The 71,520-nt window shown below is 39.5% G+C and overlaps 4 protein-coding genes across 8 annotated transcripts; all 4 read left to right on the forward strand.

The window, feature by feature from the left end:
• The first annotated feature begins 5,721 nt into the window (after positions 1-5,721).
• cyp24a1 (cytochrome P450, family 24, subfamily A, polypeptide 1) lies at positions 5,722-12,322 on the forward strand. The gene is made up of 12 exons (XM_080892569.1): positions 5,722-6,173; positions 6,316-6,506; positions 6,633-6,726; positions 6,808-6,901; positions 7,370-7,461; positions 7,803-7,914; positions 8,764-8,909; positions 10,019-10,185; positions 10,914-10,992; positions 11,205-11,402; positions 11,502-11,613; positions 11,995-12,322. Exons 1-11 carry the CDS (start codon positions 5,916-5,918, stop codon positions 11,610-11,612), a joined length of 1,542 nt encoding a protein of 513 aa, XP_080748695.1. The 5' UTR covers positions 5,722-5,915; the 3' UTR covers position 11,613; positions 11,995-12,322.
• Positions 12,323-15,305: 2,983 nt separating this feature from the next.
• Positions 15,306-29,241, forward strand: nfatc2b (nuclear factor of activated T cells 2b). Of its 3 annotated transcripts, XM_080892567.1 has the most exons (11): positions 15,306-15,644; positions 16,703-17,657; positions 17,797-17,968; positions 18,513-18,715; positions 19,383-19,555; positions 19,907-20,047; positions 22,352-22,407; positions 22,680-22,812; positions 24,163-24,816; positions 26,578-26,803; positions 28,886-29,241. In XM_080892567.1, the coding sequence occupies exons 1-11, from the start codon at positions 15,524-15,526 to the stop codon at positions 28,890-28,892; spliced, it is 2,841 nt and encodes a 946-aa protein (XP_080748693.1). In that variant the 5' UTR covers positions 15,306-15,523; the 3' UTR covers positions 28,893-29,241. The 3 variants fall into 3 exon arrangements, with proteins under 3 accessions (XP_080748693.1, XP_080748694.1, XP_080748692.1); XM_080892568.1 differs by lacking the exon at positions 26,578-26,803 and having other exon boundaries at positions 28,886-29,240; XM_080892566.1 differs by lacking the exon at positions 28,886-29,241 and having other exon boundaries at positions 26,578-28,362.
• A 1,191-nt stretch (positions 29,242-30,432) lies between these two features.
• Positions 30,433-33,771, forward strand: manbal (mannosidase beta like). Of its 2 annotated transcripts, none has more exons than XM_080892091.1 (3): positions 30,433-30,569; positions 30,930-31,113; positions 33,306-33,771. In XM_080892091.1, exons 2-3 carry the CDS (start codon positions 30,964-30,966, stop codon positions 33,414-33,416), a joined length of 261 nt encoding a protein of 86 aa, XP_080748217.1. In that variant the 5' UTR covers positions 30,433-30,569; positions 30,930-30,963; the 3' UTR covers positions 33,417-33,771. The 2 variants fall into 2 exon arrangements, with proteins under 2 accessions (XP_080748217.1, XP_080748218.1); XM_080892092.1 differs by having other exon boundaries at positions 30,440-30,584; positions 30,926-31,113.
• Positions 33,772-34,884: 1,113 nt separating this feature from the next.
• LOC308401938 (proto-oncogene tyrosine-protein kinase Src-like) lies at positions 34,885-54,319 on the forward strand. Of its 2 annotated transcripts, XM_080890410.1 has the most exons (13): positions 34,885-35,275; positions 43,472-43,817; positions 45,227-45,326; positions 46,199-46,216; positions 46,949-47,047; positions 47,309-47,412; positions 49,557-49,706; positions 49,790-49,945; positions 50,125-50,304; positions 50,483-50,559; positions 50,671-50,824; positions 50,969-51,100; positions 51,534-54,319. In XM_080890410.1, the coding sequence occupies exons 2-13, from the start codon at positions 43,544-43,546 to the stop codon at positions 51,740-51,742; spliced, it is 1,653 nt and encodes a 550-aa protein (XP_080746536.1). In that variant the 5' UTR covers positions 34,885-35,275; positions 43,472-43,543; the 3' UTR covers positions 51,743-54,319. The 2 variants fall into 2 exon arrangements, with proteins under 2 accessions (XP_080746536.1, XP_080746537.1); XM_080890411.1 differs by lacking the exon at positions 46,199-46,216.
• Positions 54,320-71,520: the final 17,201 nt, after the last annotated feature.

Genomic DNA, 71,520 nt, shown 5'->3' on the forward strand with positions numbered 1-71,520 from the left:
GTAGGTCATCCCATAAAGTTGTACAGTAAGTCATTGTTTCTGGACTGCCTTTCACCAGTGGTCAGATATTCTTTGTTTTTTCAAGGTGTATCTGTACTGTAACTATCACAACAGAATGACAGGTAAAGATCCTCTCAGTGAGTTCATGACCCATTCACTCATCAAATGACAAGCTGAAGAACAAATAAACACATCACAGCACGTCACTTTAATGACAGATGAGCAGCTTTTAGGGAGCGCATTCAAAAATGGGTGTGTGTGTTCTTTTTTGTCTATTTGCACATATTATCATAAGTTACAGTGTGTTAAGCTCTCAAGGCCGCTGTACAAACTGTAGACTATTGGATCACTGCAGAGTTTATTGCTCAGACTTACAGATCAGCCTTACTTGTATCAGTTCATAGATAATGCCACCTTTATTTTGGAGAGTTAGTACTATATCCTGGCAAAACTGTTGTTTTCATAAGGCCGCAAGCCGAAACACGTTGGTCAATTATTAAAGTTATTCATCTTCCCTCAAGTGTTGCTGGAGTTCCTGCTTTGTGAATTCTTTCATCCTCTCCATGCACCTTGGAAGCAGGTGAAGTTGTGCCAGAAAATTTTTGCTGCGAAAACTGTTTTTTTCCCATTTTTAAAACTCCACAGGATTGTTTTGTCTACGAGAATTAAAATATGCTCTATTGGTGTATCTTATATGATGCATGCTTGCATGCTCTCTCTGGGACTGCATGGGTTCTCTCCAGGTGCTATACTCCAGGTACAGGCATGTTAGTTTAACTGGTGTTTCTAACTTGGGCATAGGTGTGAATGTGAGCATAAATAGTTGTCTCTCTGTGTTACCCTTGCTATAGACTGGTAGCCTGTCCAGGGTGTATACTGCCTTTTCCCCTGGGGGCTCCAGCCCCTTAGACTACTTAATGTAATATAATTAAAATTCCCAATGTGACTGTTTTTACATACATTGACTTATTTTGTGAATGTTCTCTTATCATTTGTCTGAAAGCTTCCAAAGTATCTAAAAATCCATTTGATACCATCCTCTTATCCACTGCAAATTTATGCTTATTTTGTGACATCCTCCAGGAACTGCAGTTAATAACAGTACCATAAATAAATGAATTAAATTGTAAGCAAAACAGAAAACTAAATATCCAAGTGAATAGCATTAAAGATAAAGCAAATGTGCTGGATTTTAAATCAGGTTATATTATCTTTAATTATCTTTTATATTGTGAACATTAATATGGGTTTGTATGAAAAATCCCAATTTGTAACTGTGGTGAAAAAACATAATAATAAGCTTTGAATGTTACGGCAGTGTCCTGAAACATTTACTGTTACCATATCATCATTACTGTTTATAATTAGTAGAATAAGTAGAATCAATACTTAGTGTATATACATAATAATTCATGTTTCAGACCCTATTTCACTGTTAACATGAGTTTTAAAGGACATTTTGCTCACATAGTTCAACTTTGTCAACCATACGCCCTCAGTGACCTCTGCATCTTTCATAGCAGTTCACCTCAGTCACCCCTACATTTCACATTTCAGAAACAAACCTTGTGACTTCCCTGTTGTGCCAACCCTTACTAGTTCTTCAGCTTCAAGAAAGCCGTCCCCTCCACAGAACTGAATGCATCCAGGAGCCAACAGCAGCCTCAGTGTATAGGAGGAGGTCAGTAGGTTCATGGAGATCTCCTTCCTTATAGCTCCAGTGCTTTTCCCACATACTCTATCAATAGCAATGAACTAGTTTCCTGTAAATGCCAGAAATCTATAGTCCACTGTGATAACTTAAAACAAAACAAAAATTGTTGATGTAACAGATCTACAGGTTTCCCAGTAATCATGAATTTTAATGCTGAATCATGGCCACACATAATGGGGTGCCAGGAAAAAAATGTAAAGAAAGGGCAATAACCAGTTGACTTAAGTGGTGGAGGAGTGCTTGTTGGATTATCCAAAAGGTAATATATAGGTTCTGGGGAAGAGGGCACCTCACTTTCTGGGTCAGGCTGATGTGACTGCATGAGGCTTTTCCATCTCCACAGTCAATCTCCAGTAACGTCCTCCTCTGTAGGCCTCTACATTTTTTAAAGAACATGGTGGTTGTATTTCTGTGGCTTCACATATGAATGTACATCTTTGTGTGCACACATGACTTACGTTTGTATGTACCTGTGTATAGAGCAGCATCGACTTCAAACATAATCAGTGAACTCCCTGACCTGTCGCTCAATTTGGGCATGAGTGTCTTTAGGTCGTTAGGTTTGTTTGATCCGCCTTCTGGGGAGTTCGGGGCTACTTGCGAGGGTCGACCGGTCCCTATCTTGGTTCATCAGTTATCTCTCGCCTGCTGTCATCACTACTACAAACCCTCCACTGAGCTGACTGTAAAGAACAAAGAGTATTGACCTGCACTTCAATCAAAGGGATGTCTTAAAGATGAGGAATGACGGGTCAGTGGGAAGTATTCAGTCAATTCTCGAGGCTTCAGTTTTAAGCATCTTGCAAGCACAAACAACAACAACAGTACGCTTGACTGAAACTAAAATGAAAATGTAACTTAGTGTGTTTATTCATTACTTATTTTGTTTTCTTTTATTTGTCCAGCAAATTGATATTCTTAGCAAATAACTAACACAGAAATGCTGACGGCTTGTGTTTCTATGCGTTTGTGCAAAATAATCCATAATACCCCATAAATGAACCCATAAACCCAGTTTGTCCTTGTGTCTCAGTTAATATACTGCTTTATAAATACATTTAGTAATGACTCGCCGATAAATGCCTGGCACAAACGCACCACCGCCAGTACACATTTATTGCAATAAAACCTTCAGCTGCGTATTCTGCTCAAGGTCATAGGGAAGGGTGTTGCGTAGTTCTGTTTGCCTACACAGGACATCACAAGAAAACATGTTTTCTTTATGACTTGCACTATGCGCAGTGCCAACTATCTGTGACACTGCCAGTGTTTAATGTGGCAGCACAGACCAGCACACTGTCAGGCTGAAGTCCTGAAGTGACACCTTGCACAACAGCCAACTGCTTTTTGAAATAATAGAAATGTAAATTTTTTAGACTATGTCTAAATCTGTCATGCACTTTTTATACGATATTAATTTGACATTGGATCTAAATAAATATTTAAGTATTAGAAATTTTCAATACTCCAATTAATTACACTGAATTTTTAAGAGTGTTATGCTGCAACTAGCGATCACATTAATCTAATCAACTCTTTATAGTGTATGGAAACCAGAGATTTGTCTGTTTCAGGGCATGACCTGAGCTACACACTCAAGAGGCTGGGAACAGAGACATTTGAAAAGAAATTTAAATAAATATGTCTTTGGACAAAGTAGTCATTTCAGTTCCATAATGATGCTACTTTGATTTTTCCAAGTAAAGGTATCATTTTAATGCATGTGTCTAACATGCAGTAACTGGGCCATAACAGGCCAGCCACAATTTCTAGAGCAGTCCACTGGATAATTTTGCAAAGTGTGAGTCATTATTTGTCCAAATTTTCTTTTATTGTTTTGAATGCATATTAATCCCTTTGCAGTGGCCACTATTACTATATGGTAGTAAAAATAAATGATACGTTTCTAACTCCAGAAAGTTGGTTTTAAATACTATTTGTGATCTGTAACTTCTGTATGTGTAATGACACACTTGCTGCATTTATTTGTCTCAGGATGCTCACTATATGATTTGTATATGGACTGCGCCTGCGAAGAATTAGAAATTTGAAAGAGGAATTCGGAAATCGTTACTTTTTTTAATTTATGAATTATTGCACGCTTCTGTTGATCAAGCCTACTTCAGATTAAATTAGGCCATATGCTCCATAACCTAAAATGGGTTTGATACCCTTCATTTAAGCTGCCCAGTAATGAAAATAAATGCATTTTCAAACAATGTACTTCTTTTAAGCTGATGTTTTTAAAGATAAGGTTTAAAAATGTACTACAAATACTTGATTTTATTCATTACAAATGTGACTATGCATAATGAGAAGCACTGCCACTCATGCAACAAAAACACTTTATTGAGACGCTTTGGGATTTTAGAAATGGTTAGGTCCCATTATTTTGCATCGTGCTTCAGGTTGAGCACATAGAGTTTGGGAGATGTAGATGTTTACCAAGAAAAGAAGGCTTAAAAACAGATGTTATTAATCTACACTCAACAAAATCACTAGAGTCCTCTTTCGCAAGAATAATTTGATGGTTTGCACAACACGCATTTTTTTAAAATTCTGAGAAACAGATGAGGTGATTGGTGCCATTCTCGTGTCAGTATGTTAAAAATAAAAAAATCCAGCAAGCAGACTGTTGGCTTAGCTTTGCATAAAGACTTGAAACACTGAGAAACAGCTGGCCAAGATGCAGATCATCTGTCTTTGTTTTCAGACTGACGATATATATACGTACATATAAGAGAAATAATGCGGTTTTCAAGAAGGTTGTGTGGTTTTTTTTTAAGTTTTTAAGTTAACATTTCTTTAAATAATAAAGTAGCACAAATACAGTACTAAAGCTGCCTGATATCATGTGATACCACATATCAAACAGCATGAGCGGTCACCGTGTGCATTTGTAGGTGCGTGGGTGGTTGTTTTCTCGTTTTGGGGGGGGGGGGGGGGGTGATTAATATGTGCCTGCTACACATGAGACGACTTTTGCTCGCTCACCCAATAACCGGCAAACATCAGTTAAGAGTTCAAGGTTGCTCTGATGCCACCCGAGAGTCTGTGAATGAGCACTTTTAAAGAGCAGCAACACGGGGCCCCAGTACATGTTATTTAAGTCATGCCAGCTCTGAGTGGGCGGCGTGTGCGTCTGTACTTGAGTGTGTGCGCTACATGTATGTCTATCTTTGTGAGGACCAATTAGCTTTAGCCCAAGTGAGGACGGTCCTCATTTGAGAACTGCGAAATGCTGTTGGAGAGCCAGGTTCGTGTGTGTGTGTGTGTGTGTGTGTGTGTGTGTGTGTGTGTGTGTGTGTGTGTGTGTGTGTGTGTGTGTGTGTGTGTGTGTGTGTGTGTGTGTGTTGGGGGGTGATTTCGCCATCAACTCGTTTCATTTTTCAAACTAAGAAATATATCAAACAATAAAAATCACTTTTTTCATGCCTGTGTCTGGTGAGCTTCTTGTTGGTGGTGAAGAAAAACAGACTGTAAAAGGTCTGACTTTGATTTTGATCATCAGAGGCTACAGAACGATCTGGAAACTACAGAACGACCTGGAAATGTACGAATTAAATGTTATTTATCAGCGGGCGACCATGGATGGAGGGACTTTTACAACAACTCCAATTCAGCGCTCCTGTTAATTGGACTGTATAAACTACCCCGTATAATTAGTACAATAAACGGTCCAAAAAAGCACTTTAAATGCCCACTTACCCCCACCACCCCTTTACCTCTCCACAAAGAACACACACTCCAAAACACCAACAAAGCAAACACACAAGCTGCAATCGGTCAAATATTTGCCCGGTGCAGAAGTGTGGCAGTAGTATTTGCCAGAGTTTCGGTTCTTCCAATCACGCGTCACTGTGAAACAGGTTCAAGCGAACCGCGTCACCTCCGCAGTGGCCTGTGTGTTTATTTATAAAGCGGGGGTGGGGTCAGGGCACTTCCTCGGTCTATCTGGGGTCATACGATCCTCTCAACTTGGATCCATAAATGAATGGCGGGCTCGACGGCCACACCATGCAGGACCGGCCCCTGATTGGTTCCGTGCACGGCAGGAATAAACACTCTCAGAGTATATATAATGCGGTATGGAGTAACACTTTTCCAAGAAACTAGAACAACCTCTAGGTAATGAAAAGGGAGCTGCTGTTAAACATCTGAGTACTAACTGAGTAAAAAATAGATAAATACAAAGTTGAGGATGAGGGCGCAAATCCAAAAAGTTCCTCAGATAGTTGAGCTGCTGAAGAAGAAGTCTGTCGGGCTGCAGCACTTCAAGCCAACATCCTCAGTGTGCGTGCTGGAGGAGAAGGATGCTGCGGAGGCTGCACCGTGTCCTCATGCGGCATTCAGAGCGCACAGTTTGGACGAGATCCCGGGACCCACCAACTGGCCCCTGGTCGGCAGTCTGTTTGAACTCCTAAGAAAAGGCGGTTTGACGAGGCAACATGAGGCATTGGTACAGTATTATCATATGTCATCATATAACCATAAACATTCCAAGTGTTTTTTAATCTATTAAAATGTGACCAAAACAGATGTAATCACTTTTTATTTTCCATGACATTTTATAACTACTTGAATCTTCTTTTTTTTTTCAGGTTGATTATCATAAGAAGTTCGGAAAGATATTCCGGATGAAGCTGGGGTCTTTCGAGTCTGTGCACATTGGCGCACCTTGCTTGTTGGAGGCGCTTTATAGGAAGGAGGCAAATTACCCTCAGAGGCTGGAAATCAAACCCTGGAAAGCATACAGAGACCTGAGAGACGAGGCGTACGGACTCCTAATTCTGTAAGTGGTCTTTCGATTTCTCCTTTATTGGTGCCTAAAATGGCAATAACCCACCAGGAGGCAGACTGAGACGTAAGTAGAAGCACAAATGTTTTAAATTAAAACGCACTTACTTTTGTTTTGCAGGGAAGGAAAGGACTGGCAGAGAGTGAGGAGCGCATTTCAGCAGAAACTCATGAAACCGACAGAAGTGGTGAAGCTCGATGGCAAAATAAACGAGGTAAGACTCCGTTACATAAAGAATATATGCTTTTACTTCTTAGAGTTATCGATGACTGACACCTTCTGCTTGTAAAAACAGGTGTTGGTGGACTTCGTTGGCAGAATTGGAAACATCAGCAACAACGGGAAGATTGAAGACTTGTACTTCGAATTGAATAAATGGTCGTTTGAGAGTAAGTTCACTATTTTTGATTCGATTCCTCGTTAAATCTACAACTGGGATTTTTATTACAGCATAGATTGAGCTGCCGATCATTTTCTCGATTAACCGTCTAATACAGAAAATGTGGAAATTGAAACTGAAAGAATCAGGTGTTACCTTTAAACGGTTTTAAAACCAGATAATTTACAGATAATACATTCAAGGTCGGTTAAGGCAAATAAAAAGCGCGAAAACTCTGATAAATGAAGTGAATGTGGGCTTCAAAATGAATCATTATAAAACCGAAAAAAACCCCTAATTATATCTTTGGCTTTCAACCATGTTATTTATAGAAGCAATATTCTGCTATGATGTTTTCTGTCACCTGTAATGTTAAAAAGATAATCATAAACTAAAAGGATTTTGAGACATTGCAGACCTGTACAAAGTAAAAATCTGGCATTCTGAATCTCACTTTTTGCTCTTTTTCACCTCACAGCCATTTGTCTCATCCTTTATGGGAAGAGATTTGGTCTTCTGCAAGATACGGTCAACGAGGAAGCCATGAACTTCATCACAGCTGTGAAAACAGTGAGTATAGGAGCACTGTGACTTGTAAGAGGGGACAGTTGTAGGACTGAAGCTGGCTCTCTCTGTGAGCCTGTGGAAACTTCGCAGTTCATCAGGTTCACCAAGTGATGCAGCAGTTCAGTGACTAACACTCTCACTGATTTTCTGGGGCAAACCAATACCGTTAACAGATAATAAAAATATGCTTACAAAGGTCTCAGGGTAATGGGGGCAACAGTATAGAAAAAGCTTTGAAAACAATTGAATCAGAGACTTTCAGCACGAGTGACAATGGATTACATCAGACTCCCAATCCTTTTCTCTCTGACTCTGTCTTCTCTTGTCGCTCTGTTTCTCTGTAGATGATGAGCACCTTTGGCATGATGATGGTTACACCAGTAGAGCTCCACAAGAGCCTCAACACCAAAACATGGCAGGACCACACCGCAGCATGGGACCGCATTTTCAGCACAGGTGCGAGTTTATGCCTTGCCACAAAATTAGAAAATTAAGATTCCCCCGCCTGCAGTAATTACTGTCGTAGGGTACTGTTTGTCTCCACTCATCTGTAATGTTTGCACTTGTCTGAGCTCAGTTCCAGTAAGAACATCAATAGGAAAGTACAGACGAGGGTGGGTGGGTGGCAGCGAGATCTGAACTGTGTGCCAGTGTTTTGTGTACTTGGCGCTCTGGTACTCAGTGTTGTAGTAAACTGCATGACCCATGAGGGAGAAATATGCCAAATATTTGTTGTAGCAGAAGGTAGTGGCATACAGTGATAAAGAAGATTATGCTGCTTCAACCTCTTACAAATATTCACACATAACCACTTATTGTACCAACAATTGATGTTTTTATGTGTTTTCAGTACAGCACCAAAATATCTTGTCTTTAATATATGTCTTTCAGTCAGACAAGTTAGATTATGGATAGCATTTTATGAAAGGATAAAAAAACAACTGACACACTTTCAGAAAACAGTAACGAAAATTAGCCCGAAAACAGAAACAAAAAAAGTTATTCTTTGTTTTATGTATAAATAACTTTGTATGTACTTCACATGTATTCCTTACATCTAGAGTTACAATTAAAGAGGCCTGACAGTTAGCCTTTAATATGTGAGATTTCAAACCAGCACAAAAGCCAACAGAGCTCCAAGAGCAAACAATCTTTTTTTTTTACTATTTTGCCTGAAAGCAGCTGAGAACATGACAGAAAAAATAAAGTAACAACCAAAAGCCAACTTTTCAAGTGCAAACAAAACACATGAGATTTGACTTTAAAATGAGCATGCTTACATCGTGACTGTTTTTGTTCCCTCAGCCAAAGTCTACATTGACAAGAAGCTGAAGAGGAACGCAACCAGAGCTCCTGATGATTTGATCGGTGACATCTTACACCAGAGCAGCCTTTCAAAAAAGGAGCTGTACGCGGCCATCACCGAGCTGCAGATTGGAGGAGTTGAGACAGTGAGTAACATTTTACACCACAAACATATACATTTAATTCTCATTGAGATAGTTAAAATCATGGACATCGCTCTCCTATTTGTCTGGTCATTACAGCTACTTAGCTTAGTATGAAAACCAATGCTAACATTCTGTCCAACAAACATAAATACATACCGACATCTCTAAAACTCAATAATTAACACATTATTTCTTATAAATTTGATTGAAAAAGAACACAGCTAACAGTTAACTAGAAATTCTGACTTCTGAAAGTGTTTCTGACGGCTGACATTAGCCAGTAGAATCTACCTTTCAAGCAACTAAGAACTGGTAGCATAACTGTAGTTTTATAACTGGCCACACAGTGGCGCTACTTAATGTCCGACAGGTTTAGTCCTGGTATTCTTTTTAACAATCGGGCCCCCTGGTGGTGTCACCCAGACACAACAATTTTATTTGTGACAATCCTTTTTTATTATGTAAATTGATGTAGTCTTCTATCAACCTCTTCAGTGAATCTGTAGTCGCCAGAATTTTTCTTTTACATCACACTTTTATATTCAGCTCAGCTTAGTTCTCACCACATGGTGGCAAACGTGCTGCTGAAGTCCTTTGACTGGCTTTAACAGTCACACAGATTAGTGATTTGTTGATCGAGCAGGCCACTTCTACCCATTTTTAATGGCTGCTAGATGCAGAAGGCAAAGAAACATAATGCTGCGAAGCTTTAAAGCCATTTCTGTCTATTACAGCTTTTTGTTTAGTCACACTTTACTGAACAAAAAACTGCAAGCTGCACTTTAACAGAACAAGCATGAGTTTGCTTTTTTAATTTCAACCTTTCACCTACTTTCCTTCAAGTGGTTAAAGAAAAAAAAAACCTTGTAAACTCTAAAACAAAAAGGTGCTGCAGTTTCAGTCCTTCAAAAGCGGAAAATTAATGTAGTAGATGTAACTGAGGAGCCTTTGAGGAACCCAAAACATTCCATAGCTCCTTTCAGGACCCCACTGATGAATGCACTTAGCGTAGCTGCCTCATTTAGAGACATCTCCTCACTACCTCCTTATTTCAATCTCTGTCTCTGTCTCTCTCTCCTCCCTCTCTGTCTTGCTGTTACGTTTCTCAGACCGCCAATAGCATGTTGTGGTTTATTTTCAACCTGTCACGAAACCCCAGCGCCCAGAAGAAGCTGTTGCAGGAGATCAGAGAGATCGTGCCTCCTGACCAGGATCCAAGTGGAGAGCACATCAAGAATATGCCCTACCTCAAGGCCTGCCTCAAAGAGTCTATGAGGTACATTAACACTGATGGTTATATTATGAGCAGCGGTGTAGTATCTAATCTTCCTCTCTGAAAAGTGCCAAACATACTCTGTTAATACAATTAAATACATTTAGAAATCCAAACGATACACCAGTTTAACTATAGACTGGTTAAATTTAAATATAGTTATAGAAAATCTTTTTCTTTAATAGGAGTTTGGTGCAAGAGTCACACAAGCAAAACAAATACGACAAATACAAATAATCTCCATTTCCTATTAAATGAATGAATTAGACACCAGTTAAACAATCAGTTTTGTTTTGTTTTTCCCAAGCAGTAAATCAGACTTAAATCATAATTTTGGCTCGTACTACAGAGAGATTAAGAATGAAAACTCACACGCATGACTGCCTCAAAAACAAGCTCCGTGAGATGTGGTGGCATGACCAGCAACAACAAGCTTAAAGTCTACCATGTGGTCACATTTAAATTGTTTCCTAGCCCTTGTAGGTTCTCCTTCGGTCTCCTTTTGAAGTCACAAGTTGTCTAACATTTCATTTAAGTCCACCAACATAACCACATCACCCATGGAATGTACTGTACAAGCCCCCCCAACTGGAGATTATATCTCACCTTATTTTACCCTGTGAACAATGCCGGAATATGTTTATCTCCTGTTAAGCAGCTTATACATACTGTAGTATGAGTATGGTCACTGTGTCATAATCTCACATGTATTTTTTGTCTAATTCCTACAGGTTATCACCATCAGTTCCATTCACAAGCCGAACCCTGGACAAGGACACTGTGTTGGGGTATTATGCTATTCCCAAAGGAGTAAGTGGCTTAGACAGTAGTCGTCATACACCTGACATAAGCAGATTCCATTCTTGTGAAAATTTACATTTGACTGATGTCTAAATGAGTTTTTTTTAGAAAGAAAATCTGTTCATGTTCTCAGGCTTTAGTCTCATTATCTACTATACTGCGTCGTTCATCTGTAAAATAGGGACAAAACCAAAAACTTATACTTTTTCCTCCATTCACAGACAGTGTTGATGATTAACAGCCATGCACTGGGCTCCAACGAAGAGTACTTTGATGATGGCAAGCAGTTCAAACCTGAGCGCTGGCTGCGCGAGAACAACACCATCAACCCCTTTGCCCACGTTCCTTTCGGTATTGGAAAGAGGATGTGCATCGGCAGACGACTGGCAGAGCTTCAGCTGCAACTGGCCATGTGCTGGGTACGATCAGTGACTAAAACCTAAGTGGTTAGCTCAAGATGGTCCTCAACAAATGCCATTATTTGAACAGTTGTTGATTTTTGCTTGTCTTTCTTACAGCTGGTCAGAGACTATGAGATTGTGGCAACAGATAATGAGCCGCTTGACGTCATCCATTCAGGGCTTTTGGTTCCCAATAGAGAATTGCCTGTCGCCTTCATCAGGAGATGAAGTAAGAACAGTTTTAAATTTCTAGACTGCTTAGGAATTAGTCAAGATGGAAGTGGCACAAACATTCCCTAAATCACTCTGGCTGGCTACTGTTTGTAGCTTTATTTTAACAGTCTTATGCAGAGCCTGTTTGGACACAGCGTAATCTATGTTATTCTGGGAAGCTACAATTTCCAGATGTTCCCTAAATGCCTCACTTGCAGGCAGTGAGTTGCAGCCAGAACAAACAGAAACACACATGTTGAGATTCAGAGATGTAGACATGATATCATACTTTACATCTAAGTTAGACAACTGTAACTATGAATCTGCCAAATTATATTTTTATTTCCATTTCCATCAAGTTCAGAAGAGCCCTAATTGATCTTTTCTTCCCTTCCAGGCTCTAAATTCAGCTCTTCCGGACTGAGCGACAGAAAGGTGATAACTTTGTTGCTTGTCCCAGTGGTCCAGTGACTCCCTGCATTGCTGCTCTGTAAATAAAATACAAAACAACAATTATTATAACTCTAATCTTACCACAAATACCTCAGACATATTTAAAACTATGACTGTTAATGACTGACCAAAGTACCAGTTGTTATGTACAAAGTGAATATTGTACCAAGGCAGCTGTCCTCAAATCTTTGATCTTAGACATGTAGAATGTAGTCCAAGTATTTTGTTATGCTTTTTATTGTGTATGTGTATATATATATCAATATATATCAATATATATATATATTGATATATGGGTTATGTTTTATGTTTTATTGTATATATAAGCACAATTATAATATTGCAAGATTGTACATCGTTTTTTGAAGAGACATATTTTATTCATGAAAACAAATGTATCAAATAAATATATCTTTAAACACACCTTTCCGTGTGGAGTTTACATGTTTTTTGTTTCTCCCACCTTGCAAAGATTTGCTTTTTAGGCAAAGCAGTAATTCACAGCTGTGAACATGAAAATGAAATAACTTTCAGCTGGTTAAAAATTTAGTGAGTTATGGTGAATTTTATAACTCCATAAACATGCATTAAGAGACAATAATATAGCATCTACACTGAAGCACAAGATTTAACATCAAGGTCAAGAAGCTAATAAAAAAGTGTGTTCGTGACAGTAAATATGTTTGCTTTTACTGAGTGGTACAAGTACAAAGCAGTGTCTCACATATCCTTTGTTTACAGTTTGTAAAGTAAAAGTTAGGTAATAGTAGGCAATGGACCAAACCACTATGAGGTGCATGAGGGGGTGCATCTTTCAAAACTAACAAAACTTATTGTTTTTCACCCTTTTGCTCCGCCCCTGCCATTAAAGTGATGGATTCCTCAAATGCACAATGTGAAAAACATGTTACACAATCCCACAGTCTGATGTTTTAGTGGGATTTCTAGTGTTATGAAAGTAAATTATGAAATTATAACTGAACTTAATAATTATAATAAAAGATCAAGTGAAGTGATTTAAGCACTGTTTTAGTCCCTGTTCCCCCCCCCCCCCCCCCCCCACTGTTTTTAAGTATTTCAGATGGGTTAAACAAAGACAGAATGAGCTTACCTATGCAGGGATCAATAAAAAAACAACAACGCTTAATCAACAATCAATCAATAAACAAAGCCCTGAAGTAACATCAGATTTTCAGTATTACACTGCAAAATCTTCAGTTTAATAAAATAAAATAAAGATCCTGGACTTACATATCCTGTGTTGTACTCAGTGCATTTATTTGACAGATCTGCTTAGTTTTCAGGTCAATGTTTGACATAAAACAAAGTACAAAGCACTCTTAAAAATGAAAAATAGTTTTTGGTTTGGCAGCTCCTCAGTAAAAACCTCCATCTTGTCAGGTCTTTTGTCACTTTATGAGTCTTGAGCAGCTTCAGCAAAGACTGATGATGAACTTCCCTTGTAGAACTCCCAGGTGGTTTCATTTTAAATAACTACTTAAAGTACAAAATATGTAAAACTACTTAATATTTCACACATATGCACAAAGGAGAAAAACCCCAATCCATTATCAATCATCCCTCGTGATCCCTCGTTTTGGCTCGTGATCTCATACATTACATACACACTTACACTACTTTTTGTAAATACTTTTTACTCGAGAATAAGGATCTGAGTTCATATTCCACCGATTGCTGGAACTAGAAATCTCCTGTGAGGACGCTTTCTGGACTGAGAAGGCTGATTACAGGAGGAGTTTCTTACATAAAAAGCAATCCATACACATCGCTTCACTTTTTGATTAATTATTTTCACAAGTGCCATGTGCGCAAAGAACTTAGCTGTGACCTCGGGTGATTTCGATATGTAAACCTGAAATGGTTACTCTGCTCAACAGCGATTATGAACAGTCTCAGTACTCAGGAGAACTGATGGAAGTAGAATACCTTAAAAAAAAAATATCTTACTTTCTTTATGTAATTTTCATGACAATTTTTTCTATAAATCTCTGCATGTAAAGTAAAATACAATATTTCTGTGACTGAGTGTAGCATTAAAAATTCCCAAGAGGTTATGTTTCTTCCTGAGATTGGTTTAAATGACACATATTAATTACTTATGTAAACAATTCAGATAACATAAATTTCACAAATGCAGGCCCTAGTGAGGATCGAACTCACGACCCCTGGTTTACAAGACCAGTGCTCTAACCACTGAGCTATAGAGCCTGGTCATGCATGCCGAGGCACATAAAACTTGATATAAGAGAGGCATATGAGCAACTAATCGCTATGAAACACAAAACTGCTTTAGATTTTTCCTTTCATATTCATTTTTTAACGCCCTTGGCTCTGTATGATGTCATGGAGGAGGAGGAAGGACGGGTTCCTTATATGGTCATCTCCGGCACACGGCTCTGGCTGGGGGGGAAAAAAACAACCCCACCCACCTGCTGCTCAAAGCCTCTGCTTGGGAAGCTTAAAGGAAAGAAGGGCACGTGGATGAACTGAGGGTCAAAATAAGATAAAGAAGGATTGTTCTGATTTTTATTTATATGTAAATGATAAAGTACTTTAGGGGAGTGTAAGACTAGAATTTACGAGCTAGAAATGAGCTTAATGAATGAGAGAAACCTTATGTCGAGTAAAGTGTGAATTGTGGTTGCTAAATGTTCATCTGCTTTATAACAGGAAGTAGAGCTGTCAAAACCACAACTACAGTAAGTTTATGTCAAAGTGCAGCAATCAATATATTTACGAACGTCTCAAAGTCAAGTTGAGTTAACTTGAACAGCAATTTAAAAAAAAAAAAGGGTGTTGGCGGTAATTGTGCAATACGGCCACCTACTGACCAGAGATTGTAAGTACGATTTCATTGGGGCTAGGATCATGGAGAATCGTCTAATTTTCACAGATTTCTCCAACAAAAAATATCGATATGTGATTTCATATTACACATATTTGATAGTAGCTGCACATAAGAACAAAAACAGGTAGAGTTAAAAGAGGTGTGTCAGTCGTAAATTTTATGGTGCCCAGTTGAATAAAATCTTTTGTCTCCGAAAAAAAGATAACTAGGTCGAATACGAAGGAATAAAAGGTGCATTTAAGAAAAGAAAAATGTGTAAAAAAGAATCCGACTTTTATGATTTGATATCAGCAGACGTTATAGATTTTATATCTTAGAAAAAAAAATCAGCCTACCTAACTTAGACAGGAAGAGATGAGGCCTGCTTGTCATCATCAGCAGTGACAGGAAGCGTCTGACACCGCTCGTTTTTTTCACCTCGCTCAGTTAGATGTTTTATTTGCGCAGTTTCTAATGTTTTGAACGCATCTGTGAAGTACTGTAACTTCGTCCGTTGCGTTAATTATCCACGCTGCGCCTTAATTAAAGTGACGATTTATTTGAGCAAAAGCTATTACAACAGTTACGTTCGTCGGGATTCAAACCTGTTTATTCCGAGCTGGAGATGACTTCTGGAGGTTTGGGGCTCACCGAGGGCCTGGGCCAAGACATAAACCAGGAGGAGTTAGACTTTTCGGACCTTTTTCTGTATAATCAACCGGATTTTTCTGTTGGCTGTGATAAAGGTGTGTATACATAAATTGCATATGCATTTTTCTAAACATAGTATCTTATTATTTATTTATTTTTTTTAAAGGCATTTCATGATCTTATTGCCGCCAAGCCCACGTTTTCTCAGCTGAGGATGCGTCTGTAACTACTGTGTTGTGTTTTATTTTTATGAAAATTTAGCTCCCAGACCTTGACATTATGACATTATACACTGATCGATAATCATCATCCTTTTGTTTTTAATCTAAGATCAAGAGGGCTTCCAAGACCCTTTTTTCTATTTTTGAATGGAAAGTAAACAGGAGTGCGACAGATTATAGTTAAGTAGATTCAAAATTAAGCGATCCTCATAGTACCATGAATGGTTTGTTTTTTTTGGAATATGTATCTGCAAGCCTCTTCATTTTTGGCATCCTGACTAAAACCAACACTTGTTCAGTATGATAGTAATAGCTTTACTGGGGAGAGGAAACGCAAAACCAGCTCTCGCATCCCCAACATTGGCATATTCTCAATTTATAGATTTTTATTAAGAGAAAATGTTGTTCAAAGATGTTTTAGGTAAAAAAAACAAAACAAAAAAAAACTTTAAAGGGAACCGATTATGTTCATTTTCAGCTCCATATCTTTATTTTTGGACTCAACTAGAGTAGCTTTGCATGATTAGGAAAATTTAAAAAATATTATTCACAAAATAATCGTGTTTTACTTTATATTCTGCCTTCATGCAGCGCCTTGCTTCATCTTCTCTCTGAAATTAGGTGTTTTAGGTGTCTCTTCCTTTAATGCCAACTTTTTCTGAGTTGCTGTCCCAAACAAAGTGTTTAAAACCGAAAACCGGTTAGGCTCTGTGCTGAAGCCAGAGCCATGTACTTGAGGTGACCATATTAATCATTAATCTGCTCGCATGGATATCATATAGATGCAAGAATGAAAAAAGTGAAGTGTGTTACTTCATATTTGAAACACTGACTATCTTTAAGTCCACTTTAAGTTACCACATGGTAATAGCAGTATTGTAGTAATCAGATATTCTGACCTGTGTGCTAAAATGTGTCCCTTCTTTGATCAGTGACAGATGACACTGGTGGTCTCCTTGACAATGACAGTCAGCCTCCTCTACTGGTGGTCCAGCCTCAAGATGCATACATCTCCACCTCTAACCCACCAACTTCTAACCAGGACACCTCCTCTCACAGCACCAACGCAGGAAACCTATCAGGAGCTGTGTTTGACACCATGGGGCTGACATCACGAGTCGGTATCCCTGCTCCCAGCCCCAGGATTGAGATCACTCCATCTGGTGACTCTCTCAGTTCACAAACCCTAGAGCCAAGTCCTGCATCTAAAGCCCGGGGATCCTACAGAGAGTGCGTTAGCCCTGCCAGCAGTAATTCTTCCACTGGCTGGGGAGCAGATACTTACTCTCCCTTGGCATCTCCATGTGTGTCGCCATCTAATGTAGGGAGCTGTGGTATGGGCTTGAATCCCTTGGACCTCTGCTCAAGCCTGCAGGGCATCCATACATCCTCTAACCACTCCTCTCCAGGAGCCTCACCTCGAAACAGCATCACGGATGAGACCTATCTCCAACCACAGAATCGTTCTGCTTCACCACTCCCCCATCAGCGTTCCCGGTCTGTCTCGCCGCAGCGAGGCAAACGCTTCTACGGTCAGACCCACTCTAGTCAGGAGGGCACTCCTGTTAAGCAGCGCTCCCGGAGTCCTAGCCCCATCCCATCACCCCACGATCAGCAGGGGTCCTACTACTTGCACCAATACCAGGCTCAAGCTGAGTTTCACCCTCAAGTTCAGACCGCAACCTCTGGCCTGGACGAGATTCTGAATAGCAGTCCAGGAAGGGCCAAAATACAGGACTGTGTATATGGCGAGGGTTACGACTGGGCTATTGAGCAAGAAAAGATGAGTAGGGGTGGAGCTGAGATCAAACCTGAGACCTTCTACATGCTCCCAACTGTGTGGCCTCCTTCTCATTCACTCCATCATAGTGGACGATCCACATTCAGGTGTTATGTTTGTCTTAATTTATCACTTACAAGAAATATGTGTCGTTTTTAATGAATTTTAATAAGCTACTATGGTACAAGGTTCGTTTTGATTTTTTAAATCTAAACTTCTCTTTTTTGAACTCTTTCGTTCTTCCAGTGGTCTCACCTTGGCTCCACTTCCATCTTTAGAGTGGTCATTTCCCAATCAGACGGGCCAGTATGAGCTACTGATCCAACAACAGCCCAGATCGCATCACAGAGCTCACTATGAGACTGAGGGCAGCCGAGGAGCTGTCAAGACACCAAATGGAGGGCACCCGGAGGTTCAGGTGTGGGGATTCATATGTAGATACAAGAAAGGAGAGGAAACGAACGCGTGGTAGTTGTACCAGAGAGAGGGAGTGGGAGATTGTAAATGCTGGGGTGATATTTCCTGATAAACGTCTTTGTGTAAAGCTGATACTCATGCAAATATAGAAACAGCCCCATAACATGTCAGTGCTTCCACAATGCATGTGTGATTATTTAGACATGCATTGATTCAATCTGCTCAAATAAACACAGTTATAATTACAAATCAAGAACCCACAAAAAGAGCATATAAATGTCAGTGCATGGTGTCCTTTATTTACTGTTTCTGGAAAGTAAAAAAATGGGCCTCCATTACCAGTTTTCCCAGTCATGCTACACAAATGGATTATGCAAAGCAGTGTTCTGGCTTTGCCAGTTTGCATGGGAATTCTTTCCCACAGACACAAGAGATTTATTGTGTGGTGTAAATGTTTTCTCAAAAGGCATGGACTTTTATGATCTCAAAGTTTATTTAGTTCAGTATGAAGCATACATTTTAACTGCCCTTGTTGCTGTCACCAGCTCCGTGGCTACCAAGGCACATCCGCACTGGCGCTGCAGATCTTCATTGGAACAGCCGATGAGAGGCTCCTGAAACCCCACGCCTTCTACCAGGTCCACCGCATCACCGGGAAGACCGTCACCACACCCAGCATGGAGAGGATGATCAACGGCACTAAAGTGTTGGAGATCCCTCTGGAGCCAAAGAGCCACATGAGAGTTGTGTGAGTAAAACTAATGCCAAGGGGATTCTCAATCATACGTCACAAATGCCTAGAGTATGTGTCAACATTTCACCACAAGTCGTTCACTTGTGTTTTTCAACCAAGAGAGACCACTGAGGTGATTTAGCACTATAAGGCTCAGAGTGGAGATACAGCAACCTGAGTCGTCATGTGTTTTCTTTTGATTTTCCACTGTGCTAAATCTTTAAATACTACAAACTATAGCTACTCATCACAACCGCAAGGTTTTCATCTTTTTCCCTCCAAAAATGTTGCTGCTGCTGACAACTGATACATAAAACGCACCACTTCCTGTGTGCCAGAGAGTTTTTCCAAGAAAGACCTAGCAAACTCTGGGTGTTTGCAGCAGCAACCAAAACTGGTTTGATGAACGTGACATATGATGAGTCACAACAGCAAATAGCAAACAAAATCAAAGAAGTTTCTTTTTCCATGAAAATGCCTGAGATCACTACTTTGGCTGCTTTGAAAAAAAAAAAGAGCTTTTTACTGACTGAATATTTGAAATAGCAGAGATTGCATCAGTTAAATGTGAAAAAAGACAGTCTGCGTGGACTGTGAAGAAAATCAAGTTTTTTATAAATACGACAGAAATATCATTTTGAGCACTGATTTTATGTCATATGTCTTCTCTTTCATGATAAAGGATTGACTGCGTTGGAATCTTGAAGCTGAGAAATGCTGACATTGAACTAAGAAATGGAGAGACTGATATTGGACGAAAAAACACACGCGTGCGCTTGGTCTTTCGTGTCCACATTCCTCAATCTGGAGGCCACCTCATGTCTCTTCAAGTGGCCTCTCATCCTATTGAATGCTGTAAGAAGTATTTTGTTGCATATGAGCGTTTTCTTTCTTTCTGCTTGATCATGAGAGTCACTGTAGACCCTGAAGCTTTGTCGGCTGCTCTGTATTTTTGTATTTATATTCTTTCTCATTAGCTTTTGGTGGTTGATGTTAGCAAATGTTGGCAAACATGTTGGTTTATATTATTTAACATTGACACACCACTTGTAGATGTATTGCTGACTGCTCAGAAAAAAGGTACTAGCCTTAATGTGAATGTTCTTCAGTCTATAATGGTCAATAGTGCAACTGACTTGGATTTGATCCCACTATACAGTATACTTTAGTGTTACAATGACAATAAAGCTGCTCATGTTTTCACAGCTCAGCGTTCAGCTCAGGAGCTCCCTGCAGTCGAGAGGCAGGACCTGGACCAATGCTCTGTACTCGGTGGTCAACAAATGGTCCTTACTGGACAGAATTTTACATCTGACTCAAAGGTGATATTCTCGGAGAAAACACAAGGTGAGGAGTATTTTTTTTTAATCACAAATGTCTGTCTTTGGTGGAATGAATCTTCTAAGGTCTTCTTTGAAAGCTACTGTAGAAGAGCCACCCAAAGATTGTATTGGTAGTTTGTAAAGGGTAGATGTGGCCCCTGTGCTACACTGCACATTGTTTACTGAAGGGGAGCTTGAGCCAGCAATTACCACATGTAGCCAGTTAGCATCAAGGCTTAACAATTTTGTTATTTTGTTGTTATTATTATTATTATTATTATTATTATTTTTACCTGTATTTATACAGGTTATCCCATTGATAGTCAATGTCTCATTTACAAGAGAGAGACATGTTACATAATGTTTAAATGGGTGACTAACAATTGGTATGGTACTTATGACTTTATTTTATTTCCCCTGTAAATTTTTAACATTTTAACAAAGAGGTCTATAGGGACTAACTTGTTTTTGCAGCCACGCTCAAAGGAACTTCAGTTTTAGGCTAAGAGGTTGAAGCCCTCATATGTGATATTATGGTACTTCACAGTTTATAGACTCAGAAAGAAACAAAAAAAATCTCAGTAAAGCTCATCAAAACATCATATTTCTGTTGTTAATCGTTGGGTTAGCCACTCAAAGAAAAGTTCAAACTTGAGTTTACAAAGCCGAATGTTGGTGGTAGTAGTCCATACCCTTTGTAATTACTGTAAAAACGCACAAATAACACGGGAATTTTATTTAAAATGTAGAATTATTCCCAAGCTAAGACAAAAGTGCCAAAAACTGCAGTTCCTCAAGTGGTGCCTTCGAGGCATGCTTTATGTCACCCACTTTAAGTATTATATGTGTTATTAAGGGCAAAAAAATATGGAGGAGACAAAGAAGCAAATTGGATTGTCTACAAAGCATAAAAGTATAAAAAGCACAAACTACTAATTACTAACTTTATTACTTAGATAAATTCAATATTAATAGCTCTGAGCTAAAACAAAATGAAAAAGATGCACATTAGTACAGTTATAATGGGTTTAATGATACACGTTGTTAGCCAAACATGTTAGCCTTGGCTGCTAACTTTCACTGTATCCTCCTGTTCAAATATAGTCCCTTATAGTTACAAAAAAATTTAAAAAAATTAGTGAGGCCAGAACAACAAACTGAAAGTTTACAAACTAATGTGTGGCATCACTGTGGCTATTTCTATCTTTTATCTACAGTCCATAATTATGTAATTAGAAGGATTGTTGACATGTGTGTTCACTTGTGATTTCAAACTTTTTTTCAGATTTTTATTTTTTTGAGGATTTAAAATTGAGCCTGTGTTGGTCTCCCAGTATCCCACTTACGTGTGTCCATGTACACGTGCAGTATTTGTATTTTTAGATTATTTGCATATCACCCAGGATAACTCAACGTTCAGTGACGCACTTCTTCCTCCAGCCCCCACATCTACCTTTGATAAAATTAACCATTAACTTAAACATTTACTGTTTTGCTGGCAGTAGCAACTTTTATTTACTTCTAAATGGAAATTTCTCACCTTGTCACTGCTTGTTCTGCCCACACAAAATTGTAGGGTTACATAGTTTGAGAGAAGGATGGGTACAACTGAAAGCATGTAAAGCCTCCTTGTTGCTTGGCGTGGGGTTTTATGCAACAGGATGTGGTTAGACAGACTGATAAAGACTAAGACCCAGAGCAGAGGCTTTGTGTTTTTCACTGTGTGGGTAGAAAGCAGAAACAGCAGGTAAAAACTTTAGATGGGAATGAAACACTAAACCAGACATAAAAGAGAACCCTGTTTTCCACTGTCTGTGACAAATGTGCTTACTGTACTGTTAATAAAAGTCCTGACATATCATCTGATTGCTTGAATTATTGTTTCCAGCTGATTAAACTTGTAGAAATTGTTTGGTTTTTTGCTACATTTTTGGTTTCTACAGGATTCTTTGCCACTTCACCACCACATATAATTTTGTGGTAAAAAATAAAACTACTCTCAGCAGCTTGTGAGCCTGTAGTAAGATGAGTAAGATGGTAGCAATATCTGCCAGCCACCTCCAAAGCCATAAAATAGTCCAGCACATAAACCACAACTCTTTTGAATGAAGCAAATCAAATATAAAATGCTATTTACTGAGCTTTAGAGTCTTAGTGATGCAGTCAGTAGACCAAGAGTAGACCACGCTGTTTAGCCCTTATGCTAAATTAAGCTGTGCTAAAAAACAAACAAACAAAAAACAACAACAACAACAACAAAAAAAAACAGATAACACGTATTTTCCAAAATGGGACTCAAACCTGCAAAAACTATTCCTTTTAATTTCAGATGGACAGCAGATCTGGGAAGTGGAGGCCACTGTGGACAGAGATAAAACTCAAGCTGTAAGTTAACTTCCCTTTTACTGACACATAAACTATGATGCACATTTTGTAAGATGCATGCTAAAGTCATTTGTCTGGTAACTGTACATGCTTACACGTGCTCAAAACAGAAATCAAAATGTAAAGCCCGTGTCTTCAGTTTACTGAGTACATGAATGTGCTAATCGCATATCATCGTATCATAAAAGTGTTATTTCTTGTACTAATTTTGACCTGACAGGTAGAGATTTGTGCCAGCTGACTCGTGACCTTTTTTCTCATTCTATCAATAGAACATGCTGTTTGTTGAAGTCCCTCCATATCGAGACCGGAGCATTTGCCAGCCGGCCAAAGTCAACTTCTGCGTCATCAATGGGAAAAAGAAACGCAGTCAGCCTCAGCACTTCGTCTACACTCCTATGATAGGTGTATATCTCTTAGTCATCTCAGCTCTGTTATTACGGAGAAAACAGGCGTACCTCCTATGTTTGAGAAATAGGAAGGTGATTCAAGTGTCAACATTTCCCAGCCTGGATTTGAATTTGAATTTGAATGTCAGCACTGGAAATCTTATTATTACCTTGTCAGCATAATGTAACCCTGCATGTGAAGTAAAATACTATATTAATCCCATTTTGGGGAAATTCTTCTGTTACAGCTGTTGAAATAACATTAATAATAGTAATCTGTCAGATATCTTTCTGCAGGCGAGATATATTGTATTATAGCACTACATAACTTATGCTAGCAAATAATGACAAAAAAACACCATAAAAAAACATAAACTGACTTTGATGTTGCTAAAAGAGGCAAATGTGTGCTAAGTCATCCATCAGCGATGAGAAAAAGCAAAAGAAAAGTTACAGGAAATTGCAAAATGTTAGTTAGATTAAATCTGACAGTTCTAAAATTTTAACCCCAAAAGTAGATTAATGCAGTTACAAACTTCTGATATAACACTCCTGTTCTGCAGTTTTATCAGAAATCAGAAGTTAATCAGTTATAGCAGCACGCTGACACTGCAGCCACAACAGAGACTGCGTAGGGGTTGGGGGCAAATCTTACTTCTTCTCAAAGGGAAAAATAGTTTTCCTTTTTAACGCCTACATGTGATACCCACATTACAGCGCCGACACACTCTGGCTAATTTCAAAAAAAGGCTTTTAGTTTATTGGTTTATATATATATAGATATATATTTATAGCTTTTAGGTGAAATGAGGCAAGATTATTAAGAAGTAGAGAAAGAAGCGTAACATCATTGCAGCTGACAATTTAAAGCCATTTCAATCTACACTGATTTATACTCCAGCCACTGGTTATGAAACCTACATGTGTTTACTATCACCAGACCTAAAGATGACTGGAGATGCAATGACTTGTTTTTTTTAGGTCACACAATCACTGAAATAACTCGAGAGCTTCTAAATACGCTGGCATTAATGTTCCTTTTGTAAATATCTTCTTCCCATTTTATACTAGCTGAGTTGCTGTGACATTTCAGTTAATATACTGTATTTAAAGTCTCAAGAGAACAGTTTCCAGTAAACTTGGTTTCACCTTGTCTAATAACACAATACCTGCAAAAACTACTGGCATTTACATCATCCCTATGTTTACTCTGTAAATAGGAAAGTAAGTACTAATCAGCAAATGTTAGCATGCTAACATGCAAAGTAAGATGACTGTGGCTGTTTGTTTATACTGGTCTAGTGACAGACCTGCATTGTTCTCTCACTCTCTGAAAAATCTAATAATAATTGTTTTTATTTTTCAGCCATTAAAGCAGAACCACTGGATGACTACCAGCTGAATTCTTATGGCTATTCAAATAATCAGTCTCTCTCTGGCATGTCAATGAGGTCTCTGTACCATCCCCTGGAGCAAGACAACAACCTTCAAGCCTTGAATGTTTCCTCAGCACTTTACCATCTAACCACTGTAGACCCCCGAGCCCACATGTTAACCCCAGATCAACTGGATGATCAACCAGTCTATTACCAGTCAAGACCTGGCACTCTGGTCAACAACCCAGTGCTGTACCACACTGGGAATCAGCGTTACAGCAACTGCAGTAGCGCTTTACTAGGTGGTTCCCCAATGGCTCCGCATCCAGCCTCTGCTCCCAGCCAGTGTGTCAGTGCCAGAACCCCTTTGCCCAAATTGGGTGAAGGTCCTCAGGTTGGTGATTCGTTTGACCCTTATTCAATGTCAAGTAATCATGGTTACATGCAGACAGCACTACCACTAGGAAAGTCGCCACCTCTGAGATACATTCAAAGTCAAGTCCAGGCAAAGGTTGGAAGTCGGGTGGACCCAGGTGGGCAGCCTCTGGCCCAGATCGCCCCTGCTAGAGGAAACCATGAGGAACGAGCTCCAGAGAAAATCACGATCAAACAAGAGAACCTCAGTTATGCCTATCTGGAGGATGGTGAGTATAATGTTATGTACTGCTTGAATGCTTGAATGCTTGAATGCTTGAAGTCCTCCTGACATTTTTTCCACCATGGAATTATGCCTGACAGTTTTTTTTAACCTTTCCATCGAGAATTCCCACTTCACCCAGGAATGTCGGCAAGGTTTAATCCTTTCTGAATCTTTATATATGTAGTTTTTTTTGTTTGTTTGTTTTTAATATATTTGCGCACAGATAAGTCAGCCATACTTTGGGAAGGGACTGAACAAAAATGTTTGCTGTTATTGTGTTTATAAATTTAATGATTCTTTGTCATGAGGATAAGCTTTTCACCCCCACCTCCGAGTGTAACCACTGTGATATAAACACATTATTAAAAAAGTGCATACAAGGTGCAGCAGTTAGGTGAAATACTGAAGCCTTGTGTTTGTGGTCCAATTTGCAGTGCATACAAGCATATTGCAACTGTATGCTTGCAAATCCTGCGTTGTGGTTTTCTTTAGGGCCTTTCTCTCCACTTTCCTGTCTGTTTCAGTCTTACTTTCACTGTCTCATTTCACACACTCATGCAAGCACACACGCTTGTTAAAGTATCACGGGCTCACTTGAAACTTGGTATGACCCAAAGCACTTTCCTTAGAGTTTTTGCTGTGTTTGGAGATAATGAATGGGGAAACAAGCAGCGGCACTGCTTTGAAGCAACCTGACCTGCTTTGCTGTGGAAGAGTGTTTATGTTTACACATCCGTAGCTGAGGGAAGATACAGAAAGTACATGGTACAGGCAAATACATGCGGATACATTTACATCCATGGTTAAAAAAATAAATAAAAGCACTTTGTTCTTGTCTCTGATGTAGACTTTACATTTGGATGTTGTTTCTATCAGAGGTAAGGATGTAACATCCTGAAATCATTGATAAGTGTCGATAAACCCATGTTGCGTAACAGAGAGATCTAGTGGACGTAAATATAACTGCAGCCATGCAAAGTCACGATTAGACTGATTTATGCTTAAAATTAGAACATTTTTGGGGAGGACTGATGGCTGAGGCCTCCAGAGTGCAAACCACGACCCACAACATTCTTTCAAGTTCAAGTCTAGTTGAGGTCTTTTGTTGTATTTCCCACAACTCCCCATCCTTTCCTGTTATTCTCTACTATCTACCTTTAATAAAAGCATAAACTGCCCCAAAAAGTCTGACTATGGCAACACCTGGTGGTGGGAACAAATAAGGCACTTAAGGTCCTCTCACCCTTCAGATCAAACTTGAGGTTTGTTTTAAGAATTTAAATCTTTGCAATTGGGCTTTAAAAACACTATCTATCTATCTATCTATCTATCTATCTATCTATCTATCTATCTATCTATCTATCTATATATATATATATATAGATAGATATAGATATAGATATAAAAACACCCAGCACGCCCCTGCGGGCGGTTTATCCTTCAAGCTCAGGTCCTCTACCAGAGGCCTGGGAGCTTGAGGGTCCTGCGCAGTATCTTAGCTGTTCCCAGGACTGCGCTCTTCTGGACAGAGATCTCCGATGTTGTTCCCGGGATCTGCTGGAGCCACTCGCCTAGCTTGGGAGTCACCGCACCTAGTGCTCCGATTACCACGGGGACCACCGTTACCTTCACCCTGCACATCCTCTCGAGCTCTTCTCTGAGCCCTTGGTATTTCTCCAGCTTCTCGTGTTCCTTCTTCCTGATATTGCTGTCATTCGGAACCGCTACATCGATCACTACGGCCGTCTTCTTCTCTTTATGGCAGAAGAAGACGGCTCGCAAGTTCGATTCCTGCCTGGGGCGTCTGTATCCAGTAAGGGTCCTAAGGCTAGACCCCCTATGCTAAGCGAGCCTACCGCAGACATGAGCGAGACAGATAAATATGAAGGCATGCCGGCTCGGACGTCGCCCGGATCAACAAGGTCCGCGTCAGGTGTTGAGGAACCAGGGCACCCTGACGTAAAGTGGGCTACTGGAACAAGAAGGCATCGGTGGGCAAGAGACGAAAACAGGGCGTTGTTGGAATACTACTACGCAAGTAACCCCGGCGGAAGGGGCTACATGAATAGGATGAGGGACCTATGGATATATATATATTAGGGGTGCAACGATACACAAAATTCACGGTTCGGTTCGGTTCGATACTTTGGTGTCACGGTTCGATATTTTTTCGATACAAAAAAATGTTCAAGCATTTTTAATTTGTCATTTATTAAAATTATAAATATATATTTTAACTCAAAAGTACAGTTTTTAAATTTAACCCTAACCCTTGTGCGTGTTTTTTATTTTGACAGCGAATGCGCACCTGCGGACCACTTATGTGCAGCCCTGGTTATTTAGCTCATCATATTGCAGCCACAGAAATTATTTTGTCCATGAAACCATAAAGCTGCACTTTCTTTTTGCCTTATAGTCTGATTTGTCATAACTTCTCCGTTTTGTGGTAAGCTTTTCTTTGGCTGTCACTTCTTCACCCTGACCTGTCTTATTTGGCTCAGCAGAACTGAAATGCTTTTACACGCGCACTCACATAAGCTCAGCGATTCTCTGCGCGATCAACCTCTCACATGTTTAAGCTGCGGGAGATTTCACTTGTCATGTTTGCATAGTAAGCTAACGATTAATAAGACGATGTCAGAGGAATTGGTGCACAAATTATCATCACTCACAGATCAGTGCTGTCGCTCTCTATACACAGTTCGCACAATTGCAAAGTGAAAGCAAAAAAACAAGCGCAAATTCAAACGCGATTTCAATATGTCACATATTGACAGTGGCTCACCGATGCCAATGACATAATTACCCAGCTACATTTCCGAAAGAATGCAAAAGCATTGACATATATTTTTCCTACAATAGCCCGACAGGCAGGGAAGAGATAGATTTTGGTAGCCCGACTGAAAAAATCGCTAGCTCCAGGACGTCGGGCTAGCGATATTGCAAGCCCTGTATCTGATTGAGGAATCACTCATCTTTGGAAAAGAGAGTTTATTACAGAGAAATGGCTCTTTCCAAAATAAAAGCTATACTATCCGCTTCTTCTGGGCTATATTCTCAGCAGCATAAGGAGAATCATGTGCTAACAGCTGTCTAAATGACTCGGCTAAAGTTAGTAGCATGCTTGCTTTTTTTTGTCTGCTTCCACTTGTCTTTGCACTACGATGATGTCGGCGTAAATGTGCAGTCATATTTGTTGTGTTCCCACTAGTGCTTTCAGGTTAATCTCGTTGAAATGACCTTAACGCCACAACACGGCAAATCTCCGTTAACGAGCTACCGCCGATCGCTCCGTGCATGGGGCTAGACGGCCAACACGTTAACGAGCTAACTGCGCTAACACACTAGTTCACACCAATGTAATTGAGCATTGCATGGCACATCCAACATACTGTTTTACTTTAGTCCATGACTCGCTTACCTTCAGGGTCATACGTCACATGAAAACCAAAATAATTCCAAACGCCAGATCTGAATGAGAGTGGGGGAGGTCCATGTTAAAAGGAGAGCTTAACTTCTGTCTCGCTAGCTTGCCCTGTGCTCTTCCTTCTGACTATGCTGTCTGTGTTGAGCGCTCAGTGGATCTGCGCTGGACAGTGCAGCCTAGGCGGAGTAGTCGAACACAGATTCACCGAGCGCTCAACACAGACAGCATCGTCAGAAGGAAAATTGATAAAATAAATTACAAATGTTGTATTGTTCGATACATATGCGTACCGAACCGAAAGCACTGTATCGAACGGTTCAATATCGATACGAATATCGTTGCACCCCTAATATATATATATCTATATATATATATATATATATATATATATATATATATATATATATATATATATATATGTATATATGTATATATATGTATATATGTATATATGTGTATATATATATATGTATATATGTATATATGTGTATATATATATATATGTGTATGTATATGTATATATATATGTATATATATGTATATATAAAATCTGCATAGCATTTAAGAATAATAGAAATAAGCAGCTCAACTTGCATTTTTGCTGCAAATATGAAAGTTCTTAATCCCTCTTTTCAATGTTTTCCAGTGAATGACATCATAAGAAGAGACATGAGAGGCCACAATGGAGAGTGATCATGCTGATCTGAAGCCACTCAAAGTTTAAGCATAATCTGTAGACATCAAGAACAAGAACAATAAATCTTCAGTAACTGTAATTTAAGCGAAACGATAGAGACTGATCCGTTATATACCATATTTCTGTACAACTTTGAAGGGTCAGCTCCATTTCCATTTTGTTATCATATATTTCAGCCTTAGTAACAATACTGGATCATATATTCATTATACTCTTTTATTTTAACTTGTTTAACTTCTTTCTGTTTATACAGTTGTAAAATTGCTCGTTGTAAGCTTGTAGAAAATTTTTTATATTAAACAAATTCTTTGTATATGAATCATGGTGTTTGAGTGTTGACTTACTGACTGTAATCATTTTGTTACATATAGGAAGCAGAAGGAACTAAATAATAAATGTGTACCTTTTTTAAGTAATAGAAAATACACAGCACTGTGCAAAAGCCTTGAGCTAGCCCTCATTTCTATATATTTTTGTAGGGAACTGAAAAACAGGTGAATTTATTGAAGCATACAAACATAAATGTAAATACAGTATATAAGGCAAAAACAGAGGTTGCACAGTTCTAATCAGCTTGAAAGAAAGTCAATATTTGGTATGATCACTTTTTTTCCTCAACACAGACTGAACTCTCTTAGGCAGCTTTCTTGTAGTTTCTTTAATTAGTCTTCAGGAAAAGTTCTCCAGGCTCGTTGAGTGGCATCTTTTACTGCCTTTTTGTTTCATTCTCTGCAAAGATAATTTCAAGCTGAATGTTTAAAGTATTGTTTTAGATTTATTTCGGGTTTAATTATTCCATTATTTGATTGTAAACAGGAAAGCTATTTTGCAATGTAGGTGGCAGCAATTAAAAGGTATTAAAAGCATTTTGCATCTGAACTCACGTATTAATATCATGACTCACATTTTGACTGTCTCCTTTTTACAGAAGTAAATAAGGAGAAACCTGATGACATAAAACGGTTTTAATAACCGTTGCAATAGAAAGAGGGAAAACGAGAGTGTGAAAGGACTCATTCGTGCTCATATGAACTTGGAAAAACTGCATAGAAATGCAGTAATACTACATGCAGCGATACTAAAAAGCACACTTGAGAGAAAATATTGGCGGTAATTATCTTGATTAGCAACACTTATTAACTTTTACGCTTCATCTTTGAGACGAGGCTGTAAAATATTTAGTGGGTGAAAACCTCTCGAGTTTTTTGGATGGAAACTTATTTCCTGTAAAGCAGTGGCTCTAAAACAGCCGATCATCGCTGGTGAAGCACAGAAACTCTGCTTGGAGAAAAAAAGAAGCGTTTGCCACCTTGATGACATTTATTTCACCAAATTTATCTTAGATTTTTTTTTTTGTCTTTTCAATTTATTTATTGTTCACTGTGGATAAAATCTCTCCGCAAGGATTAAAAATATGAAAAATAAAATAAAATAAATAAAAACTCTTCTCCACGAACGTTAGAGGGTGTTGTTTTCAAGCCAATCCTCTATCGGAGCGGAAGGAGATGGCGGATTTATGATGTCATTTCCGACAAGTGATTTATTTTCTCTCCCTTTGTGAACTACTTTAGCTTTTTTACGTTAGAAGAACTGACTTTGGTGTTTGCATTCCTGTAGCGGTAAAACGAGGCAAGTACTTCCATCACTGGTGAGCTTTTTCCCCCCCACTTTCCGCTCTCGAACACTGTCTTGCCAAAGTGCTTCGCTACATTGTAACGCTGTGAGTGTGTGGTAGCTAGGCGTATCCACAATAAAGTAAATATATAAAGTAAGCATGAAATGCGTTTATGTTTTAGTCCGTTTGAGTACAGTGGAGCAGAGTGTCTGTTTCATTCACATTTTTAAGAGAGTCTGTTTAAAAAGTGGCCGCTATGAGGCAGAGTAACATCTCAACACATAATCTCTCTCTCTCTTTCTTTTTAATGCACCCTGTCGTCACTTAATGGTTTACATGTCTTTCTTCTACCGTTGCTCACGTTGATTTCACAGGCAGGTCACCGGGGGAAGCGTAACAGAGCAGGGTCATCATGTCTGCAGAACTGGACTTGTCCACTCCAGAGATCCCTGAGCCTACCCTGCTAGAAAGCATACTGCGCTATGGGTTGTTTCTCGGTGCTATCTTTCAGCTTATTTGCATCCTGGCTGTCATCTTCCCTTCATCCAAGGGCCACGAACAGGTGGGTCTTATAGAGAGGTGTGCTTGCTTGCCCATCCTGAGGGGTGTACTGTGAAGGAAGTTCTGCATAGTCAGGCTTTCTTTGTGTTATCTGAGTATCACTAGAGCAGTTATCCACCGGCTTTGGTAACTGTGGTTTTCTGTTGACATGAAAGCCCAACATTTCTGAAATCGTGATCATCAAGCACTCTCTGTGGTCAAAATAAATGTATGCTTCATCTCCAGTTATGTTTATTTTACTGTTCTGTGTGGTTTTGTTGTTACAGTTTATTTCAGCTGCACAATCCAGCTGTGAGGCTTTTGGTGCAAGTAAATGCTACGCACGGCTAAGACTCTCCTCCAACTTAATAAAAGGGACAGTGAATTCATTTCAGTTTGTCGCCAAAGTGAAAGTAAAATTACTGACTGAGTAGGTTGTTTTAGTGATGAATAGCCAACAAAAGGAACAAATTGATTTTCTAATCTGTGTTTTAGTAGCTGCAGTTCCTTCAGTGTAAAAGCAGTAGGACCAAATATTAAAAAAACATTCATACACTGTATGCATGCAAATTCTCATGACAATGGTTTATAACAAGCTTAAAAGAGAGCCATCTTCATCACACTGAACACTCTGACATTAAATTTAACAGAGCTCGGTAACCCATTGATCTCTGCATACTCCTCCCCTCTGGTTTAGCTTGGGGTAAGGTTGGTTTCATTGAGCATCACAGGAAGGATGTGAATAAGTCTGGGCTCAGGTGAAACAGAGAAGGATGCACAAATCAATAGAACTGAAGCACAATGCAGACAGTTGAGTCAAATTGTCACTGTACACCATATGCCCATCCTGATGTTTTTCTTCTCTTTCATGAGCACCCAACAACTGTTATTCTCGGTTGTTACACACGATGTTATTTTTTTCTTCATTCTTAGAATGACAGTATGAGTTTGAGGGGGTAAAAATTGTAGGTGTATTAGAAATACATTAGGAAATGTCTACAATTGCATGCGCATTTGTTACATCACAGTTAACTTATTCTATTCCCATTTTTAAGGAGATATTAATGTGTAATCATCAACCTAATTTACACTTTTTAGGCTATTTTACTCTGCTTTAGAGTGATATATGGTATAGAGGCTGTGCTGTAACACCACACAGATCCATCATATGTCTTTTGTTATGTCACAGAAGAGTTTAATTGATTACATTATGGTTTCCAATGAGTTAAACACATTAACGTAGTTATACTATGGAACAGCTAATGTTAACATTAGAATACTGAAAGTAAAATAATTAAATTTTTATTATATTTTGCCTGTCACATTTAGAAGTTGATCTAAAAAGAAATGCAGAGAAACTGGGCGCCACTTAGCAAGTGTAGTGCTGAGTCTCTTGTTTTAGAAAGTCTGTGAAGACGGGGCTACTTTCACAATCTCCATAATAACAACTGTCAGGAGAGATTATTTATAGACAAAAGCAATTAAATCCACTGTCAAATTACTCTATTTTCAGGCATCATTATCAGATGCACTGATTACTCTCCACAGTATGTCGCCATTTCATCTTTTTTACCCACCAGAACAATGGGAAAGATTACACTCACAGAAACTAGGCTGGCAGAAAATAAAAAGTGCTGAAAAATGTCAGTTTCTTTTGTCTGCTGTGTACAGTATTTGTCTGGGAATTTCATTCAACTGTCTGTTAATACTGCAATAGTTTAATGTAGAGATGGAAAACTGCAAACTGTATAAACAGCATTGAAAATGTATAATACTTACCCCATGTGGATAAGAAGTCAAATTAAACGCACTCTTTATGACAAGTTCAACATGGGGGAAAAATGATGAATAAAATGACATTAGCATTATATTTACTAGTTATACATGAATCAACTGGCTGTCAGTATGTAAAGTGACCTAAATAGCCTCTAACTTGTGAGCTACATCCTTCTTTCAGCTGCTCCAGGGTTCGGCACTCTGGTGATCTGCCTCCATCTCTTCTATTCTGACCACTGGCCACTGCACTGTACAATGTCCATTGCTTTTACTTCTATGCAGTATGTTGTTGTGGATATTTGCATTATTTTATTAAAGTTATGGTTGTAAAATGCTGGACTTTTATCACTATATTTCCATTCTTAAGTGAGTGCCAAGGACAAATGAAAAGACTGTTCCTTTGGAGGTTGTTCAGGGTGCTCTGTGTTTGCTCTGCAGGAGGAAGCCGAGTCCACTGACGTAAAGGCTGCTGAACAGATAAAGAAACCTAAAGGACCAACACCTCAGCCTCGACAGAAACCAAAGAAAGAGAGCAAAAAGAAGCGATAAATATCTGTGTGCATGTCTGTGCGCGCGCGTGTGTGTATTACCTTGAGAATGTGTGTGTTGGGTCATTGCCAACGTTATAAGAATTTCGTTATTACAAGTATAAGCACTAATTTAAAACAATTAAAAAAAAATTAAAGAGGTGTGTTGAATTTGAGGCACAAGAAAAGGACCAACTACATCCTGTTCAACACATTACAAAAACAGCTCATTATCATGGTGCTTACCAACAGTTTATTTAGTTACACACCGTATTTCATTGGTTGTGTTTGTTATACATTTTCTTTTGTAACAATTGAATATCATTGGTTGAATTGTGTGTTAATAACAAGGAAGAAATAAATGTGTTCTGCAGCCATCCACCTTAGCAGTTTACAGTAATTGCCAAACCTCAGTTTCATGTAAAGAAATGAGAAGGACATCATGACCCAGCCTTCTGTATGACAAAACACATACCTTATAAAACTGTGGTTTGGTGTAGTAAATCATAATGCCATAGATGATACACCAAAGTCTCACATTGTCCAAAAGTACTAGGTTGTGTTTTCACTCTAAATTTGTAATACAACGACTGTATGTTTAAATGTATTCAAAATTCCGAGATAAACAGTGATCAGATTTTTGCTAATCGTTGATGCCCTCAGAAAGCCATTTGGTTGGGATGTTTATTACCTCGTTTAGATCCATTTAGCATTTTATTAAAGCGGTAGTATTGCACATATTTTACATGAACTGTCTTGTATAAAGTCTTGATTTTAATCCAAGTATTCCAGACAAATTCTGGCCATCTTGATGTGCATCTGGGCAGTTATTTTTAAATTAATTTTCATTTCAAAGGTTACTGGGACATAAGAATTGCACGTATAGAGTTACCAGTGAAATTAAAAAGCTTTTGGGAATTCTACTTCCAATATCAGCTATTGCAGAGTTCCGAGGGTTCTATGAGCGACATGGGCCTACATTATAGTGCCTCTGCTTGAATATATCTTCAAGTTAGTTGACTGTGTCATTGAAAAAAGTACTGGGATTGTACGTTTTACTTCTCCTTGAAGTAGTTTCAGTTCTCCGCTTCAACTACTGGAAACTTGATGCGGGAGTGTGGGAGAGGATATCAGCTGATGGATGATAAACACCGCTAAACGCCGACCGGGTTCCGGTATCACTGCACCAGCAAAAACTTACCATTAGGGAAGTGTGTGTCGCTTAGCAACCAATTTTCCCAGTCGGCTAAATGGAGCTTTTCAGCAAACGACAGACGTAAACATACAGGGCACGCGCGTAGTGTCTTATTACCTTTATTATAAGAATGTTTTCAGTCGTGACTAATAAAAAGATATTAGGAAAACCCAAACGGGGGGGGGGGGGGGTATTTCTGTCAACGCCGCGGCGAATTTAACAGCCGGCGTCGAGTTACGCAAGGTGACGTGGTGAATGCTCCCGACGTTACTGCGTAAAATCCAGCCTCCCCATATTTGCGCTCTCGTGTTTCGTTGGTGATGCATTATCTAGTGCCTTCCCCCCCACGAGGCATGTCTTTTCCACACTACACCACTCCTGCTTCGTCGCACCAATTTACCGCGCCGCCGACCCTTCCCAGCTGAACAGGTTTGCCCGGCCCACCGCAGCCGCTCGGCAGCTGTGCCCCCAACTCCTGAAAGCAGTCCCCGTCATGACCTCCTCCTCCTCCTCCTCCTGTGATTTTGCCGAAATTCGCTAAATGGGATTCGTGGCTGGCCCGGGGTTTCCACAGCAACTGGCCATCCGATTCCATTATTTTTCTAATGAGGACAGCCGTTCGGATCTAACACGGTTCCTCGCTGCGCGTCTCTGATTTTTGGGCTAAATCTCAAGACGCGTCAAAGGTAAGTTAATTAGAGCTCGTAGCAGTTTAGTGCGATAATGCAGATTTATTTCGGCATTCAATGTCGGCTTTTCTTTTTTTTTCTTAAAAAAAAATGTGTGCTGCGCATTTTTCTCTCACGGATGTTTCACACAGGGATTGATAAGCTACCCCCCTCTTCACTGACTTGTATTTTCATTGTTGCACAGGCCATTCACTCGCACATTTGGCCAGTGCCACTCAGTCTGTGCCAGGGCTAGGTTGTTGACGATTTACTACGCCCCGCAAAATGCAAAGCGTTTGTGCAAATCTCTCATTTTTGTCTTGGCGATCATCACGAACACTCGGGAAGACGCAGCAAATCGGCTGCGCACAGAAAATAAAGCCAACAATCCATCGAAATTCAAAATGGAGCTGTAGCAGCACCTGTTTTGGTTCATCAGGCCGCATATGCGCTGTATGTGAGCCAAAGCCTACGACACTCACTGGAGCATTGTCCCTTTTTCATCATTATTATTATTTTTGTCCCGGTTCCCATTCACAAATCACTGTTTACGAGCCTTGTGGGCATCTGTTTAGCAAACACGAACAGTGAACGTTTTTGATTTCAATTTACGATTCTTTCTAATAGCAAAGACATTATCATTTTTGACAGCTGCTGATCCTGTAGGCAGCTACTACCCCACCCCGTGTTTCTTTGATAGCAGCTTTGCTCACAACAACTGGCGTTTAATCCCGTGGAAATAGAGTTTTAATTATGTGGTTAATCTATTTAGAGTTGGTTTGGGGGCTCTGGACGAGCTCCAGCTTATTTCCTTACGGCGGGGGATTCAGGTTTTTGGCTTGAATCATGGGAATGCTCAGTATTGGATGTTATCACTGGATGAAGATGCAAGCATTATGTTAGCAAATTATGAAAGAACATTTAAATACCTTGTTGAATTCTTACAAGTGCATTTCAAGCAAAAAGAGTGCAGGAAGTGGGTGAAAATGCATCATAATCCCCTCATGTGGCTGTGAAAGATTGAAATTTGATATAGGCCTGCAAAAATATTTTTTTTTTAATGATGTAGGTCTACTTTTTTACAAGTTGCAACAACCCTAGATATCGTCTTAATACCATTTGTTTTGTCCAGTCAACCGTCCAAAACATCAATTTACTCTCATAACAAAGAAAACCAGAAATAAATGACAGAAGTGAAAGCTTCTTTAATGTTCAGTTGTTCATTAAAACTGATTAACTGACTGCCAGTTAACAATCAGACAGGCTGTTGTGAAACAGTATGTGTGTAAAATGACTTTTTCAAGAGAACAGATTCAAAAAGCAGACCCCGACTTTATTTTAAAATCCTGTAAATAATAAAAAAAGGCTGTGTGTAAATGACCTAGAATGACACAGCGTCATTAATAAGATATATAAATTTGTAGACTGAACGACTGATGTCCTGTAAAATTAATCCAGCTACAGCAGCTGTTCCTTTTAGTCCGGATCGCTCGCTGCCAGAGCCACTAGTTAAAGATGGGCGGAAGTGGGTTTTATCAGCTGAGTGCCACAGTGCCCCTCTCCTCTCCACTTATCTTCCTCCACTGCTTTTTTTCCTCGCCTTTGCTGAGTATGTTGGCTTCTAAGGAAGAGGGAAGATGAATTGAGACAGCTAGACAGAGACTTTCACTTTCCAAAGTCTGTGGGATTTAATCATAAAAAGAAATGGGAGGAAAAAAAACACAGAAAATCTGATTTGGGGAGTTACAGGACTAAAATTGGAGAAGGCTCGATAGTTATGCGACTGCATTGTCTTTTTCTCTCTCTGACTTTTGCTATATATAGATGATCTGTACGTTACGCATGTATCTGTGGACTGCATTGTTCATCATGCAACATCTATATGGGAATAAGACAGCGACACTAATGTGCACATTTCCTCTCGTTTTAATCTTGAGGAACCATCATTACTACGCCCCCACCACCACCACCACCCCCTCGCCTCCCCTCCTCTCCCCTCCCAAGGGCAAACCGTAATTTTCCCATTCAGCTGAAACATTGGCTGGAGCTGTCTTTCCTCTCTGCAGCACAGTGGCAACTGTTACCGTCTGTTGTGACTCAGTGAGGTTTGTCGTGGCCAAATGTGCTTATGTGACTGACCAGACATGTTGAGCTTGTGAGCTCAGCCTTAGATGAAGGATTACGAAGGTTAATATGGAACTCCAAACGTTTTTTGGTTGTTTTTTTTTTTTTGGCAACCTATGCAAAATAAGAATGACAAAAATGAGAATGATTGCACTAAAACACTCCTCAATTGTAAGTAGTGCTTTAAAGCAGTCATTTTGTCAGAAATTCTTAGGATGGGTCCTTTGCATTATGGCTAATTATGCTATTTAACATTTAGGGACTTGATTGTGTCTACTGAAGAGATAGGTAAAGATGCTGTACACCAGAGAATATTGTTATTGGATGATCAAAGATTTAATGGTTATGTTACTATTTCAGTTTAAGTTGATGTAACAGACAACATGTGCAGTTTTTATTCTGTGCAAGAAAGCATTAAGGTTACTTGAAGCTCATCTACAGCTTCTGCATTATTATTCTGGTGAAGTGGATATCTTCCAGTCTTTTTCGGACTAAATTTTGTCATTGTTTTCTCAAACAATGGTTCCTTGTTGAGATGCGGGCAAAGGGTGGTAAAAAAAAAAGTGGGGGTGGGGTGGGGGCTACAATGATTGTAAAGGCTGCATAATTAGGGATTCGGCTTGAAAATAATTGCAGAAAAACAGCACAGAAGTGTGCTTTGTTGAGTGTGTGTAGATTAAGATATCCGTGAGACAATGAATTACAATGCAGAATTTCAGTAGGACTAACAGATTAACAAGTTTAAAGGTTTAACAGATGGATGCTACCTGGAGACAAACAAAAGTGGTGTATTTTCTCATTAAAAGCTAATCCACAGCAGCAATGTCAATGGCAATCTATCCCAACTGCGTTGAGGAAGCAAAGCTGCAACACAGCTGACTGCAGAAAATGTCAGCTCTGTAGGGATGAGGTTGAAGTTGGGATTCCACCAAGTCATTCTTTGGGGAAAACAGATGTTTTTCCCTTACAAAAATATCGAAGAGCTGAACATATTTACTGATAAAGGCCAGCTTTGACCTGCTGTGCACACGAGGAAATGTCAGGTATGACTGGCATTGTGGATAACTGTGCACTTTGACCCCCTTGTCACTTACACTGGAATCAGTATGGACAGGGTGCAGCATAAAGTCTTTCAGTATGCACAGAATCATTCAGTAGTCTTTCAAGATGGATATGAAAATGATAAAAAGTCATATTGGGGCACATGTAAATTGAAACAAATATTGGCCTGATGCGATGCAGTTGAAGAGCATGAAAGGTGTTAGGACTTGTCTACTTTATATCCTGCATTCCATTTAGGCAGCTGGCTATTATTCCTTTACTTTTTTCTGCTTTCTCCACAGCTTTTGCTCCCTGTTGATGAGCAGAAAGTTTAGATTCATAGGGTATCAAATCCTTAGAATCACTCTCCATACAAGGCAAATCAAGAACCGGTTAATTCCGTTTAACTTTATTTATATAGTCTCCATTGAGAACAACACGTATCTCAGTGGACTTTACAGTGAGAGCTAAAGAGGTTATATATGGCCTATATATAATATAGAGAAATCCAACAATCCAGAGCTTACCTTACAGCATGTCTTTACTCTATCTCTTGACATTTAAACCACATATTATGTAACAAATGTGGAACCTTTAAAAAAAAAAAAAAAATACTGAAAGAGTGCCACAAAAATCCCAGCTGCTTACCTCAGCTTTAAGAAGTTTGCAAATTTGAGAAGACACTATCCATTCATGCTCGAAGCCAACTTTCTTTAATAATTAAAGAAAAGTATTTTTAATATTATTATTATGATTATTTGGCGCAAAGCAACATGAGTTTCTGTTTGAAAGAGATTCTGTTTTGCCTTCTTGCTAGATTGACCGCTTTTCTTCTGATTTGGTCATGACCCATAACCCACAGATCAGGTTTGCACGTCTTCACTTCTGTGCCAATCTGCTGAGCCTGTCATGAACTTGTCTAAAAATGTAATTAACACCAGTTGTGATGGGGCCAGGAGCATAAGGAGAGGTACACCCCGGACGGGTCACCAATCTGTTGCAGGGTTAACAGAGAGACCAGAAACCATTCATACTCGCACCTAGATTCATCAGTTAATCAAACTCCATGCATGTCTCCATAGAGAACTCGCATGGAAACAGGAAGAATATGCAGAGTCCACACAGAAAGACCCAGGATCTTCTTTCTGTTGACAGTGTTAACCGCAGAAACCAAGATTCATGACAAAAACGTTCACAATATCATGCTGCACTTCCACCTTCCTGTACTGGCAAGTTTAATGCGATGCTTAAAGCTCAGTCAGATAATGACTGAATTATATCAGAATATTGGAGGATATTCCTGTGGTATTTTTTTTTTTTTTTATTGTTTTTGTTGTTCATCTCATCAAAGAGAAAAACTGAAGTATGAACTGAATGTTTGGGCCAAAAGTAGAGGTATATAGAGTAAACCTTGATAACTGTTACACTCCTGTCTGTGAAGTAGGTCACATCAACTGATCCACTACAAGATATTATCTTCCATGAGACAAAGTGCAATATGTAATGGTCTGTAATTGTATCTGGCGTCCTCATAAACACTGGGGTCAGTAATCTGCTTGTGTAGCGTCAGCCATTTCCTTGTTTTTTCCATTGATCTGCAAGTTGGAAAATAGTCCAAGAAATTTTCAGTCTGCATCTCTAGTCCTGGAAAACCATGAAAATGGAGCTCTCCTGCTCCATCTTCCTCCCTCTCTCTCTCCTCTATTCCTTCCTCCCACCCTGCCCTCCTGCTGCTCAGGTGCCTGTTCTTGTTGCAGTCGAGGTGTGTAGTGCAGTCTGCTTCATCTAAAACTGCCAACTCAACTTCACCTCATCTCTCACATATTTTCCAGATCTTACTTACTCTTTTCTTTTGCAAGACTCTACAATGTCTAATTCCATTCTCACCAATCCATAGTCTTTCATTTTATACCCCTATGCTAATGTGGTCACATGTTACCACTTGATATTAGGCCGTTGCAACACCATATTAGGAAAAGGCACAAGGCTCTGCTACAGAGCTACTTCTGTTGTTTACACAAACACGCCGGCTTTGAGGCTTCCGAGGGCGCTGTGGTTTGTACGCTGCTCTGCGAAGTACTAAACTAAGTGCTGGACACTGCAGCTCACATTAAACCTGTGTGTGAGAATCATTACTTCTCCTCATCAGTCTGAGATTGATCCTAATGATTAGTACGTCTTCCAAATCCATTTGAGGCTATCAAAGCCAGAATGAGCGAATCAGAGTTGGCTTGAACTCCTCTGCCGAGTGCTTACCCTGCTGAATTTACCACCAGGGAGATATCTGTGCAGTCTCCAAATTCACTGTGGTGCATATACTAATAAAGTTGAAGTGGTGAAATGTAAATTTGGCATGTGTGACACACATGGGTACATGTCATATGGCATTACTGATTTCCTTGAGATCAAAATGTCTTTCCTCTGTGGAATCAGCAATAGACCACAATAACGGGTAACGAGTGAGGGACAAGAAAGGTGTACTATGATAGACGGCAGAGTGGATCCGTGCTTGACAAATTCTGACCCTACCAGCCGATTGTCACGGCAGAAATGGAGGCTCATCAGACCGTTTTTGGAATTTTTGCAAGCCTGTGCAAATTGTAGCCTCAGCTTTCTGCTCTTAACTGAAAGGTGGTGCTTGCAGTGTGGTCTTCTGCTGCTATAGCCCATCTGCTTCAAGATTTGACGTCTTGTGGCTTCAGAGAGGTTCTTCCAAATACCTTTGTAACGAGTCATTATTTGAGTTACTGTTGCCTACCAATTAGCTCAAAGCAGCCGGGCCATTATCCACTGGCATTTGACATCAACTAAGCACTTTCACCCAGAGAATTTCCACTCACTGCATAGTTTCTCTCTTTCAGACCATTAACCATACTATGAGAAAATCTCAGTAGATTAGCAGTTTCTGAAATACTCAGATTAGTCCATGTGACACAAACAGCCATGCTATTTTCCATTTCGATGATCAGTTTGAACACGTTGTCTTGACCATGCCTACATGGCTAAATGAATAATGAGTTTCTAGCATGTGACTGGCTGATATTTGCGTTGATGAACAGGTGTACATAACAATATGGATGTTATGAAGTTTTCATAAATTTCCAGTCACACAGATGTAGTTTGACTAGGGGCAGCTGTGTCTAAGGAGGCAGAACTGGTCATTCACCAGTTGGGAAGTTGATGGCTCAATCCTCTAGGGAATCCCCTAGTAGCATATCGAAGTAACAGAGGACAAAATGAAAAGTTTCCCCGTGTGGTAAGGGCCCACTTTACATGTATCTTATCTTTACCTTTTTTTCTTCTTTTTTTTTTCCGTTGAGGCGGATGTTGATCATTAGAGGCGGTCAGTGCAACTGGCCATAATGTTGATTGCCAATGTCTAAAATAGCTCTTTAAATTGATTAACACAATTCCCACTTCCCTGTCCATCTTTGTCTGAAGCCCTATGAGCTTGTCTCAGTATGACTCAGTGTTGCACCATGGGATACATTAACCCCTCCACTGCACCAAATTACATCCTGGCAGGGGCTGAAGCGAAGCTTGCACGACTGCGCTCGTGTTTGAAATCGCTCGTGTACGTTCACACACGCATTGTAGCTTACACGCCAACACAGCTTCACAGTGGGAGCCTTGGATGTCTTTGAGGATTCCCGTACCTGTGTAATTAAGTTATAGTCACACATCACACTTAAAACACCCACTAAGCCTCAGCTGTCTGCGTTGCAGTATACAACAACCACCTACGCGTTCTTTTTACAGCCGCTGCCGGTTCCTTCCTCTTTCCCTTTTAATAAAACTCTGTCCTGTCTGTCAGACTAACACAAGTGTGTTGGAAACATTCATAAGGATACACGGGTTGCTGGAAAAAGGATATGAGACACAACTGTGTTTGGGTGTTAGTGTGCGACTGAGCTTAGTTTCCCAGAGACCAAGGAACAGCTGCTAATGCACAGAAACGCACACACTCTGTCTCGGTTCCAAAGGAACAAGACTGTTTCATGTGTGTGTGACTGTCTCTGTTTCAGCTGGCTTGAAATAGTCGGTCTCGCAGTGACTCACGCCGCTATGCCTGGAGGGGAGGATTGGTCTTGGTGTGTGAACAAGGCACTCTAACTTTCTGTGGGTGCACTTGACTGTCTGAGCATGTTTGTCTTTGTCTGCACTCGGGATGAAGGCGCACTCTTGACTTGTTGCATTTATCGGGCTGTAATAAATGTATTTGACATGAGGATGTGAAGGAAAAGCAGCAGTATAATTACCTGTTGGAGATGAAACTGTTTGTGTCCTTGTCAACTCAGCAGCATTAACACACGGCTTCAGTACGGCCCACAGCTCCTTTGTTTGAAGCTTTGTTTTCCACGTAAATGCTTATTGATTCAAAACAGATTGAATCAGACAGGAACGACCTTGAATCTATGCGTGTTTTTATGTGCCCTCTTCGTGGAGTATTTGCATGCTAAACGGTTTTAACTGAACCTGGAGCAGCTCCAAGGATACTCAACAGCAGACCAGGAGAGCTAAAATGAATGCGATGCTAGAAGCAAGAGTTTTTCTTGTAGGAGAGTGAATGGCTAGAAACTGAAATGGGGTCGCTTCCTTTTCCTGAGTGAACTTCATTTTTCTTTTAATCGTCATCTTTAAAATGTACATTTGTACAGTCACACTGAAATGGTCAGATTTAGTAAACAATTAAGAAAATGAACACTGTATTTAAAAATAACACTGTATTAAATGTCTACTGAAATGGCATCAATAATTAAGGGTTAAAGCATTAGGATGCTTGTGGGTCAAACTGCATTTAAATATTAATAAGAATATCCTCATTCATATGCCTGCCTCTGAGTCAAATTTTGCTGCTAGGACTGGCAGATATGATGGCAGAGATGTTGGATGAAATTGCAAATGCAAAAAAAAAAAAAAAAACTAAATAAACACTTACTGAATTGGGATACTGTAGGGTTTTGTTTTGTTTTTTTGTTTTTTTTATAGCAGTGTACATGGTCTACAGTATACAGTGATGGCATGTATTTGACTTTTATTGATTAACAGAAGCAGTAGCAAAGCCACTTCGGACCTTAAAGTGCTGCTTACTCATCATTGGCTCTGGTCCCAGGTCTGCACATGGGGGCGGGCAAGAGCAAGCCCAAGGAGCCGGGCCAGCGCTCCATGAGCCTGGATGGTACCATAGGCACAGGCTCCGACAGCGGGCACTTCCACCACCTGGGACCCGCCCAGCAGACCCAAACACCCAACAGGAGCCCTGCCGTCGGAACAGGCAGGCGGGGGCATCAAGGGCAGCACCAGCACGCCCCAACAAATACTCCCGAGCTGGCTCTCTTCGGAGGAGTGGACCACACGGGAACTGTCACATCACCTCATAGAGGACCTCTGTCAGGTAGGAAAAACATTATCATAATGGGTTAGTTGGGGCAAAGTGGACAAGTTTATTTATGTAGCGCCTCTTAACAACAAGCCATGAAAAGACAAGATTTTTTTTAAAAAGTCACCTTTTTTTGATTGTATAAACATATAAAACATTAGAGTAGAATTAGAAAGATGACTCTGGAAAGTGTAAAGTAAAACTACTGTGAAGCTTTAGTCCCACATTTAAATAAAGTAAATGCAGCAGGAAACAGAAACACATCGTACCCTGATATGAAAGAACTGAGTGGGAACAAACAGTAACCTCCTGTATAATTAGTGAGCTTTTAGAAGTGCTTTTAAAGGCAGATTTTGTTGTTTCTCTTGGTTCCAGTCTTTATGCCAACACGAGCTAACTGCCTGTGTGAATGTGGTCGTGAAACGGATTCAATAAATCTGACGAGAACTTTGATGTCTCTGTCAGCCTACGGACTTGCTTTCAGTTTGAGATCACAAAAGTCCCAAAGTGGATGGGGGGGGGAAGAAGCAAAATCTGATTCATAATGAGTCGCATTTACACAGAAAAATATTTAAAAGCATCTTTTTTTTTTTTTTCTCACTATCTAAGAGCCAGACTTAAAAACTTCTTTTCATCTTTGAAGCACCACATGTCACGCTGTCCATATTTTATTTACTGGATATATTTAAACTGTAATGTGCCTAAACCAGCCAGATGGCTGGGTTAATGTTGCTCCATCCAGAGAGCAAAGGCCTGCTGGTATATGAAGAACAGTTCTGCTGGTTGCAACCTACTGCTGCGCACCTAATGAGCCAATCAATGATCGGCTGAAGAATTCCCCAGTTTAGGTCTCAAGTTCATTAAATAAAGCTACATAGAACCCCATTAATATCATACCTTTGTCCTTCAAGGGCGGTCAGACAGATGCTGTCTGAATGTCAATATTTTTCATTAGATACATTTTCAGAGCAGCAGTAGAATACCTTAACATCCAACCCTGAAAAGCTGAAAATTCAAGGGCTAGGTCACAGTGCTAAAAATCACACACGTTATTCATTATATATATGTTATTATTATTATTATTAGAATAATATTTTTATTATTCCACTGGTTTTTAACTGATGATTTTCTTCTTCAAATTTAATTGAAAAACTGACTGGCGACAGCCTGAGAGGGTTTGGGCTTGAGACAAGATGAGGGAATCTTTGCTAAATTAAATGCAGAACAGTGGTGTGCTTTTAAGTTTACCTTGTTTTTAGATCCCTGGGAAACCAAATTGTACCTAAAAAATAAATTTCCCAGCTCTGTTAAACCAGTGTCATTGATCTTAAGTGGAAATACCCTTTTGTGTGCTAAATGTCTTTATTTCAGTGTCTGTATTGTTCCCCAAATGAACGTTTCTGTTTCTCCGTGGTCTCTTTCAGGAGGCGTCACTACATTTGTGGCTTTGTATGATTATGAGTCACGAACAGCATCTGATCTGACCTTTAGGAAAGGGGACCGGCTGCAGATTGTCAACAACACGTAAGAATCAAGAGTCATCCCACTGTAACTCTAGTAGTGATGCCACACAGTCACAGAGATGTGAATGAACAGATTTCTTGGTGCACACGTGATCTGTGACGCGCACATATGTGGACATGAATGAACACGCGGTGATAGTCAGATCTGGTAACTGTCGATCCTTCCCATCTGTTTACTAAAAGTGAGCAGAACAGCTCTGCGCTAATGCATTCTGTTCCTCATGGGCAACTGTGATCATCATAATCTTTTAAGAGACTTCAGAGGGAGCATTTTGTACCGAGATATAGATAGAAACAGGACAAAACAAAACAGGTTCAAGTGAAATTACGTTGTTTTTTGGGGGGTTTTTTTGGGGGGGGGGTAATTTTTGCGAGTTTTTTCAAGCTGCTGTTTCTAAGCTAAACATCTGCAACATAACTCTCTTGCAGGTGTTTACAATCACAACAATTTTTTGTTTTCCTATGAGCTCTTTCTATAACTTCCTACTATAAGTCTGCTCTGCTGGTATTTATTGAGAGCCTGGCACTACATAATTGGGCTGAAAAGTAGAATAAATACATAATGAAGCATTACAAAGCAGTGCTTAGTAGTTAGATGAGTTTAGCCAGGCTGTATTTCTAAGGCCTAAACTGGACATTTATGGAAGATAAATGAAATATATTCATACTCTCCTATAGTATTAGAATCCCACATTGAAATGGAAAATCAAAGTTAAATCAGCCCACTGTGTAATCCCACAGCTTATGCAGCTCGTCTGCTATCTGTCTGTGCCGTGCTGCGTGCCTTGCCGTGTCTCCTTGCTGCATTTTGATGTGTCTGCTGTGTCTGTTATCTCTCCCTCTTTCTTTCTCATGCTTCATGGTTTCTCCTAGGAAAAAGTACAGCTTCAGGTCAGTAATATTTAATGCAATAAAAAAAAACCCTCATGCAACCTTTTCTTCACCGTCCCTGCGATCCTTGCATTTGCTTCATCGTGAAGTGGTAAATAGAGATGGACTAATTCTATATCTCCTATATAAAACATATTGCATGTTTCTACATAGAGCTAAAGTTGAATCTAAGATGGGACAAGTGGAATAAAAGGTTGCCTGCATTTATTTTCCATCTTACCAATTTTTTTTTTTTTTTTCTTAACTCCATCCTATCAACTTTGCGGGATGAGGTTTTTTAAGTTTCACTTTTGCAGTGTAAATGGCACTATGGTTTTCAGTCAAATGATGTGGAAGTTTAACTGGATGGATCATATCAGAGGGCACTGTTTCAAAGTTACTGGAATATTTCAGGGATAAATCCAGTAATGTTCAGTTTTTTCTCATTGGCAACAAATCCCATAAGTCCAAAGCCATTGATAAATGAATGCACGGTCTTTCCTACAAACTAAAGCTCAAACTGGTCCCCAATACATGTGCAGTTTCCCTCAGTTTAAATCATTAAATCAAATTTTTTAGCTTCTTATATTCTTGGGTCTTTGAGCAAAAGACAAGGTAGAAGTTGTTCCTCATCAATGAAATATGGTGCTGATTTTGAATAAACTTTAAATATCTCTAATTGCCTTGTTCAGTTTTGTTCGTGATTGACTCTCACTCTCTCTTCATCTCTCTGTCTCTCTCTTTCCCTCACAGAGAAGGGGATTGGTGGCTCGCTCGCTCCCTGACAACTGGAGAGAGCGGTTATATCCCCAGCAACTATGTGGCTCCATCCGACTCCATCCAAGCAGAAGAGTACATTATCCACTCTATGTTCTCCTCATGCGATTTACCCTGCAGTTTATTTACATCTAAAGCTGGTTTTCAGTGCAGAACCTGCATGTAGTTGTGCTCTGCACGCATTTTAATGATCCATGCATGATAAGGCCATGTTTACAAATAAAGAGTACTGACATACAGTTCATACATATAATCCAAACGTAGCTCTGCATTCCTGCTCCAGCTGCTCAGTAGTAGCTCGTCACTGATCTCGCTCTCTGTGGCCCACTTTGGCAGGTGGTATTTTGGGAAGATCACTCGACGTGACTCGGAGAGGCTCCTTCTCAACCCTCAGAACAGACGAGGAACTTTCTTGGTGAGGGAGAGCGAGACTACTAAAGGTGAGAGAGCAGACATTTGCATCACTTCAGAGACTACAGTCATTATCATGAACCATTATCAAGAACAATTAGCTCTTCTGCCTGTCTGCAGTCGCGTAATGATGCATTAAATCAGCCTGAGTGCTTTTTTTTTTCTCACATTAAAACTATCTAGCAGCAGTGTTCGACCTGCACAAAGTGGCATTTCTTTATTTGACCAACAGGCTTTTGGCAGGCGTATTTTCGTTTTTTCAGGCTGATGACATGTGCAAAACGTGGATCAACATGATTCTTCTAAAATGTATTGTAACTGTGTTTAGGCCTCCCAAGTATAAATAAATAAAAATTATATCATACATACACTATGAGATTTGACATTTTGACAGCAGGGATTCGAAGACATTAAAAAGATTTCCACTGAAAACTATTTTTATGCTAAAGTGGTTTCATTGTTTAAGTAAAATGCAGATGCTCTCTTTTTTTCAGCTTTTTTTAAATGCTTTAATGTGCCGTTTTCATTTTGGTGTGGGACAGTGCAAGCACAACAAATGTATGGGCTCATGTTTTCCCCCCTTTAAACATTTCGCACACTAAGCAATTAGTTGAGGTGGCAAAAACTGCTGATAAGTTGATAATTAAAACAAGAATTAGTTGTTGGCGTAATGAAATTGTGAAATGATCAGTTTTTCAGTTGTTTCCTTACACTCCATGATTATCTAGTAAAACTGTCTCTGTAAAACATGTTTAATAAAACCCCAAGATTTCTTAATTTTTCACACATTAAAAATGTGTGAGGTGGGCAAAATAATAAAGCGATGACACTTTTTCTGCCTCCCTGGAGGCTTACACAGAGTAGCAGATGTGCTTTGAAATAAGTAGATCTTCAGGGACTCAATTTGAAAGAGGTAGAACCTGCTAATTAAGTCATTTGTTAACTTTCACACTGGCCTGCGGCGCTGTGTCTTTGTTCTCTGGGCTTGTGGCAGAGTTTTGCATCTTTCGCTGAAAGTCTGCACTCAGATCTGGTCCCTGTGACGTAAACTGACTCTTTAGGGGGCTGTTTTGGAGGAAGTAAAAGGAAAAGATTGGAATGGGTTGGGCTTGTGAATGGATAGGGGTGAATCACTCTGCCAGAACTAGGTCATCTTAGAAGGTTGCTGGATTTTCCCCCGGCTATAGGTCCATGTTCTCCCACCACACACACACACACTGAGAAGAGGGGAGAACTGTGAACACTTGTAGGAAAAAGGGGAGGATTTGGGAGAATAGGAGGAGCTGTTGGCAGAAGATGCCATGGCCTCTGGGTGTGTTCTGTATAAGATATCAAATGTGAGGCTCGCAGTGAGACAGAGATGAGCATGAACATGCCTCTTGCATGTTGAAAAAGATGAATCTTATCATTCAAGGTTCAGGCTACAAGCACTCACATTGTGACCCTGTTAAAGAAACCTTTCCTCTGAGCTCTTGACAGGTTTTTGTCTCTCTCATGTCACATACCTAAGAAGAAATGGTGTGAAGTGGCTAAATGCTGTAGTAGTTGTAATCATGTAAAGGCTCTTTAGCTTTCAGAATATGAATAAAGGATAATTCAGTTTTACATGTTTAGTTTTAAATCTGGAAGTGAAGGTACTTGAGTAGTACTATAGTGGTGGTAATGATTTGGTACATTTGCTTGATGCACTTGGGGAAGTCTGTCTTTCCTGCTCTAGAGTTTCTTTCTAATGAGAGAATAGGTCAGTCAGTGAAACTCCAGATCGAACACAATTGATTTTTTTCATTTTCTTTCATGTCTCACTGTAAAGCTTAGGTTTGCTAAGTGAGTTCAGTCCTTTTTTAAATCGCATCAAGTTTGAGTCCTGTCACATTTCTAAGTTATTTGCATTTTGTTTGTTTTTACCTAATCGGCTATTTTGTCATCATTATTCTTGTGAAATGTAGTTTTGTGAAAAACTGTTGGACAAAACAAGGTTAATGAAACTTTCTGTAGTGGTGGGCAGTGGATAAGGACAAAGGCTTAGTTATTTGGCCATTAATCCAACCAGCAGGGTCTTAAATAGCCAAAGCGCAGCTGCTAGGAAACTCCAGAGAGCAGCTGCCAGACGGGCCAGGAGCAATGTGGTTTTATTGTTCTAACCTGTCTCTGTCTGTTTTTGTCTTGCTCACAGGGGCGTATTGCCTGTCAGTGCTGGATTATGATAACACCAAAGGCGCTAATGTTAAACATTACAAAATCAGGAAACTGGATAGCGGAGGTTTCTACATCACTTCACGCACCCAGTTCACCAGCCTACAGCAGCTAGTCTTCCACTATCGCAGTAAGTACTCGGGTGCATGTAGTCACCAAAAGTTAGGAAATGTCAACTGCATTGATGGTAACTCTTAACCTTTCCTCATTTAGAGCACTCTGATGGACTGTGCCACGCTCTAACAGATGTTTGTCCAGTGACCAAACCTCAGACGCAGGGACTGGCTAGGGATGCCTGGGAGATCCCCAGAGAGTCTCTCCGCCTTGACGTCAAACTGGGACAGGGCTGCTTTGGAGAAGTCTGGATGGGTAAGAATCCCTAACATACCTTAGCAGATGGGTTAAACTTTTATGATGCAACATGAGCATCATTTACTCTTTCTTGTTAAAACTAGGAAACCTTTTATATTTGGAGAGTAGGTGGACTAAGAGGAGTAAGGACAGCAGTTTACTGTAGAAGCAATGTCTTTTTGTCTGGCTTCTGACAGGTACGTGGAACGGTACAACACGAGTAGCCATTAAGACTCTAAAGCCCGGCACCATGTCTCCAGAGGCCTTCCTTCAAGAAGCACAGGTCATGAAGAAGCTGCGGCACGAAAAGCTGGTCCAGCTGTACGCCGTTGTGTCTGAGGAGCCCATTTATATTGTAACAGAGTATATGAGCCAAGGTAGCGCATGACAGCAGACTGTGTCAAGAGATGGTTCTCAGACCTGCTTGATACTCGGACAAATTCATAATCCTCTTTACTAATTCTTGTTCAAAAAAGGGGGAAAGGGATGTTTACATTTGACATATTATCAGCTTAGGTTTTCGTAAATTAAATAATATTGGGTTTGTGTTCACAGGCAGCTTACTGGACTTTCTTAAAGGCGAAGCTGGAAAGCTGCTTCGTCTGCCTCAGCTGGTAGACATGGCTGCTCAGGTAAAACTACAAAAGATCAGTGTGCTTAAGTGCATCATCTAACCACCAAGAATTCAATACTAAAAGGTGTACTACATGGAAATTTAAATTTCTCGTCCTCTCTCCTTCCAGATTGCAGCAGGCATGGCCTACGTGGAGAGGATGAACTATGTCCACAGGGACCTGCGTGCTGCAAACATCCTGGTAGGAGACAGCCTCGTGTGCAAGGTGGCTGACTTTGGTCTGGCAAGACTCATTGAAGACAATGAGTACACTGCAAGACAGGGTAAGTCTCCTCTTCCTACTTAAAATATTTACACTCAAATCAGAGAGAGAGAAGTTTGGTTACAGAAGAAAAAGTGACTTATAAGAATAAGATGTCCTAAAGTGTTTATAACATGCCACACTGAGTTTCATAATGTTTTCTTAGGAGCCAAGTTCCCAATCAAATGGACAGCACCGGAGGCAGCTCTGTATGGTCGTTTCACCATTAAGTCAGATGTCTGGTCCTTTGGTGTGCTGCTCACAGAGCTGGCAACTAAAGGCAGAGTTCCCTATCCAGGTAAAAGCTCCACCTGACAGGATAAACCCACATAATAATTTCAGTTTCTTATTCAAATAAAAAAATAAATCGCGTTGTATGATTTAAAATAATTCAATATTTGATAAACATCTTGTGCTGTGAGACAGAATTGACCAAAACTAGCTGATACCTTTCTACACATCCAATAGGCAAATCACATAAGTTGCACCATATAAGGTGTTTTAGCATACCCACAATTGCTGCACATCTGCAAATCTTCTCCTTTTCTTGCTACATCTGACTTGATCAGCTGTTGTCATTGATATCTGCTCTGCTCACTGATCAGGATGTTTCTGCTGCCATCCCAGCCTGAACCAGCTTCCCACCCCTGCAGGCTGGGAAGGTCCTGGATCAGAGCCATACCACAAAAGGATTTCTGTCCAAAAATCTAACTTACTGTTTTTCTTGACAGGTATGGTTAACCGAGAAGTGCTTGACCAAGTGGAGCGTGGCTACAGGATGCCTTGTCCAGCAGAGTGCCCAAGCTCCTTGCATGAGCTCATGCTTTCCTGCTGGAGGAAGGATCCAGAAGAGAGGCCTACATTTGAGTACCTGCAGGGCTTCCTAGAGGACTACTTCACCTCCACAGAACCCCAGTATCAGCCTGGGGAGAACCTATAGAACCGTATATCGAATTGAACCTGGTGAGAAGGGGAAAGGGCCTCAGCACAGAATGATCTGCACTAACTGACCTCAGAGGAGCTCCTGTTTAAGGATCTGAGCCTGTGAAACTCAGTTGTGAGGAATTTGAGATTCATCTGTGGAAGTAAAACCGAAATAGAAACCGGCAGAAGTCCCCTCATGTGCCATAACGGAACTTCTACAGAAGAACCTGAAGAACCTCCTTTCTGCAAGAACTCACTGTTTACTTAAGTTCTCTTGCAGTAAAGAGGTTGAGCTGTAGAAGGCAAACTCTTGCTGGACTGACTGTGGCTCTGATTGAATCGATTGACTAAACTTGCGGGTAAATGTTTTGGAGAGATGCGACCGATGTGGGAGGAATCAAATCAGGATCTACAGAAAGGGCAAGAGGAGAAAAGATAAAGCTCCTGTCGAAGAGAGTAAGAGGGAGGATATTTCAATCAGGCATGAGCTGTTTAGTGAAACCTCCCTCTTTCCCTCTTTTGTTGCGTCTCTACACCATCGTCTGGTACCTTTTCCGCCCACAGAAGAGCACTGCCCCTGTGGCTCAGGTGCCAAAGGAAAGTCTGTCTCTCTTGAAATCCTTTATCTCATTTCTTCCCCTCTTCCTCTATTTCTGTCTGACTTTCAGCATTTCTCTCCAGTTTTCTCAAGTGCTGCTTCTTCAAAGTGTCTCCAAATAACTCAGCTCTGGAACTCAACTTTGCATCTTTATTTTTATGTTTACTTGGACAGTACTCGTCCTGTGGTTTCAGGTTTTGTTTTTGTGGCAGACAAAAGTATCTGACAACACTTTATTTTGTGGATTTTTCTGTGACTTTCAATAGACAGGCTATTAAAATAGCCATAATGGTAGTGCCAGGGTAAATGTACTCAACAGGCAGGTTCTGTAACACTTAAATTAGGTAACTTAAATTAACAATTGAGGGCTCTCTCTTGTTTAATCATCACCCTGTCCTTTTCTAGCTGTATTTCTTGACATACATAATAAACAGCCTGCTGGAACCAACCTTGATTAAAAATGTCTTTGATGCAGATAGTGTCTGAGTGCTTGTTTTGATTGACTTAATTTAACTGGAAAGTTGCATTGAAATAAGCACTGTCGCCGTGGCACTAAAGGCCACCTTCAGTGAATATCTCTGAACCATAAGTGAGGGGAAAAGTTCCATCATTTATGTGAACTACTAAGAGGTTGATGATGCTACTACTGGTAAATATCAAAGTCAGGATGGGAAAAGCCTCTTTGGGCCTGTGCCAAACAAATCACATTTCTTTACTGCTATCCATGTATATACTGTTTTATTATCAATGGGGCTTCCTTGTTGTTGTGGTTTTTTTTTTTTTTTTTTTTTTTTTTTTTTTAAACATACTATGATTTTTCTGAAATTAAAACTCCCCAGTAAACTCCATGCTAGCAAGTAAAAACAAACTGCTCAACAAGACAGGTTTTCATTTACCTCACATGTGTCGTCCCTATGAAATATGCAACCAGGCAGCCCTAATGAAACTGTAAAACTCTGATCAGGTAACCCCAATAAAACTGTGTTTATGACTTAAATATAAAAGCTGATTTATGAAGCCAGTTAGCATGTTTTTTTTTTTTTGTTTTTTTTTTTTTTGTTTTTTTTTTTGGTGCCATTCTTCTCTTGAACATTGGCTGGGTTTGTATTTATGCTATACTTTACATCAACATGTGTCTGTTTACTTCATGTTCAGGTCAGGCCCGGAGATCATATACAGACTTCTGAAACTATTTTTCTTTTTCTTTTTTTTTTTTACATCTCAACCACTGCAGCCAGTTCTCACTGTCATATTGTACATACTGTAGCTGTACCATGTATGCCACTAAATGGCAGGGTTATGTTGGATGTCACACATTTTGCAGTGATTTGTTTCATAAAGTAGCCAATAGAACAGCAAGTGTAAAGTTGGAGGTTGTTGCCAACAAAAACAACAATGCCGCTTATCAAACTAGGAGGCATACAGCAATAAAATGAATATCATGAAAATATGATCCAGTGACAGTTAATGATGACTAATATTCTGAAACCACAAAAAACGGGAAGTTGGGTTGTGATGCGATGGTTTGACATGATAAATGAGGTCAAAGATGTAAATAGTATCTTAAACAAATGACTGTGACTATCATGTAATTTGTTTTTGTATAGTTTCTTTCATTGCACCTCCATGCTGAGGTTTTTACAGTGACACGCCTGCTCCCAAAATATTAATAAGATGCTACTGTACATGGGGCTTAAGGAATGTTTCTTCTTTTTTATTTTTAGCCATGTTCTATTTGAAGCCTCTGTTTCTGCAAAAGACAATTCAGAATTGGGCTTGAGATATTTATGTATATCTTTCCATGAACATATTAATAGTATGTTCCTCTTTTAGAAAGGGTAAATCCCAATTTGTTTTGACACTCTGAACTGCCTGCAAGTCATTGGGACAATGTCAGTGGGCCCATGACAAGTATGAGTAATGCCAAGGTCTGATTGGATTTTCTGTGCTATATTTAATAAGTGTCTCAGTCTTTTTTTTTTTTTTTTTTTTTTTTTTTTTTTTTTAAAATAAATCTATGCAGTTTCAGTCTGAAATTCCTGCAACTTTATGGCCATTTTGTTCTAAAAACAAACTATGATCATAAACAGAAGGTGTGAGCATTTTGTAAGGACTTCTTTTGTCTTTCTTTCTTTTTTGTTCCAATGTAACAAGATTGAAATAGGTATTGTGCCACTTTATGTTGATCTTTAAATGTGCAATAAATTATATTTCAAATGTGTTTTGATAAGGGTGTGTGCTGGTGTGTGTGCTATCTTAGGATTACAAAATTGTGTGTCACACTACTTGTTATGACTCATTAACTTCTTCATAAAGTTGTCAGTATGCAGCACCATGAGCATGTGATGATCATTGGTTCAGTGTGCTGCAGTTTCTGGAATATTTAGGCCAGTGGGCTTACAGTATTAGATTTTTTTTTTTTTTTATCTGATGTAAACCCTGTATGTTCAGATATATTCATTTGTATTTTATCTCTATACTATTTTCAACGTACATAAACTGTATATAAAAGAAAGATGTAGTAGCCACTATAAAGAAACCTGATTTTGAATTCGGCTTTTTAAAGTTAAAGCGCTAGAATCCTGGCATCGTTCACTTCGGGGGTTTTGAGCCGGAAGTGAACCTATTTAGGGGAGAGGTTGGAGTTCTAAGGGATCAGCTAAAGTTAATATGCTGTATTCATTGGGTCTTTATCTTACAATATAAAGTTCCATAATGCGACAAATGAAATGCTAGAATGCAATCGACCAAAAATAAAGCCCAGACTTCTTGGACCTTGAACCACACAGCAAGACATAATATGGCCAGATAATTACATAAAAAATGCACCAAAGCCACAAAGAATTTTCCAGCCTGCTCAGCAAATACTGGTCATTAACACCAACAGCAACTACTTTACACAGGACTACCATCACTGTCCTTCATGCATCTCCAGCCTGGTACAAAAGCAACCACAAGCCCAACTTAAAAACATAAAACAGATCAAGAAGCACATGGTGGAATAACTGCATTCTTCCACACTTTTGCCACCTTGTGACCAAAGTCTGTAAAATCAGGTGAACCACTGGCAGCACACTTAAAAAGTACATGACTATATTAAATATATGACCATTATCATATTCCAAAGAAATCAGTAAAGAACACATTTGCCTGCACCCCAGCATTCCTGGAGGAATACTTATTTAACCCATTACTTTATCACCCTGCTGTGTGAGATCCAGCCAGGGTGAAGTTTTTCAGAAACTCAGACATTTTAAAATGTGTACTTCGGACAAGGAAAATGAAAATGACGTCTTGCTGCCTCAAAGGTGTACACCTCTATCACCCAACTGGACCAACTTATTGTTTTTAGGCTTCTGACATTTATGACAGACAGTATATTTTGACAGTGCTTGGCATCTCTGTATTCTCGTGTCGACTTCAGCACAAAATTTAGCGTGAATGAATAAATGTGGGAAAATGCTTGTTTTTAAAAATAACTCTGTATTTTTGCCTTTTTCAGATACCCAGTGGCCACACCCCTAATGCACCTTCAGCAGAGTTGCCATGGAGAGGGAAACGATCCCCAGAGTCCAAGAGCATTTCTGTAACAGACTGTAAAGCTTACTAAAGTGCTCTAAAGATGGACATTTTAATATGGGAGTCTATGGAGGCTTAAACACTTTTGGAACCAGCCTCAAGTGGCTACTGGAGAAAATGCAGGTTTAGCCCTTTTTGTCGGTCTCATTTCAATCTCAAAGCTATAGCTAGCTTGTTTTTGCTAACTTCCAGTTTGTCAGTAGTACCAGATGTGAACCACTTCAGACACAGACGGTAAATAAATGCATATTTAGCTTGTGGTTTCAACTGCCATACTTTTAGCTACCTATAAAACCATTTATTCACTTTTTTGAAAAGTGAATGAATGGTTAACCATTATTGCTCAGGTTAGGATATCATTAATTTGAATCATGTAAACAGCAAATTTCATTCATATGTGTCGATATCAGGCAGAACACACACAGCTGTCCTCTCCAATAGCAATAAATGAGAGAGGAAGAGAGAGGAATGTCTATCCGAGTGTGGCTTCTTCCTTCAGCACAAAGTCTTTACTGCCAAAATAAGAATGTGGATTATTAGTTCATACAATCACTGCATTGTTTGTGGTAAACATAACTATCCCTGCTACACGCAGGGTATAAACCACGGGCAAAATATGTCTGAAATTCCAGAAACCAATTAAATTTGAGCCACTATACCTCTAAGTGTTAGTGCTATTTTACCAGCAGTTCTTAGGACAACCCTGCCTTCTGGGTAACAGCTGGCCCACATAACATTTGTCAGTGCTGTAACTGAGCCATGAATACTAAAAGTTATTACCCATATGTGTCTGCTATCGCTCTGGTTTCACTCAGCCTCGGTAATAACTGAGATATATCCATCCATCCACTTTCTTTAACTCCTTCTCTTTTTTAAGGTCACAGGGGGCTGTAATGGAGATCCAGGATTCATAAAAAAAAACCCCTTTATTTTATTTTTCTTAGCACTACCTCTGAGCACTTTTTTGTTCACTCTGAGAACTATTTAGTGTGTCTTTCTTATATTTTTGTAAACATATTTTTCATATCTACTATTTATATTTTATTCTGGCAAAGTCTGTGTGGAGCACCCAAAATTTAGTTGCACTTGTACAATGACAATAATGGGTATTCTATTCTATTTGTGAAATGTGCTGAATTAGCAGAACGTTTTGAAAATGATAAAGAAATGGTGACCTAAGTTATTAGTGTTAATAAATAAAAAATATATGATATGAACACATGACATTTAAAAGGTTAATTCACCCAAAATCCCCAAACACCTCCGCCCACCGAGACAGAACTGAAACACTCTAAAAGCTAAATAAAGATAAAAAAGTGCAGAAGGGGAAATGATGCCTATATAAATGCTGACTTAGCAGGGATTGTATTAAATGAAGTAAGCTGGGAATTATACATTTAAAAGCAATAAAAAAAATTGGCATATTTTTTATTCTTCACTAAGTTACATTTTCACTACGTATTCATGCAGAAAATGTACAGGAACTAGGAACTGAAAGCCTGTGTTTCAGGGTACCTTATTCACAGATTTAAAGGTTGTCATTTCACGCTGATTTCCTGTTGTAAGGTATTCTTGTCCATTTCAATGCTTTCAAGACAAATTTCAGCCAAATTCATATTGAAATTCTAAAGTTTCTCTTTCTTTCATTTTGAATAAATTACAAAAAGAACTTCAGCACTACTAGAGGTATGTCTTCATACCTCCTGTCTTACATAATCTGCACTTCATTTTATATTCAATTCTCTTGTCTAACAAAGCTGAAGCAACTGATCAAGATCCAAAGAACAATGTGCTCTCAGCACAGCAGCGAGTGTCTTTAATACTTTTACCTGAAAGAACTGATCCGTCGCTTTTTTTTATGATTCTGTTTTTTGGAATCATGTTTAACAGATACGTTGGAGAACAACAGGACTTCATTCATATATCCTTGAAAACATTTAGGGTTGCTTTTTTGCTGGCTGAGTCAGATGGCTCATCCTTCACCCGGAACAGCTGGGGTGTTTTTGCCACATGGGGGCAGTATTTGTCAGGGATTTCCAGAGCATTCAGTGGTCGAGGTGCAACAGGCCACCTTCAGCAGCAGATTGTAACCCACCTGCTGCGGCAGCCTCCACTAAATAACATTAACCTTTGGAGGACTTGATACATTTCAAGCAGTGGTACATTTTTCTAAAAATCTGGTCCTAGGGCGCCATACTGCAATTTAGAAGTTATTACATATGGGAAGAGTGTGTTGTTCTCTTTGTCTCTGTCTTTTGCTTTATGTCAGAACTCCCTGAAGCTAGCTGCAGCTGGTAACTGATTACAGATGACTTCTCTCTACATTAAGTCAGCGCCCACTCTGAGCCAATCGGCAGCTGACATTTTACCACTAATGAGAAGCTTCTCTTTTTCTGTGGTTTGCTGCTTTGCTGTGATTAGGAGAAAAAAAATGCATAACTTGATAAAGTGCTCCATTCCTAACAAGAAACAGTCTCCTTTACCGAGGGGGATGTTGATCTAGTATGTTTGCCAAATATGAATTAATTGATACCCAACAGTATCAGTAAATCACTTTTATTAATCAGTTGTGTGCGCATGTTTGATTGTGTGCACATATATAGCCATGCACATGTGTATGAATGAATGCACAGGAATTCGCAAGTGCATGCAGTTTTTATGTTTGTGTGTGCGCATTTGTGTGTTACTGGCTGTTGTTTTTCTCATCTGCTGAGCTGCACTGCAAGTCATTTATCTCAGTTATCCAGACAGTGTCAGAGCTCCATCTGTGAAAACAGTAAACACACTGACTCACACTCTCTAAGTGACTGCCATTGATACTAGACAAGAGAGGAGTGCAGACACACACACAAGAACATGGTATGTCTGCTCACACACACACTTTGTTTTCATCTCATTACAGTGACAGGAGCATGGCAACCCCAGAGAGAGGTTGGGTAATAGTTGTGTTTTTGGTTTTCCTCCAACACTGGTTGAGGTTGCTGTTCTCCTTTAACTCTGCACATCACCACTGTACACGAAGATATCAGAGGTGCATGCTGTTGATGAAGGGACACCTTGGCTTCTAATTAATAATTTCAAGCACTTTTGCTTTTAATGTTCTGACACTCAGAGGAAGAGGTTAGGTTTAGGTGGAATCCTTAGACTGATTATCAAATTCTATGAATCTCATGCAGTTTTAGGAGTAGTTGCTAATGATAAACTTACTAATGCACATATATTTCAGTAGAAAACAGAGTACAGACTTTGTAAAATATATAATTTAACAGAGCAACATTTGTATTTTACTCCGGAGCTTAAACAAAAAAATAAAAATATATAAGTCAGCTGACTAATAGTAATTTGTTCCCCATGAATCAGTCTTCTATTGACAGATCAGAGGACACAACCCCATATAACTGCTCCAGTATAAACAAGGGTGAAAAGTTCATATAGAACAGAGCTCATGTAAATATTAAAGAATTTGTCTGCACACGTTAGTGTCTGATAGTGGTCTATCAAACATATCTTTTTCTTTTGCAGGGGGTGGGGTGTGGGGATTATACCAGCATATTTTGTCCAGTTGAGCACCTTTGACTTCACCGTTTACAGTACTCAGCACTGTCTGCGATACATGTGTCAGCGTAGTCCCGACAACCATGGCAAATAAATGCATCCAGTTTATTTTCACAGGTGGGCAGATGGTGGTGCAAGATCAAGCGCTGTTTTCATGCCAGTTTCCTGTAAAATGAATAAACAATGTTGCATGATATATACAGAAGACTGGCCGATGTAACAATATGAGAACTTTTTATTCCCTAAAAATCTGTGCTGAACCCAAAACTGCAAAGCCACTCAGCCAGTACCTTTAAACTCCCAGATCATCAAAAACCCTCTTTTATCAAAGCCACTCAACTGCTCAAAGACACGTACAAGATGTCCCGTGACGTCAGTGTAAACTGCAGTATGTTACAGCCACAGTAAGACAGGTCTAACTCCAAACTCTTCTCATTTTAAACACACCAAATTAGCATCAAGGGGCTTAAAAATGACACTAACACCACAGTGCTGCAAAAGAGTCAGTCCCCATTTGAAAAAGTCTGACTTTACAAAATTGCCAGTCGGTTGCAGGACTGACACAGAAAGGTTGCACTCAAACTCAGGACCTTCTAGTTATGAGGCAACAGTACGAGTCCCTTATCCACTTATGCAATTCAAGATAGGGGAGGAGGTCAGCGCCCTGACCCACTGGTGTCAAGACAACCATCTCACCTTCAACGTCGCAAAGACAAAGGAGTTGATAGTGGACTTCCGGAGGTGCAGAGAAGTACACACGGGCGACCGTGGCTCAGGGGGTTGGGAATCGCATCTGTAACCGGAAGGTCGCCGGTTCGATCCCTGGGCTCTCTGTCCTGGTCGTTGTGTCCCTGGGCAAGACACTTTACCCTACTTGCCTACTGGTGTTGGCCAGAGGGGCCGATGGCGCGATATGGCAGCCTCGCTTCTGTCAGTCTGCCCCAGGGCAGCTGTGGCTACAACTGTAGCTTGCTTCCACATGAAGCAAGCTACAGTTGAATGTGAGAGTGAATGAATAGTGGCATTGTAAAGCGCTTTGGGTGCCTTGAAAAGCGCTATATAAATCCAATCCATTATCACCATCAACGGCGCTGCTGTGGAGAGAGTGAGCAGCTTCCGGTTCCTTGGAGTACATCTGGCTGAGGATCTTACGTGGTCAGTACACACAAACAAAACAGTGAAGAAGGCGCAGCAGCGCCTCTTCTTTCTCAGGAGACTGAAAAGATTCGGCATGAGCCCCCGCATCCTCAGGACCTTCTATCACTGTGCCATTGAGAGCATCCTCACTGGATGCATCACCACCTGGTATGGCAACAGCACCGCCTACAACTGCAAAGCTCTCCAGCGAGTAGTGCGGTGCTCTGAACGGATAATTGGAGGTGAGCTTCCCTCCCTCCAAGACATCTACAGGAAGTGGTGCCTGAGGAAAGCGGGGAGGATCATCAAGGACTCCAGTCACCCCAGCCATAAACTGTTCAGACTGCTTCCATCAGGAAGGAGGTTCTGCAGCATCCGGTCCCGTACCAGCAGACTGAGAGACAGCTTTTTCCATCAGGCCATCAGACTGCTGAACACGTCATAGACACCTCAGCTTCACTACTGGAACTTCAACATTATGCACTCCACACTGTATATAAATGCCACTTGTTTTGCACATATTCAACTCTGTATATTTTATATATTTTATTATTATTATTATTATTTATTTATTTTTTATTTTTTTTACTATTTAATTTGTAAAAATGTGTATACACACACACACACACACACACACACGTAGGAAAATATTTAGTATACACATCCAGAAATGCATACACTATTATATATTGTACATATATTTATTAGTTTCAGGTTGGCCATTCTTGTATTTTGCTCGTTTGTGTTGTTGTGTTTGCACATCTCTGTTGCTTGTGGGGCTCGCACACAAGAATTTCACTCGCATGTGCTGTGCCAGTGTGCCTGCACATGTGATGTGACAATAAAAGTGATTTGATTTGATTTGAGATAACAGCGAATCTGGAAGGTATTCCAGCTGTCATATTGCAAGCCGCAGAAAACACCCCAGAAAGGTCTGTCTCAGTGATCTATACATGCAGTTTTGCATAATGAATTTTCTTACATTATTTACATTGTAGTTTTACTGTTTTCAAATTACAGGACTTGTACTTGTTATGAAGTTTTTCCAAAGACTGATTGTGAAGTAGTCAGACTCAAACATCAAGGAAGGTGGTAGAGACGCAGACTACGAAGACATTTCAGGTTTTCAGAGGTGAGCAATTTATTTACAGTGAACTTAATTTAATGTGTAACTTAACAAAACTTCTCCCCCAAAGTACCTCAATTAACAACCCTCACCAGGCCATACCTCTGGTAACACAGCTCACCTCTCCTTTCTCCCCTGAATCTGGCCGAGACTGGCTTTAAATAGGGCCATCAATTTCCCTTTAATTAGCCCAGCCAGTACCACTCACTTGAACTGAGGGATCTAAAACTCTACACAGATGATTAAAAAGACACAAAACCTTTTCACACTTCTAATTGGCACATTTACACAACTAAATGGCTGTATTGACGAAAAGAAAAAGATTCAACAAATCCCTTTAGACCTTGACACAAACAAAAGGAAGCATTTCTATGGACAAAGAAACCCCTCCACTTGGTCCGACCTGCTGATGTCATGTGTGACATCATCAGGGTTTTAAAATGAGGAAATGCTAGGCTGGCGTTTCCCCACACCTGACCCTCATAAAGACTGAAAAGACAGGACAAAGCAAGTATGAACAAATGACTTAATCTGTAACATAATAAAATATAAAGAAACATGTAACTGAGTATTTGCCTTAATTTGCAGCATGTTTGATTTGCTGGCAACAGAACGCTTACACAAACAAACCCGGGATAGTGAGTGCAGCGATGTTACTTAACAAATAGCAAATCATAGCAAATAAATAGAAACAGAATAATGTGTATAATGTGCAAAAAAAGGTCAACACATATGGGACAAATGGAGAGCATTGCAACTGCTCATCCACTTTGTCACGCTGATACATTGCTGTTTTTCTCATTTGTTGGGGTCAGTTTTTGTCTTGTATTCAGTATTTTCTGAGTAGTGTTATGTTCAGTTTCCCTCTTTAACAGGCACACCAAGTTTCTGAAAAATAGGTTACTTTCATCCATCTGTGTGATTTTTGATATTTCAGAGTCAAATAAAACATGCTTTTTAAACAGTACACTTGTGACTTTATCCTTGGCTGCTTGGTACCTTACAATTAGTAACTCTAGCATCATATCAGTTATATGATCCTCTCCATTATAGGTCAGACCTAAACAGAAAGTGACCCACATTTTTCACCAAGATCACACAGCTTATGAACAACACATTCAGTTTCCTCTGTACTCTAAATGAGTCAGACTCTGCAGGTTTTACATTGAATGTAAAACCTTATGAATGGTAACAAGAGATTCATCCTCTAATATCAAAATGAGCAGGTGTGCAGAGCCCCAAACTTTAATCAGTCTCCCTTTGTTGCAAAGCACTTTGCTGTGCTGACAGAGTTATTTAGACCCCAACCTGCATGACTGACTTAAAAGTTCCTTGCCAAGTTGCCACAAGTTATGGAGCTCTCTGTGGCATGAAGTTGCACCCTGTAGCCATTACCAATATTATTCACCTTGGCAAAGGAAGTTTTGCCTCCGGCTTAGTTCTGACGTGCCAGCAAGATCCTTGTTGGGACAGTTTTGATATGCATGAAAACCTGTAAACACATCTTCAAGAGACCTTAAAATATGCCCTGCCTTTTCCACTTTTTTGATGCTGGAATGAGCTAAGGATATAATCTTTCTTCAATGGGTTCAAAGGAGTTATTTATGGAGTTATAACTCTGCACTCTTTCATTGCCTTTCACTGGTTTGTTTTTCACAGTTTGGGCGATGGGAAAACAAAAAAGTCTTTGTTTGCAATAATTTGTTTGCAGGGTTGCCAGGCAAATTTGTCTGCTTTTATGTCATGCTGTTTTTTCTTGCAGTGTCTTTGTGGTGTCATGGCATACAGTAGATGGATTTTAAAAGCGTGCACGCTTCAGTGAATAACAGAAGTAATGGAGTCAATCCATCATCCCATAACTGTCTTTCTTCCACTTGTTTTGAAACCTAATGGTTTCTGCAACCCTTCTGAATGTGGATCTAGCAACTTTTTTGATGTCTGCTGATTGGCAGCGCAATAATAGTTTCCAGTATATGACTCTTAATCACTTTTGCCACCATGAGGGCTTGTAGTTTTCCTAGATTTCACAACACTTCACATAGCTATCTAATGGACTGTCATAATGAAAAGTTGACTTTAGCTACAGTTGACAAGAATAAAGGTAAAGCCTACCTGCAAATTACCTGCAGGGTTTCTAAAAACCACTATATACAGCAATAAAATGTGCACCACTTCCTACTGCTAACTGTAGTAGACTAAAGTACTTTATAATCACTGGTGGCAAAAGTACACACATCCATTCCTTTAGTAAATGTATTGATACTCTAGTATCTGAAGTACAGATCCAACTTTGTACTCAAGTAAAAGTGGAAAAAGTACAGGCTCTGAAATATACTGAAAGTATAAAAGCAGTTTTTTAGAAGTTTGGGTTTCTTTTTTTTATGCTAACTGAATCTTGTGTCATATTAATATCATAATAAAAGAGAGTGCATGCTTCAATTCAAAATTAATTTACACAACTTGAACACAGCTTTTAAATGGCTCTGTTTCCTGTTGCCTATAATATAGACTAAAGGCCATTTCACATTAAATGCATTGCGAAAAAACAAAACTGAATTCAGAATTTTACAGATCCGATCTTGATTGTAACCTATACGCACACCAAATGTGATGTGCTGTTGCAGAAATTCATCCTCAAAAATGCTCTAAGACAAAAATGAAGTTGACACGAAGAGATGATGAGCTGGTCCTGATGGTCCTAAACGAGAAAATTAAGAAACAGAGTTCATTCAATTCTCATGAGAAAGCTGCAGCAGGGAGAATAATATGGTTTGATTCCAGGAGCTGAAGCTGTATCACGCTTTCATACATATGAAAGAATATCAGTGGGTTTGAACTCTTGTTAGCCGAACCAGGACCAGGTCTGAGGAGGCAGAGAAATAATTTCAGAGAGCCAACTGACCTGGAGCAGCTGTGTGTCTGAGGTAAAAAAAAAACAAAAAACATGATGTTTTTTGGAAGTTCAAAAAAATTCCATATCATTTTATATTCCCATATCATTGTACATTCACCACTGGTGCACAATTTGAGCACAGCTGATGCCAAATGGAGGGATCTGATTGATCAGATCTGTTTATTCGAATCTAAAAAATTGAGATTGGTTTGAAAAAACAAATCCCGCAAACTGTGCGGTGGAAGTACAAGTTCAGTGTGAACGGCTTTATTAAGGATAGGTCAATCCAAAAAATATTTTCACTGCACAAAATGTTCGCACAAATTTTACGCGTCCAGTGTGGAAAGGCCTTTATGCCTGCATCTGTTTGAACCTGCCTCCACTCCTGGACAGAAAAAAAGGTAAATTCAGGGGTTATAATGGGGTGGGATTTGGCAGGAGGAAAACCCTAAGATTGGTTGTAGTGGTGAGGTGCGGGGAAGAGAATAACTTAAAAATGAATGATATATAAAATATATATAAGGCACCATAATTTGTATTATGTGCTCCATTAGATTTTGTGTACAAGCTTGGATGAGCTGGCCTGTGCTGCAGATCTTTGTGGATTGTGCCAGCTCAATTCAACAAGATAAAAGTAGTTGTTATATAAGCTATGATGTTGGATTTACCACCTCTGCTAGTCTAAAATACTTTATACTAGTCTAAAACTAGTGGAATTCTGCGAGTGAAAAATCTGTATAATTACCTTGACCTCCTAAGACTCGAACTCTTTCATGGCACAGATTTTTTATTTCTCTTTGCTTTTTGGGCTGAAACAAAGAATTATCATTTTACCTGATTTTGCTCTATAAGGGCCAGATATTCACATATGAGGTCATTCGCTTTAAATTTCAATAGAACAGTGGCAGTATAATTTCCTCGCAAGAGATATCTGGCTCTTATAGAGCAAAATTTAGTGTTTTAGTCTAGACAAACCAAAATGTGATGTCCAAATATGTGGATGCCGGGTCCTAGGAGGATACGTTCTCTGCCACCTTTGATCTACACTTACACTGACCATGAACACCACAGCTGCTCAGCTGTTCAACATACTGCATTGCCATAAATTTTAGTGCAAACTAACCAGTATAGCCTTAACAAAACTGCCTAGTATTTTCATGTAACCACTGAATAACCTGAATTTAGAATAATTTGTTTAACATTATGTTTCACATTGTGAAAAAAATAAGAACTTGAGCAAGAACAAATATATGTGTTCAAATAACTAAAATAAATGAGGACATTACATGTAAGCTTTAAATTGTCAGTTTATCAAATGTGACTCGAAATAAGTGTGGAAATAATCACTCTTCTTCCTCTCCTGACCTGTCTTTCTTACAACTTTCTCCATCTGAATGAGTTATCCTCAGCCTATGCCTAGGAAATACATTAGTTGTAACTTTAGCTGACACAAACTGCATAGTACCACTTTGTCTGTTTGCTGAGCTTATTTGTTAGCCAAACAGACATAATGTAGACATAGGCTACCCTACTATTCCAGGGTTAAACAGCCCATTAAACTTTGAGCTCAAACCTCTCTCATACAATACCTTGGTAGGCTACAAACTCAGAACTGCTACCTCTGATTCAGGCTCTATCATTCCTTCTTAGTTTTTTGTCTTTCAGCTCCTTTCCTCTCAGTCTACATTTCTCCCTGCTTATTTATCTTCCCTCCCTTTGTCAGCTCTCCTCCCCTCGCTAACACTTTGTCACATTGCTCTTTCCCACTCACTCCTTTCTCCCCTCACTTATCACTGTGGACACACTCTCCCTCTACCTGTCTCCTCTATCTTTCTTTATCTCCCATCCTCCCTCTTCCTCCCTTCTCTTTTTAACATCTTCCTGCTACATTCATGTTTTAGGCCTCACTGAGACCGTGATCTGCCCCTCACCCGCTCTCTACAATGTTATCCATCATTCTCTATTGGTCTATTCATCACATAGCAAGAACACTATTGGTTCATTTATCAACCAGGCAGCAGTCCGGTAGCTGCAGACAGCAACCAGCACACAGGCTCAGGAATGTATAGGCTCAGAGTTTGGTCCTTAATGCGCGACGGCACTTGAAACTGTGCTGTCTTGGTCTTCCTTGGTCTGTTGTGTTCTGGGGGCCTCTGGATGTCTGGAGTTTTGATCTCCTCCACACCTGCTTCACGCCCTGGAGGACGGGGCTGTGGCCCCCCCACACCCTCTAGCAGATTATTACATGAAGGAACCTTTTAAAAAAACAAAAAACAAGCGCGTCCATGCTCACAGGTGTACACACTGGTGATCACACCCACAAACTACACCCTTTTTGGCTCCTACCTCAAAGCACACTGTGTTCTGTTGATCTTATGTGCTGCACAATAATGTTTAACATTTAGTATTTACTGTCATATTCCCATATATCATTGTGATGTTGTTTATTCTATTACTCTTGTTCTCTTCTGCTTGCTTTCTTTTTTCTTTCTCAGCAGGTGATCCAGGTGATTGATATATGCATTTTTTTTTCTCTGCCCGTTCTGTTGGTTTTTGTCTTTTGCCCTTCTCCCCCGTCCCTCTTCTCAGCTGTTTCTCTTTCCCTCTTTCTTTATCCCCTTCTTTCCCCCAGTCAAGTCTGTCCCGTATTCAGTAAGTGAAAATAAAATAAACAATAAAAGGTGAATCAAATGGACCATTACGGCAAGGCTGGGATGGTCAGTTTGGTAAAGTAAATCCGTTGGGCATCTTTCTTTGCCTTTAGACAACAATTCTGATGGCAAAAGAGCCAAACGGGACAGGCAAAAAAAAAAAAAAAAAAAAAAAGAAACTGTGCTGTAAGTATTCAGGAAAATACTTCCTCTACTTCCTTGAGGAGACTATTTTGAAGACTTGTCCGTTGTTCTGCGATTTATAGAAACACAAGCAAAAATACATGGAAATGGAGAATATAAAGCAAAAACAAAATCTGTGCATTTCTAATGGGTTTGTAGCCAGCGTTCCTTTAAAACCATTTCTTACAAGGCTTCAGCAAACAGTAGATGGATCCAGCATCTCTCAGATCCTGTGTAAGGTCTTTGCTGGATTTATTTTCCTATTTCTTAAGGAAATGAATATCAGATGCTGTTCATATACTTTCTGTCACTGCTTGTCTTGTCCTCCACTTTACAAATTTCCTCAAATTTTTTTAAAGACACACTTCACACCCAGCTTTTGACTAATAACTCTTGGAAATCACGTCATTAGTGCAAAAATACTCTTTAATTCCCGTCAAACTGTGTTATATTTAGAGTTTATCATAGATTCAATTAAAAAAGAAACAAATTATGTGTTTTGTTACAAGGTGCTTCTAGCAAAGTACCAAAAAAAAAAGCTGGTCCTTTGCCAAGTTGCCTGGTCTGTATAGACTCAACACATCCCTTGAGTTAGGTGCATTATTTTGAATTCATATTCATACTGTTTCATAGGTCAGTATTACATGTTTTTACAAAGAAACAAGCACACATTGCTCTGAAAATGGGCAGGTACAAGCACTGGACTGAAAATAAGTGATAAAGCAAAGAAAAAATTTGAAAGACCTTCAGAAAGCCTGGAGAGCTATTGCTCAAGAGCAGTTTAAAAAATTACAAGACAGTCTGGCTCCTTGGAAGTAAAATATAAAGAAATGGGGAGTGGCCTGAGACTTTTGCACAGTACTGTAACTTATTATTTATGGCGGTTGTTATGCTGGAGCGTCTGTTTTCTTAGAAGTTCTTAACAGGAATTGTGTATTGAGACACTTGTGACTGATTAGCTTGACAGACATGAATGTGAGTGTAACACTGGGTGGTGTGAATTTATCTGTATTTAAGCCTTGGCTGAGGAAAAGTATTTGTGATTGGCTGCCAGGCATCTGTTGAAATCATAACGGAAAACACCTCAAACACAAGCTGCCATCTAGTTCAACTTGTGAGGTCGAATTTTTGACAAACAGAACTGAACACACACTGTGCCTGGTGCTCGAATAAACGGTTTACGTGTAAAACACTGGTGTATTTATGTAGAATTCAATATTGTTAAAAGCCAGATCTCTATGTTTGTTTTGCATGTAACAAGAAAAATATACGAGAGACACGGACGCTATAAAAGAAAAAAGAGAGAAAAGAAAAGCAGGTAGATAAGGTAAATAATACATGGTAATCATGGGCCTGTAATTATCCTTTGAGAAAATGCTAATGTGACCCAATGGAAATACTAAAATGCTCATGCTTAAAGTGTTCACCTAGTGCATCTCACATCAAGTACCTCCATACTTACACTCACTGTTCTGAAGGCATGAGTGCATTCAGACTAACAAAGTGGGGCTAAGAGGCATGATAGTGTTTTCATGTCTGCTGAGACACTACAGTATAACATACCAACTATACACACACACTTCAGACAGACCTTAAAGGACTAGAAGAGGAATGAATACTCGTCTGTGGTGTCTGCAGCGGTCTGTGTTTATATCCTCAGCAGAGTACAACTCTCTGGCTCATTGTATGGATAGAGTACTCACAAAAGGATCACAAAATAATCACACTTCACAATCATGTTTGTCGCCTGCTTAGCTTCATAGTGGAAAAGGAGGGACTACCAATCTATTTCAAGCATGTAGCAGGTATTCATTCATGTGGAATTATTTTAATATGAGGCACAACCTCAAGAATTTTCAGATCTCTACAAATTGCAATAGCCCATTAAATAGTTGTGATATCTTCAGTGCTTGAAAAGAAGGCACCTGGACTTCTTTAAGTTCAAGAAAACTATTTCAGTTCTAAAACAAATGGCAGATAATACTACCTAGGTGATACTAGCTACCTAGTTTAGTACATTAGTGGTTTTACAAAAGTATTTTGTTGAAGATATTTAGGATGTTAACAAAAACAAAACTTAAGAATTCATTAATTAGATTTAATGTTAACTCCAATGTATACTCTTCACACAAATACATTGACTACAAGTAAATAAATTAAAGTGCATCTGATTCATAACATCCAGAGTGATGTTTGTGGCAGCTGTTGTTTTAGTGGAGACTGTTCACCAATATACACACATGTCAGCCTGCACACGCAGTTACGACCTGGACAGAAAGACAGAACTCTAAATGAGGTACTCCTGCATTCCTCTGGTCGCGTATAAATGTTTGCACATGCTCAGACCAAAAACACACAGAACTGGCTCTGACACAGAGGTTAGGGGCCACACACCAATACGCAACCCAACCAGTAAATGTATTTCTATATTTCTACACCCAGGTTAACAAACACTGGGATTCAGGATTTAAACTACTCCAATATTCCATGTGATATTAATTAGAAGGTGAACATTTCTATGCATCTATTAACACCATTTTTCTCAGAGGAGGCAGCTGTCTCAGTCTCTGAAAAATCAACTCATTTAACCTGTCTCTTTCTCGCTAGCTAAACCTTCTGCCCCCCAGAGAGCCCAAATGAAAGACGGACAGAGAAATATACACACGCATGTGAATGTATCGATTAGGAAGGCTATTTGTCATCGCCAATGTGTAATTCTTGAAAGTAGTTTTTAATCATCACTACCCACTGAAAAGTTTTTAACCCCCCCGTGACCTCATTCTTGTGACTTTTAATGTTTTCCTTCATTGAAAGCTGTTGCTTAATGGTTCTCCTGAAGGCTGCCAAAATTATTTAACCCCCAGGGTTTACTAAACCCTTTCAAAACCAATTTAATCCTGCCAAATGAATGGATACCGAAGCAAAATCAAGGCAGTTTTACTCATTTTCTGACAATGTTTCAAATAAAAGTCATATGTTTCTGCGATGATTAAATAGCCAACTTGTTAATATTTAACACATTTCAACATTTGGTGATGTCTTAAACCTTAAGGGATCAGCTCCACCAAAAAATATTTTGTGGAGTATAGACTAGACTTTGTTGCATGAAGATTTATAAAGCTGTGCACATGCGGCCCTGTATAACTATACCATGATGCAAAGCAGGAATACACACCTAGTAGTCCTGTTCAAGCAGTACACAATAAATTATTTGCGCAACTGTTTTCCAGTAATACATAAATGCAATATTTGGGTGGAGCAGCACTTTGTTTAATGCAAATGCTGCAAAAGGCAAACATCACAGCACCCCCTGCCAGTTGCAAAACAAAAATAGATAAAGATGTTGAAACACTTTTAAGATGATCCCTGTTCCTATTTATCTAAGACAGGGGTCTCAAACCTAAATGAGCTGTGGGCCACTGTTGGCACCGTTGTCTCATTGGAGGGCCACTTTAATGTTCAAGTAGTACAAAGCAAAGAAAGAAGAAAACACCCACAAATATTTCAGAAAATGTAGTGTTTTGTATGTTTGTTTGTTTTTAATTTCAAATATTGTATAACAAGACAAAACTGCAAACATGAACACAGTTTTTCGCACTCTTAACTAACTGAAGCCTTTCAGTGAACTATCAAATAAATTGGTACTCTCTGTCAGGCCAGACATGTGGCAGCACATCAGCTATAATTTTGTTCGTATTTAACAAAATAAAAATGCAGACATGTGTGTACACATTAGTTTTTGACTCCTAGTGAAAACAGTTTTCTTTAAAAATAACTCTCACTTAACTAACACAGTCAATCCCTCAACATGTTTGTACTCTCTGCTCATATTGCCTTCATTTTAAATCATTTTATCATTTTAAAGAACTTATTTTAACATTGCACTCCACAACAAACAAGTCCTCCCTAACAAAAAAAGTAACTTCAAGGGCAAATTGCATTATATTTCTTCGCCCCACAAGTAGGGTTGATGTGGCCGCAAATGGGCCCCAGGCTGCAGGTTTCAGACCTGTGATCTAAGAAATATATGTCTGTATATGTATGTAGCTATGATGTTGTGACAGGTATTTTT

The sequence above is a fragment of the Rhamphochromis sp. 'chilingali' genome (genome assembly GCF_963969265.1).
Source record: "Rhamphochromis sp. 'chilingali' genome assembly, chromosome: 9".
NCBI lineage: Eukaryota > Metazoa > Chordata > Actinopteri > Cichliformes > Cichlidae > Rhamphochromis > Rhamphochromis sp. 'chilingali'.

Excerpts from the sequence above, each read along its gene's own strand:
- cyp24a1 (XM_080892569.1), top strand. The coding sequence starts at position 5,916 with ATGAGGGCGCAAATCCAAAAAGTTCCTCAGATAGTTGAGCTGCTGAAG. Across the intron at positions 6,727-6,807 it reads TCGATGGCAAAATAAACGAG|GTGTTGGTGGACTTCGTTGG; the intron begins GTAAGACTCCGT and ends TTGTAAAAACAG. Across the intron at positions 7,462-7,802 it reads TCATCACAGCTGTGAAAACA|ATGATGAGCACCTTTGGCAT; the intron begins GTGAGTATAGGA and ends GTTTCTCTGTAG.
- nfatc2b (XM_080892566.1), top strand. The coding sequence starts at position 15,524 with ATGACTTCTGGAGGTTTGGGGCTCACCGAGGGCCTGGGCCAAGACATA. Across the intron at positions 18,716-19,382 it reads AAGAGCCACATGAGAGTTGT|GATTGACTGCGTTGGAATCT; the intron begins GTGAGTAAAACT and ends TTCATGATAAAG. Across the intron at positions 22,408-22,679 it reads ACAGAGATAAAACTCAAGCT|AACATGCTGTTTGTTGAAGT; the intron begins GTAAGTTAACTT and ends TTCTATCAATAG.
- manbal (XM_080892091.1), top strand. The coding sequence starts at position 30,964 with ATGTCTGCAGAACTGGACTTGTCCACTCCAGAGATCCCTGAGCCTACC. Across the intron at positions 31,114-33,305 it reads CATCCAAGGGCCACGAACAG|GAGGAAGCCGAGTCCACTGA; the intron begins GTGGGTCTTATA and ends TTTGCTCTGCAG.
- LOC308401938 (XM_080890410.1), top strand. The coding sequence starts at position 43,544 with ATGGGGGCGGGCAAGAGCAAGCCCAAGGAGCCGGGCCAGCGCTCCATG. Across the intron at positions 47,048-47,308 it reads GACTCCATCCAAGCAGAAGA|GTGGTATTTTGGGAAGATCA; the intron begins GTACATTATCCA and ends CCACTTTGGCAG. Across the intron at positions 50,560-50,670 it reads TGGTAGACATGGCTGCTCAG|ATTGCAGCAGGCATGGCCTA; the intron begins GTAAAACTACAA and ends CTCTCCTTCCAG.